Genomic DNA, 54426 nt, shown 5'->3' on the forward strand with positions numbered 1-54426 from the left:
TAGAAAAGCAGTCAAAGTATTTTTGCCTCCGTGGTTCACACACAAGGCGATAACGCCTGACCTTGAGAGACGTTTTGTAGAACAAAGCGTCGTATTTTGCGGGCGGCTGACGAACAGATGTGTTCACCCTCTAAGTGTACGCGGGATCTATGCAATTCACTCTACACTAAATAAAACGAACACATGGAAGGAAGCGCAAGATGCATGTGGCCCCATGCAGTACAACGGCGCTCGCAAGGCGACGGCCGGGCATGAAAGAAATCCAAGAAGCCCAATCTTTCAATCGCTCGGCATCGATAAAACGACAACCAAGCCGAGCACTGTGAGGTAAAAACTATCAAGGAAAAATATGCAGATTTTCTTTTGAGGGCGTTTGCCGCTATCGGAGCGTGCAAGGGCATGCTCGCCCTGAAGGCTTACCAGAATGCGTGGTGTAGTTAGAGGGTCGCAAAGAGGTTGACCGGCACAGCAAGCAATGAAAACGAAGGTAACATTGATGCGTGAAATTATGGAGACAAGGAATGGGATCTCACGTTCGTTCATGAGGCATGCCAATGCCCGTTTACAATGCAGTTCGGGAAAGCCGGTTCAGTTTCATCCAGATGAGACGACCGGACAGGAAGAAAAACGAGAGCGGAGAGGTGCGCGCGAAGATATTTGGTGCAGTTTACCCCTTCACGGCACGGAAGAACTCCTCGTAGGAGTAGCATGAGAAAAATGCAACGAATGCGGATGAAGATAATACGTTTCGCCCTTATTGGCACTCTTAGATTCTCCCTTTCGCGCACAGCAGTGAGCCCGGAATGTGCGCGCGCGCGGGATAGTGAGGCTGTTGCGGTAAGAACTGCTTTTCGAAAATCGGCGCGCAAGACGAGACAGAGGGCCCACCCAAATGCTCCGGGGTGGACCAAGAGGAGTGAGTCGGCGCGCGGCAGTATGCACATTCTTCGCCCTAAGCACTTACCACTAACAGACATGTGGAAGATTGCTTAGGCCTAAAAGTTGGAAGATATGACTTCTCTCCTGAGCCTGTCGCTGGCATTGGCCGGAAAATCTGATGTCTCGCGGAAACGCCGGAATCCACATGAACGTCAGTGCCCATGTACGAACGTACCGCTGCACGCGCTAAGTACTTCATCAAAGAGGGCAGGAGTGAAACAACGTCCGTGGCCTTGAAGGTGAAGTCAAAGGTGCACGCTTCTCTTCCCACCGACAAAGATAACATAGGTCCTCCGTTTCCAGTAACCGGCATCAGTCCACAGATACCCCATAGGCGTGGCGCTCGGCATGAAACCTGGCATCGAGAGCAGGTGCCACAAACCTACTTCGGTGGAAACACCCCGACCAGCATGTTGGTACCCGAGCAGCGTCAGTTTTGCCGTTTCATCGCTTGCCCGCCTGCATACACACTTGACGGCTAGTTGGTTGTAGTGCAACAGCTACTTGTTGGATGCTGCCTCTGCCGGTGTTGTAATGCACGCGGCACATTTCGTACGCCGCCTCGCGCGCGAACGTAACGCCGCATTGCGTATCAGGCATCGACCAGCAACTATCTAAACACCGGCTTACTGTAGCTGCACAGGCTTTATTTCCAGCTGATAAGCAGTTGTCCCTCCGTCTCCATGAGGCGCACGCTGCATACGATAGGACACTATTCTGAGCGGACTGCTACATGGCATTGCGCCACCGGGAAACAATTCGAAGATGCGAGCAGAGTGCTGAACGAAAGGATGATGCTTTCCGAATGGCTCTGCAGAATAGGAATTGTGCAGCACAGCGGTCTCGCTGCTCCAGTAAGCACGATCCTGACTTCTGACCAACACCGGCAAGCTATAGCCAGAAACGCGAGTGGATCATTTTTCCTCTCTTGTTTACTTTTGTGCGGTATTGATGCCCCAATACAATTGGGCACTGGAGGTCGCCCGGTATTCTCGTTGATGCTGAAACAACGTACAGACTGGAAATACGGGAACGGTGGGCAGCGAAACCATAAAACGTGTAGAGTGGAAACACGGGAAAAGTAAGCAGTGCACTTTCTGTTCTGAACTCCACAACTGCAGTGTCATCATATCCGTGCCCACTGCTAATTCGGACACGTAAGTCCTGTAAATTCGGCATACGGTGGTGGGGCGCAGAAGAAGCACGCGGTGGGACGGAAGACCGTGATCCTGAAAATTCCTCTGAGGCTTAGACCTAAGTGTACATTGCACTGATGCTGCCGCACCGTACTACGCGGGGTGATGACCAGGGGAGTGGTTCAGCTAACGTTACCGTCCGTTACCGTCCGTGCGAAACAGGCTGGTGACTCCAGAGTCAGTTATCTACAAAAAGCGGCAGCAGGTACCGTAAAACGTGCCAGCTACGTGTGGACTAGGTACGATGCCCAGCGCTTGCCGGGTGCTCTACTAACTTTCACAATCGTTTTGCCTTATCTGAGCTTTCGTGTACGCAGAATAGTATGAGGAAGTGCCTGAATGCTAACAGAAGCGTGGGAGAGACGCTTCAAACAAACTCCGTTGTAACTGCCCTGTGGGGGGGAGCACGCTCATCGGGCCCCCTTGCCACCGAAAAGTTGCGACTACTACTTTCGTGTGAGTTCTTTGAGCGATCTATCTCACCATTGACGAGGTAGCTTAGAACGACGGCTCTGTCGTGAGCGAAATGTACCGTCGAGGCACCTTTTATGTCCAGTACTTGGGAATTGACACGTGGTAAGTTGACGGTGCCTCGCCTACACGGCGATGAAACATTGCTAAACCACACACTCTGATGATCGCTCACTGTCTAACAGGCCAACTTTCGCTCTTTGTGCGCCAACAATCAGTGGTGCTTTTCCGACATCAAGAAGGGGTAGGGACATACCTGTGCCGTGCGCACACCAAGAGTCCGTACATCCTAGTGCTTTAAGCCTCGCTATTGTTTTTACTGAAATCCACTTGACGCCTCAAATCAGTTACCGTCCTCCTCATGATGAGTCATTTTCTGTTTTCGAACGGCCCGCTCGCTGTGAGACCTTAGATGAGAGGTAGATGACTCATTTTCTCTTGCGCTGCAAGGAGGACGGAATCTCACTTTTGCGCCCGGGCTTTGCCTGCGTGTTTAAGAACGACACGGCTGTCGTATATTACGGGAAAATGCTATCAGGGAGATGAATGCCGTCAGGAGCTGCGCAGGGGAGCAACCTAATGGCTGCTCATGTCGTCAGAGCTGGTGCTTGTACGTGAATTCTCTGCATCGTCATTTACTCCGCCGAGCGCTTCGCATACCGCCACCTGAGTACAATCGCTGACTTCTCCGTTGTCTCAGCGCAATCATCTTACTGCATAGCGCTTCGCGGAAACACGTCTTTATCGCTCTGCAACTCATAACTATATCCAATAGATTTCAACATGGCAGGCACAGTGAATGAAGTCGACGAAGTCATTCGAAACTGGAATGCAGACAACCCAACTGTAGTTGGGTACGTGGTTATCACCGCTGATGGTGAGCCCACGAACCAAGATGAGGCCGCTCCGCCTTTATCTCGGGTTGCTTTTTTCAACCAGCAAACATGCGAATAGAAGCTCACTGCCAGCCCGAAGCGTTGAAGCCCCATCTTGTGTTAAAACAAATGAATGGGCCGAATCCCGTATGTGCCCGCTCTGCTTCAAAGGGTTCAAGCTACTAATATCGAACACCCGTTTCGCACCCAGAGAATAGTCCGTCAATCGACTTCTGGGAGGACACACAAGAATTCCCAGACGGTGCACCCTGTGGCTGCCGTTTGAAATGACGCGCACAATATTTCCATTGTGCGCTCCAGCCTGCGTCACCGTATTTCTGTAGGCCTTATCCTAGACTGACCATTTTGATGTGCGGTTTTACGTAGATACAGATGCACGCACCGGCGACCGCGCATGACCCGGCATGTGCGAGACGTCCGTTTGGCGAAACACACACTGCGTATCCTTAGAATCAAGCTGATCCTTAGCATCAAGCTGAAGGCGCATCTGTTCTATAAAGACCCCTCGTTTTGGAGTGGTTCCCTTGAGTGCTGTTCTAAACAGGAATCCCCATAAAATACCACGAGAAGATGCCGTATGAGAAAGCCGTGCAGTACGCTGCACTAATGTCGTAAGTCTAACTACGGCAGCTGTGTGGTTACCTTGCCAAGGTTCCGGCGCTGCCACACCTAGTTTCCGTGTTGCCTACTTTGACTAAGGTAAAATCTCCCTCTGTGGGTGCTTGGCAGGTCCTTTTGCATGCGGTCGCGGCAATGCATCCGAGAACTGCTTCCAACCGATGTAAGCGAAGCGACATCTGCAACACTCTGTGGGAGCAATCACAGTACACGCTACTGCAACGCTGTACAGAGGTGCTAACGTCGCTGTTCTGGCATTTGAATGAGGCCCAGTCATGCTGACTAATGTAGGAATCGGCGACGTAGGATTACACCGGAACAGATGCACCCTTCGCTCAGTCCGGCGTCACGCACGCTGTCGTCTATTGCTTTTGAACCCTTCGTTGAAGTAGGCATGCTATAGCATGTTTTTCTGGCCACTATCCCCCTACAGAACGACTTGACTTCTGTTCGACTTCGGACAAAAGAGGGCACCGAGATTATCGCAACGCAGTTTGCGGGATACACGTTCATTGTCATCCAGAACTGCACTGGAAAACCTTACGATTACGGCGAAGAGAGCATGGATCAGAAAGAGCAAGAATGGGAGGAGCTCTGACACCGACCTGCTGTTCGGACAACGAGGACCTAAGGCGGCCGTGATTCGCTATGACCCGGAGGACGCAAGGCCACCCGTTGATGGAGAGAGACTATTGGCGGAAGCAATCGGCTTCCACTGAAACGCCAAAAATCTCATCTAATATATCTGTCGTGAGACCTGCGGATACGGACACACCCAATCGTTCTGTGCTACTCATTGCCGTCCGGATGGCGAACTGAGACGTGGTGTGTGGACGAATTCATAATGCGCCACACAGGGCAGTTTGCGCTCGTTCCGTCCAATGCCAGATTATGAGGGCGCCAGATATACCAGAACTCCCGGCGCGACAGCCGAACGCGTGCACTAGGTAACATCTACAGGCAGGTTCCGACAGTCGCTTGACATCTAAGTGGAGTCAATCCTCAGTGCTTGTTTCCTCTAGTTTCCTGCATGCCGACACTCCATAATGTGGGGTTGTCAGACTGCCTTATCTGCGGCGGGTAGGAAAACCTACACGCTCCTTCTTGCACCTGCCGTCTAGACTGCAGTGGCTGTCAGGCCAACACTTTGCAGGCATAATTCCGTGGAAAAAGGCTCGCAGCGCATGCCAAGTGAGGAAAAACAGGGGCCAACATCAGAGACGAAACCCGGTGTTCTGTGCTCAGCCGGGAAGCCCACGCTGCGAGAGGGTGCGTCGAAAAGGAAATGAGAAGGGGCTTTCTTCGTCCCGCTCCTCTAACCTCGGGCTCTGAGGAAATATGTCGCTGTGAGAAGCCCGCCCCGTCTCCCAAGAAAGGAAAAAGGGATATCACTGCGAAAGGCACAGTGCCTCTCTGCACACGATTGAGATTGCAGTGATTACAACCGCAAAATCTTCATCCGATAAAAACAAGTGAACGAGTTCCTTATAGTGGTTTCTACATTGTGGACAACGTAGAAGAAACACTAAAGAGGTATCATCCGCGCACGTCAGGGCCGGCGCCACATCCTCTTTGCTAAGAAAAAACTTCGTGACATAGAGGCTACAAGACGACGCGACGCTAATACAGGCCCCTAGCATACCATACCACATATAATAGCAGTTGTGGCTCCACGGTTACATGCCATCACTAAAGCCAACGAGAGAACCAAGCTTGTCAATACTACTTCTACTTGCATTGAGGGAGAGCCCGCCATCGCGGCCAAGATCGATTGCTCGAAGTACGAGCTATCGCAGCCCAATCGCAGGTCATATCGTGACGAACATCCATTAAATAAAATCAGACGGACTGTACAGCGCGATGTTGTTATCGCATAACTGCCGCAGAAACACTGCTGTTATCAGCAATGGTTAGCGTCCTGCAGCTCCCACCGAGAAGAAAATTCATTCGTGCCATTACAACACTTTTGTGACAAGTACAAATAGTCGCACACGACGGCTCATAGTAGCCTTAATGCGATTATGAGAGAGAGCGTGCCCCACACGATGTGCAGTGTTTTTCATTCGAACATATCCCTACTGTAAGAAACAGCATCAACCAGCGCACGTCTGCTGAGCACCTAACGATGATTTAACGAAAAGATACATTGCACGATTCTAGCTCTGCTGTCTGACCGGCGCACGTCCCTAGAAACCGAAGAACATGGCACACACATCCGTGCTCATCCCGAGGGCCTGCACTTTCTGCTGATGAGCGCGTCTATACCTGCTGGCGAGCAGCACACTAGGCTGAACTTCCCTCGGCAGCAGAACCGCGCGCCATCACTGAAAATCGCCTCTATTCTACCCTGCCGCGCAGCTTCAATTTGGTTCAACTGGCGAACATTTGAAACACTCCGATGACATGGTCCGCGAACATATTTATGCGCCGTTCTGCCGCGGAAACTAACTCTTTGCCTGCGACTCTTGTACCAAACACGTGACACCCATCTCTAGGCTCCTTCCATGATGGTGTGCGCCTTGCGAACCTGGGCTTGGATACGAACCAGAAGTTTCATATTGCGGTGGATGCCCTGGTAATGTAGGATTCGGCGCTGGCAAGCCTCCACAATGCGGACGAGAGGCTCCCACGCCGCCACCATGGCTCTCATTCTCTGTGTTAGCTCTCGAACCGCGTCGGCCTTCAAAAACACCATTGTTTTTCCAAGCTGAGAAATAGCAGGGGAAAAACACACACGAAAGCGACATTGATCTACGAAATGCAAGCGCTACGCCTCTTTTTCTGGAAGTGCCTCGCAGTAGCGGAAGCACGAATGAGACTGGCAGCACTCTGCAGACTGACCGGGTAACCCAACGAAGAAAAGAAAAACAGCACCGACTACCCAGAAAGGAGGCAAACAGCGAAAACTCAGAAAGCCACGTCACTCCTCAGTCAGACACAACCCTGCAGCGTTCAAGGCAACCACGCTTCTGTGGACAACAGTGCGGACATTGCTATACGCACAGCCTCCTGAGCCCCAGCTGAGCTGCTTGCGAAGGTGCCTGTGACGAAAGGTTTTCACCTTTTAAAGGGTGACGTGCCAATGCAGGGCCGTTTCGTTACTCGCAACCAGTGACAAGACTTCCTCACACTGACGATGGATCACTAAAATGCTTCGCGACTTGCAATTGGCTGGTTGCTCTTGGTCCTCGCGATCGAGTTCCCTTACCGTCCATCGGTCTTGACTCAGTCGCGCTCGAGCAAGGATCATCTTTGATTTCTCGCGCCTGCCATTGACATCGACAGGATCGCCAGAAGTACAATATGCAGTCGATTCATATTCTTCTATAAACTTACCAACACCGTTCTCGACCCTCGTAAAGAGCAAAAACATCAAACATGGTGATCACACAACACTGCAAACTACGCAATAGATAATACACAAGCAAACTGTGTTCTGGGATCCACAAGCAAGAACGAGAACTCAGCAGCTGAGAAATGAAATACCCTCTGCTAGAAGGTACACGGCACGAAGTTTATTCACCGTTGCTAGAAGGTGCGTACACTGGACTGCATGAAAGCCAGTTTCAGAACCGGCAGCGGCCTGTCAGATAGTCCAACAAAGCTGCAAAATGTAGAGATCTTAGTCATGTTGAGGAAGAAACACTGACACGTGCCCCCAATGTGCGCGACAGCTGCAAACACGCCTTGAGATATTCATATAGTTATCAAAAAGGCACACGCGCGATTATAGTACGAACAAGGAAACTCACGCGTCCCCTGGCTTCTTCGTAATGGTGATGTCCAACTGTTCAAACTGAGCCACAAACTCCGCAAAGGGCCTCCTGTAGGAGTAGGCGAGATTCCTCAGCTGGAGGGCTTCCAAGATCGAGAGAGAGAAAAGCTGCAACCACCACGCAATCCACCCGCCAACAGGACAATGCAGCTGCAAAGCAGAAGCTACAAACGACGACGAAGCGACAGCGGCAGACGCCTGTGTGAGAGTGCGAGAAGACATCTTCTCTGGGATGGGACACACATATGCGGAGGAAAGTGTGGAGCATACGCTGAGGAGCCTTGGGGAAACGAAGAGCGCAGAGTCGACCGGAAACACAACCGACTATTGAAAAATGAATGGTAACACGTCAAGGTATTTCCGCAATCCTCGAACATGACGCATGAATTCATGCGTACACCAGAGTATATTCTGACATGCGCTATAAGGATATGGAGACCGTAAGAAATGGGTGTTCTATCTACCAAATGGCGGCTCTACGCTGTGCATCAACTAATGTTGTCGCTATCTCCATTATTTTCGTCTGGATGCCCGTCATCCGACGCGTTCTGACCTGCGCAAGAACCTTCCCATTCAACCAGTCGTGCGGCTTCTTCGTTTCGTTTGGCTTGAGGCAGCGGATAAAGTGGGAGCCGGTGCTCGATATGATCTCCATCAACGAGTTCAGAGACCGCATGAACTGCGACGCGAGAAGTTGCCCTTTCGCGATCTTCCCCTTTTCCACGACGACGCCTGCAAACAGAGCGCTCATCACGCTATTCGGAGAAGCCTGAAAATCGCACAGCAGCAGACAGGACAAGCGAGCACGAGATGAGCGTCTGACAAAGGACAGAGAACAACGAAAAAGAGAAAAACCGGCTTCCCACGCACACACTTGGATTCTGCTAAAGGCGCGGTCCGCGGCGCACAGATCGTATCCGTAATATTCGAAAGAAAGATCGTCACGCATGGCTTGGTTCTACCCAGCCGTGAAAACGTGACTCAGTCCCGCGATTCGAGCCTAAACGGGAGCCGGTATGCCTATGCGCATACGTGTGCGGCGTAACTCCGCACGTTGCCTCTCACATGCGCTTGTACGACAAGCACATGCGCCGGCGACAACACCCCACGCTTGATCAACTCAACAAGCAAACACGATCGCAAAGCGTCTCTCCCCCCCACTCATGAGTGGAGGGTGCCTTTACACGTCCACGCATGCAATGCACAGAAACACGTGCATGCGAACTCGCGCTTGCAGAATTTGGAGAAGGCAGGATTCTGCCTCGAAAGATTTATTGACATCAGTGCGCGGCGGCACAGCCCCTGGAGCTGAAGCGCGAGGTGTTCACACCCCTCAGGACTGCGCCGGGGCCGCGCCTGAACCTGCGACGTTTCCTCTCTCTTTCTCACCTGCAGGAGGGCACACAGCTCGGGCTTGAGGAGGTCTTTGTTCTTCTGAATGAAGCCAGTGGCGTTGTACTGGATGTCGGCAACTGTGTGGCAAACAATGAAGCACATTCGAATATTCTTTCTGCCCGGCTTCCACTCGTCGAGACTTCCCATCGCTTTGTTCATCGACGTGACGATGGCCTGACCGACGCACAACGCAGAGACAGAAACGCCTCCTTATCCCGTGCCCGCGACTCATGCGAAGAGGCCGTCCTTCGGAGACTGCGGAAACAGTGAACAGCGTAGACTTGGAAATCTACTGCGGCGTAACCGCTACAGAATGCACAGGACTCTGGCAGGCCTAAGCAACCTAGAAAGGAAGAGTGCAGGCAACTGAGGGGAGGCGTCCCCAAAATGGCGTCTAACCTCCCACATTGGTTCGCAAGCGCACTCGCGCGCACGTCACCTGGAGATTCATCTGCGGGCTTTACACACCTCGTCTGTGCCTCCGGGAGCGAGACTTTTGTCTTCCAGAATGGAGAGAACGGAGTTTGTTTTCCCGCAAAGAACATTTATCACGCCCTCATTGTCGGTCCAAGTGATCTTCACGTTGCCAATGCCTTCGTCTCGGTAGAGCTTTGTCTCCTATGGATGTTCAGATGTGCTCACACGCATGAGACAAACAGCAAAGCATGCTGGTCTAGACACACACGTCAACTGAGGGAGAGACCTATTGCCATATGCTCGCTGCGCAGGTGCGTCTACTTTCATTTTACCTTCCCGGGAATGACTCGGTAATGACGCACGCTTCTCTTGCGAAGGAGTGGATATCTCGTATCTTCAGCTGATTCACTCCAAGCAGGAACTCGCAACTGACTCACCTGCCTGCTGCCGAGACTTTCCATCCTGCAGACGATCTGTATGTGCATGTATATAGCGCGGGACGAGCATGTTTCCCCCCGCATATAGAGACAAAAAATCGAAGGGAAGCGTATGAAAAACCTTCTCATGCAGCTGTGCAAGTAGAAATATATATGCATAGTCGCACCACTCGCGTGAGTAGGAATGCATGTCCATACCCGGGCAAAGACGATCTTAATGAAGTTCCTCTGGAGTTGTTCGTTGGTGATATTGATGAGGAGCTGCTCCAGGGAGTTGTGCTCGAACATCTCGAAACCGAAAATATCCAACATTCCTAAAAAAAAACACGGTCACGCAAACCGGGCGCAGTTGCCAGACGCCGCGTCATCGATGTAGCACGATTTTTGAAGCGGCAGGCTTTCAGACATCCCGTGAACAATCATACTGGTGAGGGACGTTTGCTCGCCTTGTCACCATTCTGAAGGATCTCCATGACATGCCACGCCGCCCATCCCACAAACGCTCCAGTTCACATTCACACCTGCGACGCAGACGCGACTGAAGGCCACCCGAAGAAGACGGAAAACACGCTCTTTGCATTCGTGGGGAAGACACGAGATACGCCACATCTCCCGCATGTTGCAAACATCCAGGTGAACGTAGTCGCAGTCTGACCCATGAAAATGGTGAATCCTTGGGGCGGTTCAATCGTCGAGTTTAGACGACAAACCAGCCAGTCGAAAAGCTTCTCGTACACCGCTTTCGCGAGTGAATCGCGGATGATGAGTGCGTCCGTCAGTCTGTTCGGAGACTCGATCTCCTGATCGCCTGGCACCGAAACTCACAGAAAGGCGACGGAGCATCTATTTTCAGGACGTCTTTTTTTCTGCGGAAGCGTCTTCTTACGCCGCTTGCAGTTCCATTTGTGGTTGCTGACACCAACGCTACGCACCGATACCTAAAAATGTTCATGCCATCTCTCCGCATAGAGAGATTCGCGCGAGCATCTTTCTCTACAGAGACCGATCCCAGCTACATCGGCAGCCACCCATACGCCTAGGATTGCATGTGCAGCGGCGTGATCGGTTGTCGCCGCGATTATTCACGTGTCTTGTGGTGAGCTTCTCGTTTACAGGAACATGGGTCGGCAGAGACCTCCGTTTTCGCTGTAACTGCCATTATGTTGTTCTGTTTTTCGTCTGCAAAGGCCTGCCACTAAAGATGTTCGGCGCGCCTGCTTTTCGCTGGCACGCCCCCCCGACCAGACAGCTCTGTGGAATTGCAGTTTACCGATGAGTTTGACGCGAAAGCGGAGTTCCTTCTGAAGCGCTCGGGAATCGACGCAGAGCAGCTTGCAGCACCGTTCGAGGGTCGCTTCGGCGCCTGCAGAGAATGCCGCAGCCTCCGCTTCGCCCGCGCTCTCCCGAGCCTCCAGGTTCACATTCCCCAGCAGCAGAACGCCTGATAAACACGAAACGTGAATGGTAAAACGCGCATCTCACGAGCGCGGATGCGCCGCATCGCCGGCGTGCAGAGGCATAGACACACAGCACATATACATCCGCTTGCCGAGAGACACCTGCATGAAACCTACAGATTTAGACGCGGATCGACACGCTTATGGAGCAACGGAGAGCGCCACGCACGCGGAGCCGGAGACAGGCGGATGGATGCACACCAGGGTTTATGTGCGACCAAGAGATCCCACGCACGGCTTTATCCTCACTGGAGCCCACGCCGGACTAAGCTGTGAGGGATCGGCGAAATGGCCACCTCAGAATGTCGAAAACAACTCGCAGCTGTGGAGAAACGCGCATACAGGGGCACGCGCCGAATGCTGCATTGTCGCCTACCTCTGCCAGCACATATATGCGCAGTACATGCATACATATGTATATGTATGTATATATGCGTGAGTCCAGCTGTTGCCAGGTGCGCACGCAAGACGGCGAATTGAGGAGAACAGCGCATTCATGGTCTTTCCCCCGCATGACGAACCTGAGAGTGCGGACCAGATGCTCTCGATTTCTTCCACAGTTAGCCCCATGGCATGGAAGCTCCGATTCACTTCCTTGAACGACGCTACGTCGTCTACCCCTGCACGAAAATTGGGAGTCAAGAGAAACATACATCGAGAAACCCCCCAGACGTTCCTTGTGGGCGAGACACACGTGAAAACTTAACGAACAATTCAGCGGCGGCAGCCCCTAGCGCCGGAGCTTCGTGCTCACAGCCTCAAGCCCCAGCGCCCCCGCTACAGCCCTCTTCACTCGGTCCGTCCACTACGAAGAAGCGAGGGACACACCGACCCAGCTTTTTTCCCTGTTTCAGAAGAGGCAATTTGCCGGGCTGCGCCGTGGAACTTTCGCCCTTTTTCTTTCCACTTGAAGACTGACGAGCGATGCAGTCCGCCGCACGTTGAATGGCGAGTGTAGCGCCAGCACTGCTGCCGCTCTCGTGGCGTGCCTGTCTGCGCACTCCGCAGCCGACGAAGCGTGCGTCTGCCAGACCCCCCCCTCCCCCCGCTTGAGGGCGCCGGAGACAGCAAGTGTCTTTCTCTCTTTCCGGTGCCTGTCAACTCACCGGGGCAGTCCCAGCAGCCTCCGCTTTTAGTCAAGTACGCGTAGTCCTCGAGCTTGAGCAGGCCGAGGTTGCTGCGTTGCGCCGGCGTCGCGCCCTTGATCAGCTGGTAGAAGATGTGGTAGGATCTCTCATCCTGTTCCTGGCTTGTCACTCGGACTTTCTCTAGCAAGAAGTTACGGATTGAGCCGAACTGAATCCCCCCGTACTCGCCCAGCTGGAACTGCATGAAGCGGCCAAAGCGACTCGAGTTGTTGTTGCGAACGGTTTTCGCGTTGCCAAACGCCTGCTCAGCGCAGATAAACCAACGGAGCGGATGTGGGAGCAAACCGCACGTCCGCTTCACCAAGCACACTGGGAAACGCAGCACCTGCTCCAACTTCCGTTCGACGGTATACGCTGCTGTTCTGCTTTGCTCAGAAGAGGTCCCTTCTGAGAGGCGGCTCCCGCAGAGGACTGGCCTCTCGATATCTCTCTCGCGAGAGAGCGGGTGAGAGAGCACGACGCTGTCCTGCGGGGCCGAACAAAAGGCTTCGACGCCAGTTCGTTGAGAAAGAGAATGCAGAGGCTGAAGCAACGCTGGCGGGTTTCGCGCTCACCTCCAGAACGGGGTTGGCGGCCATGACAGCATTCTGAATGCGATCATCACTGCCTGCCGCAGGGAACACGGCCGGAGCAGAAACGAAGCGATCGACGTTTCGCCAGGAACTGAAGATCTTGCAAACGCTGGGACACACTGAGCAAAGACTTAACGCGACTAAAGTACGACGCTGTCGCAGCGGCAGGGCCTGCCTGCTGAAGGTCAGCGCGGTGAGGAAGTCCCGAGTCACGCTGAAGGCGCAGAAAGTCAACCTACGGAGACCGGGAGGCTCTACGCTGCGTCTCGATTACCCCTGGAACCCGGCAAATTCAACAAAGCCTTTCGATTTCGCGCGCCCGCCACTCTCGCAGGCTACGTCAGCATGGACATGCGCCGCTCTTTTCTCTCTCCCCCGTCGCCGAATGTGCAATTCCCAGCACGTGTGGATCTCCATGGCTCGCTGCCAACTCTCTTCCGAGCGAGATGCTAAACAACGAAAGAATGACGCGGACTTGGATAGGGGACACGTGATGCCCCAGATAGCAAGAAACGCGCGACAGATCTTTCAGCCGCAAAGCGGCTCTCTCACCGATGGATCCAGCGGCAAAGAAAGACATGATCTGCTTCGTGGCCTCAGTCTTGCCTGCTCCCGACTCCCCGCTGACAATGATGGTTTGACTCTCCCGGAATCTGCCGACACAGACGCGCAAAAAAGTCGTAGAGCCCTGACACACCCTATCACCCGCGTCCCCGTTGCGCCGTATTCCGTGCGGCCTACCGGGAGCGGTCCATGCAAACGAGTTTGAAAAGGTGCTGCGTCGACAACACCTCCTCAACAAGCTTCGGCGGTGTAACGCCTGCCCCCTACATCAGCCACGCGTGCGCAAGGAGCTGGGTGCCCGCATGTGTACCTTGGGCGGCAAGGCTCTTCGAGGAGGCGGAAACATCGTTCTTGGTCCGTCAGCGACCGTTCAAGATTTGAATTTACACTGCCAGTAAGACCGCGTAAAAGTTAGGCTCCTATAGAGCTGCTGTTCAGGTTACTACGTACGGCCGACGACAAGATCCAGACTCAGTGGATCCCTGACCCGCCCCCACACCAGATCACACATTCCTCAGCCACCTATGTAGCACGAATGATGGAAATCGTAGCGCCATGCAAGCCTCGTTCTCGCCTTCGCGAGAGTCAGCCTTTAGGCCTACTGAGAGAGTCGCTCGAGAGCCCTGCGGGCTACTTGGAAGACGTGCGGTGCGAGCTTCTCGACATCCGCCGCAGTGTGGTACTGGTCCAGCCACTCCTTCGTTGTGTTTTTCAAATCCTTGAACGGGTTGATCGCCACGAGAAGAGGATCCGCAGTCGTCTGCATCGCGAACAACTCAAGAAAGACAGAGAGCGGTCAGCGAGGCCTGGGACAGAGGAGATCATACGAAGAAAGCACGACCCTGTGGACGACCACACTTCACACGGGTTACCTGACAAATCACGCGTCAGTTAAAAGTTTTAGAGTGACACATACGCAACGCCGCATCGATTCGCCACGTGACGTTCTCCACGTTCTCGATGCCCGGCAGTCCCGTACTGCCTAGGCACGCCCGCTGGAGGGGAAATACCGACTTTGAGAGAATGACGTTGTCAGCAATGCGGACACCAGCCAATCTGTCGCATCCCGCTGTCCAACCCTCCAGCAACGTTCGCGAAACGATGAAGAACATACACAAGAACTCCGCGTCATTCGAATATAAATACCTTTAAATTCATGCATCAGACGCTACGCATATGCAGGACACAGACCGATACATAGACTGTCCAGCGCACAAAACAGTGTGGATGCATATATGTGTATCGATACATATATGCGGTTGGCAGAGAATCACGAAACTCTCAAAGATCATATATGCGGTAAATATGAAGATTTCCCTGCGAAGTTTGAGCTCGACCTATCTCGAAACCAGATGAAACCAGCTCGACAGATATACCACGCCTGCATTGAATCATGCGTGCATCGGTCCGGCTTCCCTCCGGTCTCCTCACATAAATATAGTCGTGCATGTAGCGATCTTTCAGAAACGCCAGGACGGCGGCGCAGTTTTTGTGAGGCAGCATTCCGAGGTCGGGGAACTTGCTGACTTCGAGGCCTGCATTGGCGTTGAATGCCTCCTCGATGTCGATAGTAAAGGGCTGCAGCAGCCGCATTCAGAGCCACAAAAGAGAAGCTCCCTTTCAATCCTCTATATGACCCAGAGTACTGCACGCTCGGGTGTCATGACACGTGCTGCAGGCGTGGCTACGACACACAACATAGTCCACGCTAACGAAAACGAGCGCGACCAAGAATACCGAAATCTGCTCAGGCCGGCGAAGCAAGAGGAATCTCATTCTACCAATCGAAGACAGCCGAATAGTTCCACGTGCACTTTTTGTATTGCCCGTGACAGCCAGGGATGGCTGGCGTGACGCTGCGCTGGGGCATTGAGCGAGAGAGCCCTTGCTTCGGAAAGAATACAACTGACGTTTCCCCCGCAGTAGTAACGCACTTGCGCGTGGTGGGATGGAGTGGTGACGGCGCTCCATCACGCCGCTATATGACAGCTGTCCGCAACGGTTTGTAGATTCCGACGAGAGACACGAATAGGGTAAACATATGAAGGTCAAGAGGATGCGGGGAGACTTTCGCCGGCTGATGATGGGGCGCCTTTCGGCCGTTATAGCGTCGGAGAACCGATCGAGGAATTCACTCAGTTGGAGGAAGGCAATACAAGATTTGAGAACGCCAGAATGGTAAAAAGGCTTAACTCGAAAAACATCCAGAGCAGCAAACGAGGGATCGATCTCATCCCTTACCTCATCGTCCTGTCCTGAAGCCGGCGGATCAATTTGCTTCACGTGTAACGTGGAGTCATTTGATTCGGGGAGGACGACGCAGAGTGCAAAAGATAGTTCAGGGTCCGCTCGAACCGCAGGGGCGTTCGCAGTCCATACTTTAAAGCCCTGAATTCAAAGAGACGAGCCCGACGGATGACGCGTGACTCCACGCGGTGCTGCCGCAACGCGTGAATACGCAGGGCATGCAGCTAGACAGGTTCCAAAGACGCTTTTTCCATCTACGATACCTGTTTTAGGCATATAGGCTGCCCGAAACAAGCCGATGAGGCATTTGTATACACCGTGAACGCGCAACAGGTTGTAACGTTTTTTGAGTCACAAGGATAGAGAATCGCAGTTTCGCATTGGCAGGGACACCCTACTGTGTGAAAGCAAAGTATCCGCATCTCATGTATGTCCGGGACTGCACAGGAAAACTCGCTGGTGCGGGTGCATTGCTTTCATCCTTGATTGCGACCCACCTCTATCGCCTCAGCTGCCGATTTGATGTCGGTGCGGCCGCGACGAAGTTTCTCGCCAACTGCAGCCGCCGACTGGTCGGCCGCGCGTTTGAAAACTCTCATTTCTTCTGCTGGTGTGGAACTGGGACATTTCTGTCCTCGACACACCAAGACCAATTCCCTCTTCCGGATAAGAAGCAAACGGCGGCCCTTTTCATCTGCTGGCCATTGAAGCTGCCCAGGGCGAGGAGGGAAGGGGGGGGGCCTTAGTGACGACGGTGACAAAGAATTCCGCTCAGGCCAGCGAAAGCAGCCAACTGCCAGCTTCTCAAAAGGGAATGCTTCAATGACCTAACTAAGAAGAAATCCTGCTGAGACTTGATGTTCCCAAGCTGATCCTACTCATCAGTCAGAATTCCGCCGGAGAATTTTGGCCTGACATAGCTTGACTTTGGGAGAGCAGAGTCACAAGCAGCGAAGGAGGCCGAATTGGCTTGCGTGCGCCGGAGCGCTTCTGCGCAACTCACAGCATACAGATAAAGAAGGTCATTTGCTGAACGGGAAGCTGGGCGCCGCCAAAAAGGTGGCCGGCTGCAGCCCCCGAAACAGCAGGAGGCCCAACAACTCGAATCGATGCAGACTACCACAGCAACCCCTTCTGATACGAAAGAGCGGCCGCTGCAGTGGCCTTCGCTGAAGCACGCGCAAAATAGGGAAAGCACAGAGTTGTTGACAGCTTTTTGAACGCGTTGACGCACAAAGGGAAGCACCAGACACCACCGTCGCAACGGTTGGCTAGCAAGACACAGGCAAGACACTGACTGAGCTTCTGTTCACGAGGAAACTTGCGCCATGCACAAATAGTAAAGGAAAGTGCTACTCAACACAACGTCGATCTCGCGTCAGCATAACATGCTGTGTTTCCTCAGCGCAAAAAGTACCTCATGCGTTCGTGGTATCGAGACGCAACAGTAAGCAAATTGCCACTCGACTCTCCCGCCATCCGATTGCAGTTCATACATGATGCACAGGGCAAAACAGTACCGAAATTCACTTGCATAAACTAGGAGATCCGAAGCAAAAGAGCGGTTCCTTCGGAGATTCTCCTGTTACTTTTATGCGCAACCTGTTGGCAGCAAGATGACTGCCACGCGAGAGCATGCAAGAACTGCCCAAAGATCTGAGCTCCACATACTAAGGCCCTTGACGCACCACGCGGCAAACTTCGACGTTGGGTTTCCCGAGAATTGAGCTCCGGAATCACAGTCCCCCCAAACAAATTCTTTAATTGGATGCCAAGCAACGCCACAGGGATAATGTAACTTTTTTTTTTGGCGGTGAGACGGGTAGGTACCAAAGGAATTCACGCAAATTGGCTCTGCACTCGCTCCAAAGCTGTATCTGAAGTGATTTAGTGCTGTAGGGGCTTCGACGATGAAGCAACGTTTTGATAGATTGTGTAGCTACGCGCTCTTCAGTACTGTTAACAGGTAAGTTGGGTTACTAGGTCATAGAAACACTCCGTAAGATCCTCAGGTTTTCGGAGGATGGCTTTCGAGGGGACAGTTTCCCTATATGGGGCGAACACAACGCGCTGCGAATAACAAAGATGACGATTAGTCGTCCTCATAAATACCCTCGAGCACAGTTTTCGTGCCCCCACAAAGAAAACATGCTCGACTCAAGTTTTATGAGCGCGAACGCTTCATTTACTGCCCGTAGTACCTCCGATCCGCGTACACCAAGGCACTGGACATATAGAACTTAGAACCCTCCAATAATACTGGCAGTGAGAGGCGTGAAAAAGTTGGCAGCAATGACAGCGGGGGTGTTGCACGGGTCGTAGTCGCCGTAAATTCCCGTACGGAACACACAAGTGAAGGCACCCATACCCGGTGCGACATTGCGGTTCGTTGTCACACGGACGCTGCCAACGTTGCCGCGAGAAACAGCCAAGACACGCACAGTCTTCATTGCGCGTCCTCCTGCTACAACAGCGCTTGGTCCCGCAGCTCCTCCTACAGCCCCGGCTTGCTGACCAATCGCAGGAGCTTGAGACTGATGGAGGTGTCCTGCCAAGAGGCCTTCGCCCTGCGAGGGAATGCCTACCCGGTCGCCCGTTTGAAGAAGGTGGGCATCAGTAGGGCCGCCCGGGACGGTCGAAGTCGATATATTTGACACCACACCTGCGGGGCCGGACTGGGCAGGGGCAACAGCGGCAGCGTCGCGAATTGACACTTCTTCCAAGATAACAGGATACAGAACGCTCTCCGCGTCCCATGTTGCTATCTCGTTGTCCTCGCCGTCTTCCAACTTAACCTCCTCGAGGCTCAACGTAAGCTTGTATCCACCGGACAGGTGAACGACCGACTTGGGGGATTTGTTCTCTTCTGTCGGGGGAGGGTCGCGGACGACCGCCCGGACGTTGGCCAGGAATGTCTTGCCGTCAGGCAGCAAGAGCGAAACAGAGTGGAACTGGATGACGGAGTCCGGGTTGAAGTAGTAGAGCAAACCAAGCGACGCGCTGCTCATCCTTGTTGTGGTGACTTCGAGACCGCGGCAGGCGTCGGCCTTTTCATCATCGACAGCAGTACTCCTCAATCCGCTTTCAGGTGTAACGGTGGTCTGACCGGAAAACCCCCCGGCGCGGAGGGCCTCACGCTCCTGTTCTGCCCGTGTACGAATCATCTCTTTCAGGGCTACAGATGCTTCAGCTTCCTTCCAGGAAGAGGCATCTTTCGCCTCTTTCTCAACGGCATCTTTCCAGCGGCGTTCAGCATCGAGAAGCAGGTCGTCTTGGTTCTCCGACTGTAGCACATTTATCTCACCGCTGCGGTGTCGGTGCTTCTCGAGTTCTTGACGAGTTTTTTCTTGCTGCTTGAGAGACTCCTCTCTAGAGATTTCGGCCGCCTTCTCGGCGCTGAGGAGTGCGGCTCCAGCTGGCTCTGGCGCCTTCTTCCTTTCCTCGACAACCTTGATTTCAGTCACGCGCACCGCCTCTGGCTGGTCTTCAACATGTACACGTTCGGTCCGATGTTCGGACGCATGCTCGGGCTCGACGGGAAGTTCGGGCTCGACGGAGAGTTCGGGTTCAGGCTCGGGAGAGGGCTGGGGCTCAGACACAGCTTCTTCACGCTCCACAAAATCTTCAGCCTCCTCGACTTCAGCTTTATCTTGACTGCCGCGGAGGGTTCCTCCAGGGATCAATTTGGGAGCACCTGCAGGACGGGCGGAAATCACAGCAGGCTGCGCGATGACCGCTGGCCTTGTCCGCGAGCCGAATCCTCCAGGAATGGTCAGACCGGGCGTTTCAACTTCGTGAATGTCGCTGGGGCTGAGAGCAGGCCGTTGGCGTTCGCCTTCAGGCTGAGGCCGCGGCTGGGGAGGAGCAAGAGGACGGGCCCCCGGCAGAGGCTGAGCTTGGGCTACAGGGCGGGTATCTGTGAGCGTTAGCGGAGCGCTGGGCACCTGTTGAGAGCCTGACACTCCCAACGATATGGATACTACGACTGTAGCGGCGCCCAAAAGAGCGAAGCTGCTTCTGACTAGCCGACCCATCGTGCCATACAAAAGACCCTCCCTTCTGACTAGACTTGCCACAAAAACGCGCCTTCAGCTAGATTCAATATTCAAGGAGAAGCGTCCAGTTTGAGAGAATCACAAAACTGAGGTAACGGTTTCGCTGCAAGCTACGAGCAGACTGACCGTCAAGAGCACGCTTGCTCGGCTGGCCGATGGCGAACGGCGCCCGCCCAGCGGATGCTAGTGCGACTTCCTAGTTTCTAAACACATCTGACAGCTAGCTGTACAGCGCTTAGTACCGTCGAATTTCTCTCTACCACATCCCGCTACGCGGCAGGTGAGCTGGTTAAGGCACAAAACCATTCGGCGCGCTCACCAACACCGGGTGGGCTCTCATGATGTAGGGACTCCGATGAGGATCTTTCGTGATAATGGCCAAGCTGCCTCGCGCGCCAGGGCATCAGTGAGGGCAGTATTCACCTGGTAGGAGGCTTTGACCCGTAATGCAGTGATTGCGAGAAAACATCGGGGAATGACACAGCGTGTGTATCCTCCTACTACAGCACTTGACCAGCGATCAGCTCTGACGCTCGTCTTATGAACCGTAACCAGTTTCTGTGCTGTCGCACATGATCTGCCTCTACAAATTGCTTTGCTTGAAAACCACAGGGTTTCAATCTACATCAGAGCGTCACAGAGTTCGTCCGGCAGGCCGTTGGTGTACTTTCTTCTATAATATATATATATACATATATCGGGGGATTTGTTTTTGGTGTGAGACACACACGCTCCTTTGAAAGCCCAATTCCCCGGTGTTAGGGGTAGGCTTCTTCCGTCAGATCAGGCCGTTTTGGCAAAGAGAAATTCGCTGCTGTGGTGCAGAACCAATGATGTTTATCGACGTAATTTACTCTGTGAGTCCATGCGTGTTTCGTTTCTGTTTTTCGGTGCTGGCTCGCACCTTCGTTTCGGTGTTCAAATCCCGTTCTATCGTTGCAGTGCTCAGCTGTGTTGGCGCAAGTCTGTATCTCGTTCATACCAGAAGAACTCGCCATTTTTGTGCTGGCTCTCTTTATGCAGCGTGACTGCAGGCGAGAGAGGCCGCAGCCAATCCAGGCCCCGGGCGCTTGCGCTTGGTGATTTCGAGTGCCCGATATTGCGTCAGAGCATTTTTGAGTTGCGTGGATACAGCTGTTCCGCTCTCGTCGAGGTACTTGCGGATCATTATGAGGGCGCCCGGGCCGGATATATGCAGCGGTCGTGGCGATCATGACGCCGGTTCTGTCGATCTGGCCCTTTGCACTGATGCTTCCTCTGAAACTCGCAAGACCGCAGATTCTCCTTCCGATTCCGCCCTCCGGTTCAGAACTCTCGTGGAGGTTGTAGACGATGAAGGGTTGCTTCTCTGGAGCCTCCGCCAAGAGGGTCTCTGCTTGACGGGAATCGAGCCCGTAGCAACTCCACCTTCTATTGAGTCAGATCTGTCTCTTTCGTCGTCTTTTCTATCATATGGACCTCTTGGCCGTCCTTCGACTGATAACAGACTTGATGTGTCTCGCAGGATGCCGACGGAAGAGATTGCCATCGCGCGTCCTAGCCTAGCGTGTATGTCAGCAACCAGCGGCATTCTCCCTACGGCTGGGCTGGGGTCTGCCTCCACTGGCGAACATTCGGATGCCCCAACACAGGAAGAACGTGACAGTGTTGAGGACCCGGAATGGCTTACGTCTCCGCAGATGTCTGGGATCGGAGCCTCAGAGTTGTGTGATGCACCCAGAACGTGGCAATCTCCCGAGAGAGAAAGGAAGATAGTAACTTCTACTGGTGGACTTTCGGAAGAGCCTGGAGACTCGCATAGAGACAAAGAAGCTTACGCACATGGTCCCGGCGGTAGCATTGAACATGAAGACGATTCCTCTGCCGATGAATTCGTCGTCGTCATGTCCAGTACCGGAGACAGGAGCGATGATGAGTTTGAGGAGCTGTTTCTTGACCAGGAAGAAGACAGCGACGCGTTAGAAGTTGTCCCAAGAGATAATGATGGTGTGCTTCTCGGTACAGAATCTCCAGACCAAGGAGCGTTCAGTGAAGAAGAGGAGGGAGTCGATCCAGACTACCTCGATGAAGGAATTCCTGTTTCAGACTCCCGGGTGCCGCAGCGCCCCTTGCTTATCGCCGAGTCAGAACCGCAGCCGGCTGCCGGGGGACTGAGAACAACTAACGTCCAGCAATCTCATTCCTCCGCACAAGTTACTGCTCGTTCTGACGCAGGAATGCCTCTGCAAAGTGGTTGCTCATCTTTGCCTGCAGCTGGCAACGTGTCTGCATTTCTCGTACCCTGTGCGGACGCTCCGCTGACCCATGTAACTTCCCAAAGCACGGAGCCAACGTCTATAGCCGCCAAAGGGCAGCTGACGGAAGACGAAAACAGCGCGGAGAAGAATTTGGGGTCTGCACCGGTGCCATGCTCTTCTTCACCCTCCAGTCTTCCTGATTTTTCTTTCCCCCCACCGTCTGGAGTGTCGCGCGCTGTCCTTGAAGACGGAGATATGACAGAGACTGAGAGTGACGAGCGCGAAGGAAGCACTCGGCTGTGCGTGAAAGTATGTGATCCTTCATTCTTATCCGCTGAAGGACAGGGACAGATACATAACCAAGGCATGTATGAATTCGACAGCGTTCCTGCTGTCGAATCAGAGACCTGCACGTGTTCCGGTATTGCACGCTCTCCCTTTGAGACCGTGACCATAGAGGAAAGGACGCCTCTTCTCGCGAACGAGCGATGTATGCCGAGGGCGCTGCGTGAGTATATGCCGGATACTCCCTGTTTTTCGGTGTCGCGCTCTACTGGCGACAGAGAGTGCTGTGGTGCTGTGGAGGCAGACGGTCTCTCCACCGTACGGGATGCCTTCGAATCTGCACCAGAATATTTTGCAGTGCCGACCGCCACTCCCGAAGATGAATCAGGCGGCGCAGCGTTGCACTCCGACAATGGCAACCCGGTCCAGCAAGGAACTGAACGTGAAAACTCTCCGCCACCGCCGAGCGTGCGAAAGAGAAAAACACAAACGGACAACAACTGTGGGTGGTCAGATTGCACACTGCGTTCTCCACGGACAAATCAGGACGATTTCTGCGAAAAAGCGAGAGCACACGAGGAAGAAGCAGGCAACGGCCGAACTAGGTTCTGTGCGCGACAATGTGCAATGGAGGTGGGGGGAACGGGGACACTGGAAAGTGAGGGAGAGGTCGCAGGGTCCTCCGGCAGAATCTTAAAGAGGAGTTCGCACCAGGGTTCTGAAGCAGAAATACGCGAACAAGATAGGGACCGCTTGGAGGATGCAGACGGTGTCGAGCAGATACACGCAGGAGCGCGCGAAACACGACCCGCTGGGGAGGCAAAAGGACAGGACGCGGTAAACACGGACGAATGTGTGACTCTGGCTGCAGCAGAGTTCAGGGTACCTGACGGAGCCGGGAATAGTGCGCAACACAAAAATGAAGCAAAACTGGGAGCGAGAAGGCAGAAGACGAGAAAGGCGGGACAAGGTAAGAATCAGCAGCTCGGTCACAAGCAAGGCGAACAGCTCGAACGGAACGATGGAAGCCGCGTGGCGCAGACACTAGGAGAGACTGACGCAGACACTCCGGCCTACGCTTTTGAGATGATCTGTAAGCCACACCATGCCGCTTACACCATGGAGACGCAACAAGTGTTGCCCGCCCCTAGCTATCAAGGCCACCAGCAGGAGGAAGCGAATGAAGTTTTAGTGCCCGAAGACGCAGAGGGCGAGCCGTACGGTTCAACCGGCGAGGAGGGGCAAGCAGGATCTTATGGGAGGGCAAAAGATGCCAGGGTCATGAACAAGACACCACACAGCGACAAGGACAAATCAGATAGGAGCGGGGGGACGCGGAACAGCAACGTGGTACCGCTTTCGGGACGGAAGCCAGCCACGGGCGGCCCCGGCGAGCCCCGAGAAAGAAGAGGCAACGAGGAACGAAGACCCCACTCTCATCGGTTTTTTCCACCAGTAATGCGCCTCCGCAAACACCAAAGACAGTGGACATTTCAGGAGCCTCGAAAAAGTGCCAGGAAGAAACTGGTATAGCTGTTAGTGCGGCTTCGTTTCCGCACCTATCTGCCGCTAACAGTGAATGTTGTCTTGAGAAACCGAGCCAGAGTAGCATGGAACAGAACGACGGCAAGGATATCCAGCTCTCTTTTGAGGGTGGGGACGACCGCTGCTCACAACAACTGAAGCGCATGACCACACCGCCGCCAACGACGCCATCGAAAGGGAAGCTCTACGTGCTCACAGAGGAATCGGCAACGCAAGCGTGCGCTGGTGATGGAATCGAGAGGCAGGCCCCGAGCGGGGAACCAGACGAAACTGTGGTGAGCGACGGTGTCCTCGACGCCGCAGACGACGCGGACAATGCCGAGAAAGACCGTGAGAAAACAGAAGAGCAGCACGGAGAAGACGGGCGTCAGAATCTGGACAACAAAGGTTGGGGCGCACAGGTGAATGCACACGAGAAAAGCAACATCATTGCAAAGCACGAATACAAGGAAGAAAATAACAATCACAGAAGTACGCCAACCGGGCAAGGAAGCAAAGCACCAGCGGACAAAGGACCATTGAGAACAGAAGACGAATGCGTTGTCCAGGAGATCGGCGGCACGGAGATTCGCCCTGCTTTCTCGTCCTCGGCCGTCTCGCCTACGAATTCTGACTCAGTACCTCTCCTCAAAGGGGGTTTGATAGACTGCGGATGGAAACAGCGAGATGACAGAGAAGCAGAAGAAAATGAAGGGCGCTCCAGGAAGGAAGGCCAAGACTTTCCTCTCCGAGAGAAAAAGCAGGCCTTGCCGTCTCCTTGGCAGGAGATGCCCGAGCCACAATTCCTGAAAAGCGGAAGGAGGAAGAATCGGCGGCAATGGAGGATGCTGGTTGCATCTACGCAAAACGACTTGGGAGGCAACGACAGCAGACAAGAAAATGACGACCACCTAAACGAGAAAAGAGAGACATATGAGAAAGCCGATGCAGCGACTGTCCAGACGCAGCATGGGGAGAACGATAATGCGAGCTTCTGCGCGGATGGGAGAGACCCGCGGGCCTCTACAGATGTAGAGAAAGAGATGCATTCTCTGTCTGTTCTGCCTTCCGCGGCCACCCGAGACTCTCGCAGTGCCCCGTGTGCCGCTGAACGTCGAGACAGGAGCGTCCGCAGTCAATGTGCGCGCGTGGCTCCAGAGGGAAGATTTGCCACAGCAGTTCACAGCGGAGGCTCCTGGGGCGAGGAGACAGCACGGAGCGAGCAGGCAACGTTCGCCAGCTGCCCGCAACAGAACGCGAAGAACGACGCTTTTGGATATTGGAAGGGGAACTCGCGTAGCGCCGACAGAGACCAAGAATGTCAGAAAGCAACCACCTACATTGCTGACATCAGGAAAGACGAAGGGACGGACGACAGACTACGGAGTGACGCCACACGTGGAACAACAGGAACAGTCGAGCGAGGAAAGGAGCGGCGCTGCGACGCTTCAGCCATCACCAAGCATGCCGATGGTCTTACGTTTGACCGCGTAGGCTCCGAGAAGGAAGAAAGCGGGGATGGAACAATTCTCTCTTTCCACGTGAACACTAATGAAACGATAAATGGGGGGATGTCTACGGAGCCGGGAGATAGTCAGAAGGAAAACGCGAAAAGCACAGGGTGCTGGGCGCGTTGGACAGAGAAAGACGACGACGAGTGGTGGCAACAAGATGATAATATGGAAGAGATAGTAGATGGTGAGAAGGCAACGGAGGCGCATGCGTTTCTCGAGAGGCTCTTTCCCGACGGTAACACTAACGAGGAGATGGATGCCCAAGCCACCAACAAAGAACGCAGCCCCCTATTCTTTGATCGAGCTTCTGTCCCGCCGTTCTCGATAGAGCACACGAGCGGGGAAGCCGAACAACGAGGCGGAAAGGAAGCGGCTCACCATCGGGGACCAGTGCGTCAGGAAAGTACCCCTGTTTCTCACGACAGAGAGCCGTATGCTGGTGAAACGAATCGTCCGCTCTTACGTGAAACAGACCTGGACGTCGAGAAACTCTGCAGGAGCCGACAGATCTTGGCTGATGAATGTCGTGCTGAGCAACAGGGGACGCCATCAAATGGTGAAGGAGCAGGAGACGCTGTGTCTTTGATTTCGCATGATCTCGCACAAGCGTCAGTTGCTCCGCCCGCATGTTCCCGTTTGCGTGACTTCAATGGCAAACGTCCCGATCGGCATGAGAAAGCCCGGATTGCAGCGGATAAAACACTGTGCGATTTTAAACGAACCGCGCCTTCGGGTCGGAATGTGAGCAGCTGGAGGCATTCCGCTGAAACTTCCACTTCTTCCACGAAGAAGGGGGGCTGCTGGAGGAGTTCAGTTTCACAAGGCCTGACTCCACAGATGACTGCGTCACTCCCGCTTGACAAAGGTGACAAGCAACTCCATCGTGCCAGCGCCAAAAAGGACTGGAGAGACGAGGAGATGAGCATGTGGAGATGGGGGAGGGAAGAAAACATGTTTGAACAGAAGCGGCAGGACGACACGCGAGCGCGCGGCGCTGCTGCGGTGCTCATGGCAGATCCTGACGAAGAGAAAAAGGACGAAATACGACATGATTCAGCCCGAGATGCTTCTCCTCCTTGCCGTCCGCCGCCGAATGGCGAGACCTTGCCTGCTGCCGACCTGCAGGAGGCTGTCAGCGAACAAGGAGGTAACGCCATTGAAGACGGAGCAACGACGGCACCACCTGGCAGTGAGAGAAGCATGGAGGACCCACTAGATAACGAGCGGTTGACCGATGATAGAGCGAATGCCGCCAACGTCTGGGAGCGAGAGGAAAGCTTATGTCTGGCAAGCGTCGCGAGCGAGCGGGCAGAAAAAAGTGAGTCCGGCGCAGACGCCCCAATTCATACGGAAGAAGGCGCACAGAACACTGCTCAGGAAGAACGCGGGGATGACGTCCCAACTACGCAGGTTTTTCCGCCGGCCGACAGAAAGAGAAGTGAAGAAATATCGCGGGAGAGTCAGAAAGAGTCTGTGGCAGGCCAAGTGTTGTGTGTGGATGCCGGTACCCCGGCGACCAAGATCGAAGCCGCTTCATATGAGCGAGATAGGCAGGACGAAGAGGGGCGACACGAGGTTAACTCAGGCCTCGTCGCTCCGGAGAAAAGAGAGATTCAGCCTCCAGAAAGCCAACGCCACCCACAGGACACTCACCACGAATGCCCAAGCTTAGCCCCCGTCCGAAAGCGCAAGGCGCACCTGAAGAGGAAGAAAACTGCGTCAGGCAACCCTGCAAACGCCTCGTCCCGCGGGTGCTTGGTTGAAGTGGAGAGACCGGAGATCCGCGACGGCACACCAGGCAGTGCCACAAATAACGAACGGGCGGACAACGGAAGCCCCCTCGGAGTGACGGAAGGCCCGGCAGGGCACGAACCCGCAGAGGAGCCACAAGATCGGCAAGTTGCTGAAGAAAACGGGGACCAGACTCCTAAGGCAAACTCGCATGAACATGAGACCAGCCCTTCAAAGGACGCCGGAAACGATGGAAGGCCGGTTGCGACTGCCCGGACGGCTTCCGTAGGCGGCGCAAGGGGGGACGAAGGGGAAGTGAGCCGGACCCCCTGCACGAGAGAAAACCCGGAAGATGAACTGACGGAAGAGCAAAAGGAGGAATACGAAACCTTGCGCAGGGGGTGTGGACAGGAGGAAGATGAACCGAAGCGGAAAGGAACGTCCAACATCGAGGAGGCACGTCAGGGAAAAGGCCTGGCCGCAATGGCGGACGCGTCACAACAGCGGCTTGACAACGAGCCCAAAAAAGAAACGCGGCGACGAGCCGAGCGCAGACGCCAGCAGCAGGAGAGGCGACGACAGCGGGTGCAATTCCAGCTGCAAGGGGAGCGAACGCCAGGGCAGAATGACGACGAGGAATCGATGAAGGCAGCGGAGGAGGAAAAACAAACACAGCTGCAGGAACGCATGCACCTTGCGGAAGCAGAGCCGCAGCCGACGATGGACGAATCAGAGGAAGGCAAGGTGCCGCAGGAACACGAGGGACTCCGGGATGATCAGAGCTCGTCCGATATGCCAAAGGCCGCAAGAGACCGAGCCGGATCACAGAATGCAGCGTGTGCTTCCTCAGTCCCTATGCCTTCCCTCTCACCGTCTTCCTCTTCATCGTCTCAGTCGCCTCACTCCCAGCCGCCAACCGCCCGCAAGTCCTCATCCTTCTCTGGCGGACGACAGGCAAAGAAGCACAGTCGTGCGACCAAACGGGCTTCTCCACGGGAAAGCCCTCAGCCTTCCTCTTCTTTGTGCGCGCCCTTTGTTTCTTGGCTGCTAGTTGAGGCCCTGCAGCGCGTGCGAGGCAGGCGACATCAGGCCGCAGGAGAGCGACAGATCGAGAACGAGAGGACAGGCGAAATTGACAGGAGATTGAGGCATCCATCAAAATGGTCTGTATGGGCCGTCCTGCTCTTGCTGTGGACGTGGTGGAGCCCAGGTTCGACGACGCAATAGTATTGCTAGCATTCTGCGTCGGACCTCGTCTACGGTTTTATGTGTCGGTATCGCTGAAGCTCTATCTCGCGTTTCACCTCTTTCGCCAGTCCTCGGCAAAGTCCTCTTTCCCCGTCGTCGTTCCTCTGTGCTGTTTTTGCAATTCTTTCGCCCAGTGAAGGCCCTTGCTACCCTGTATTCGCACCTCTCTCGGTTTAGAGGCACAGACTGCGCTCACCAAGTAGCCTCGCTGGCTTTCTCGTCGGTTGTGTCAGGAGCGGGAGAATACCCCACTCTCGCTTCAGTGGCGTGAAGGGAAAATATATGTTCTGCCTAGCCCTCTATACAAGAGAAGTGTAACTTCATGCTGCGTGCGTTGTCTCTGTCGGGACGCGCGAGTCCCAAGCGAGCGCGGTACTCTTCCGCTTCTGAGTCGAGGTTTGTTTCCCTGAATCATACCTCTATATCCAACTGCCCTGAAATCGCATATGGCGCACTCTCCGCGTTCAACGTATGTCTGCGGCCGCGGCCAGATACCCCAGAAACATTCTGACACTGTGACACTGCTAGAGAGCTGCAGAGGCCTCAAGACGCAGTCGTCACGTTGACAGGCGACGGCGCTGCCAGCTTCAAAAGGCGCCAGTGCTCCCGGTTGGCTCCCGGCTGTCTGCATACGAATGTAAAAAGTTGTCATGCATCGCAGTTCACAGAACCCGTCGAATTCTACGTAGTGACAGTTGCCAAGGCTTCACACTGTAGTACAACTGTGAGCTAACGCTTTCTGCTTAGCTGCGGCAGATTTGCACACGCCAGTTTTAGTGTGGCTTAGTAGAACCATATGCAGTGTATTTCTATCTTTTTACGCCCACTGTAGCTCCACTGCATATACTAACGTATTCAACTTGGGAAAGAAACGGGAACGCAACTTTCTGGGTATCCTCAGCTTCTGTCGCAAAAGTTCTGGCTAATGCTGCTAGTATTAAAAACAGCGTCTCAGCGAAATGCGTTGATTTCCCGAATTCCAAGTTCTCTAGTGCTAAGGACCCTCGTTTCTATGCAGAAGAGGGACGCACACTGCTGCCGGCGAACCAGTGATTCTGAGCGGTACATTGTTTGGTTCGGTTCCTTGAGAAGACAGAGAGGGCAACAGAGGCCGAGGAGAAAGACAGACAAATGGGGGCAGGAAGGCCGAGGAAGGCGAGAGCGACGCCTCGCCTGTTGCGCACAGCTACGCAAAGAACCCGAAGACAGAAATGAACAAACAGAGGCCGCGCAGTACCCCCCTCCCCCAAGTTTTAGCAAATGACAAGAGCGACTGAGAAGAAACTCGCGGGAAGCAACGCATGCAGCAGGTGGGACTTGCAGGAGACACCAAAGAGGGCGAGGGCGGCAGGCGACCACAGGAGAAGTCAGAGACGGGAGGTTTACCGAGCGAAGAAAACCGATGGCGAGATGTAAAAAAGGAGGGCACAGGAAACCAACGTGCAGACGCGAGGCAGCCGTTGTTATTCCCTCGTCCCACATGCGCAGAAAACTCTCAAGAGGCCAGGAGGGCGTCCAGGAGGCTGTGGAGGCGATCCATCTGCTGAATTTGGTGGAGCTCAAATGCTATTTTCTGCACAAGGAAAAAACCCAAATGAATTCCTGACCAGCGAGTACTCGCAAAGCAATGCCACGAACGGCGCGATACATGATACACCTTCACTGGCGATGGCGTGTAACGCGAGTCGATCGCGTGCTTAACCCGGCGTTCTCGCGCCCCGAAAACCCTGATTCTACCGACTGTCTCTTGAGCTCATTTCCGGGTTTTTTTCGCAGCGCCTTACCTGGCAAATTCGCTTGAGGAGCTCCATGACTTCTTTGTCGTAGCCGCTGAGCAGCATCCAATCCTCGCACTCCTGCAGCAGGGCTAGCGTCATCTCAGAGACGATCCGAGTGTAGGACGAATTCTTGAAGGTGATGTTTTTCGAAATAAACTGGAGAAGTGGAATGAGCGACGCACTGTCTCGGCCGCGCATCGCGACTTCCAGGCCGCCGCGCTGCAGCAGCTCCGCGACCAGCGCGACGACGTGCTGAGATCTGCAAACGCCCCATCGCAGACAGAATGGAAGAAAGGCCCCACTCAACCACAGCTCGAGCCACACAGAGACCCCCGCGACACAGCTGCGCGACACAAAATGCTGTTTCAACATTCTTTTACTGATAAAGGGATTTTTGAGGCGGCAAGCTGCACAAGACCCAGCTCCCGGAACAAGCGCATTTCCGGAAAAACTGAAAAGAAGTAATCAGAGAAAAAAGGGACCCGAACAGGACACGCGAAACTCGAATGCCAAGAAAGCCAACAGCAGACAAAAGAAAGAGACCTACGACATCGTGAGGGAGACGTCGAGGGCAGCCTGGTACTGGAAGCTTCGCAGGAGACGATCGAGGCGATTGAGTCTTTTCGCTTGTAGAGTATCCACCTGCACAATACAAGAAAAAAAAGAAAACAACCCGAAAGCTGTCCTGTGTCGCGAAAGAAGGCCGACACACCACGGGAAAAATCCGCGCGACGTGAGCCGCATAAGTTGCAACTGCAGAACGTGCCCCCCTTCTAACGTAGGATTCTTCATTCTCTTGCGTCTCCCTCCACCTCTGTCTCCCCATCGTGGTTCGCGCGACCACACACCCCTCGCCTACACGCGGCCGGATACGCTGTCAGGCATCCTCTCTCTAGGAAAAAGCCTTTCCGCGGCCTCCAGGTTCATCGAGCAGTATCCCCCCCCTCTCCCCCCCGCCCTACACACTCACTCGTCTATCTTCAGTTCACTAAACACCCGCATTCCATCTTTCCAAGCGCGAGAACAAAGTCTTCATCCACATTGCCCCCGTCCTCTCCTCCTCATCCCTACCCCCCCCCTCGCCCAGCACGCGGGCGCGGTGCCTTACCACAAAGTCGTCGCCCAGGGGCAGGGCGCTGCGGCCGCGCGTGAAGTAGTGCGCTTGGTTGGCGCGCATTCTGAGGAGGAGCTTCCTCTTTTTGCGCGTATCTCTCGCGGGGACTAGCAGCGACGCAGCGAGCGGGTCGGCAAGCCCCGAAGCCCGCAGGCCCAGCAGGTCGGAGGAGTCGTCCCCCCGACCGCGCTGCCGCACAGCCCACGAGCCGTCTGAGAACCCGACGAAGAAAGTCGCCGAGAGCGCGACGTTTCCTTCCTTCCCGGCCGCCGGCTGCGGCGTGCGCGCCAGCGCAAAGTCGAGCGAAAGAACTTCGGAGTCAAACGCAAACGTATGCCGCACCTGCAGAGTCTGAAAAAAAAACAGACGCCCAGCGCGCTAGGAGTGCGAGCTGGTGCTGAGGCAGCCAGCGGCCGCGGCCGCGACCCCCCGGACGAGGCCGGAACGAGCGCAGCCTTCGGCGTCGTCTGTGCCCGCCCAGTCAACACCTAAGGAAGCTTCTACACACAGAGACGTCGCGGCGTCTAGACGAAGGCGCATGCAACACGAAACACCCCGCCCCTGGATGATGCGCCGCGTCTCGCGCGGGAAGCCAAGAGCGAATGCCGCTTAGACGCGAACAGAGAGGGCGGAGACGTCTGCGAATGATGAATTTGAGAGAGCGAACCCTGGAGCGGGCGTCTCAGTCTTACGGTCAACGACGTGAGCTTGACGGTAGCATCGAGAGAGCCGGTGACGACGACCAAGCCATCCTGCAGCTCGGCCTCTTCGCGAGCGAGTTCGACGTCTTCTTCGTCTTCTTCCTCCTCATCCGCTGCTTCCGCCTCCTCTTCTTCCGCGTCTTCGCGGTCCCCCTGTTCTTCCGCCTCCACGCGCTCGCGCTTTCTCCGCAGCTTTCTGCTTTGCTTCGCCTGGATGGCAGACAACGCCGCCAGACGGCCAGGGATAATCTGCGCGGCCGTCACGGTCTTCACATGGCTCGACAGGGAGCAGAGCGGCCGCGAGGTCTGACGAACGTCCCACACCTTGACCTGACGGAGCCACAAAAAGCGGAGAGACGAAGCCGCGAATAAAAAAAGTAAAAAAGGACCAAACAGAAAGCTGCGGACAGCCGCCGCGCCGAGGCCGGCAGCCCGTACTACGCGCCGCGCTCCACTGAGACGCACGCGACGTGGGTGGCCTTCGAGGCTCCAACAGAATCTCGAAAAACGCACACTGGGAACGCCCGGCAGAGCTCGAGAGAAACCCAGAAATCGGCCGCACATGCTCGGCATGCGATTGTGTTTCCTGCAGCAATCCATTTCTTTAAACTGTCTTAGCGTGTATCAGGAGCCCTCCCTGGAAGGAACTTCCCACGGAGAACGCAGAAGACGCGGCGGCCTGAAGCCTCGCACGACCGCGCGTTCGGTCACTGCGGGGGGTAAGCCGCCACACAGACGTGACTCTAACGGAGAGGAGAGTGACACCAGCTCCGCATGACAAAGTCGAAAAAATAAAACCTGAGAATGGAAAACGACTTACTACGGGGCCGGCGCAAGACAGCAACAACTGAGAGCCCGGGACGCAGTCGGCGATGCGCGCGAACTCAACGGGTCTGTCATGCTGGAAGACGACAGTGTTAGACTGCAGGAAGGAGGGAGGAAAACAGACGAAAAGCAGGAAAAAACGTATAAAACAAAGAGAATTAGTTGCATGCATGCGATTTCAGCAAGCTGCGTGTGTCCGCACTTTGAGATCCATGTCTCTTCTCTCCCCCTCTCTATATAATGTGAAGTCACTGCGCTAACGTTGGTCGCCCTCTCGAAGGAGAGACTCCTTGGCAAGAGACGGAGCGCGCAGGACATTCAGCACAGCCCGCGCAAAAGACACCCCCACCCCCCCTCGGTGATTTCCCCTCGCGTCTGAGAGTTTAAGAAAACTCGGATTGGGGTCGCTCCTTCTTACCTCGTCGGGCGCCCGCAAGTCCCACAGGCGCGCTGTGCAGTCGTAGCTGCCCGTGAGGCAGGCGTGCGGCGCCCAGAGGTTGGAGGGCGACGCGAACGCGGCGGAGGCGTCAGAGTTTTCGTCTGAACTCGACGGCGCAGAGAACCGCGGGACGTCCACCGAGCGCACAGAGTCCGAGTGACCCCGAAGCGTGTCCGTACACTCGCCGACGCTCAGATCCCAGCGCCTGATTGTCTGAAACGAAGAGGAAATTCGGACACTCGCGACGCAAGTTTCTTTCCTGGCTCAACTCTCTCAGCTCAATTTGCCTGCTAAAGGCAGCCCTGGCCTTCCTGTCGCATCGTGCTCGCTTCTATATACCTTCCCACTGAACGCGGTTAACCCCGTCCCCTCCCCCCCCGTCCCCCCTCCTCTGTCGCACGGGGACGTGACGCAGCCTGGCTGCAGACAACGCGAGGCCTTCTCGATGGAGAAAACGACCAAGAGAGGGGCACCTACTGTATCATCGCCCGCAGAGACGACGTGGGTCTTGTCCGGGGAGAACCGGCAGCTCCTGACCGAGCTGTATGTACAGCAGAAACGAAGAAACGCAATTCACTTCCTTGAGCGCGACCTCTCTCCACACTCACCGCGCGACGCCAGCCTCGCGACAGGCTCTCTAGAGCCCACTCCTGGGCCGTCCAAGTCGCGATTGCGCGTGTCTATTTTCTCGCCTCCACAGGAATGCTTCTCTCCTTGCTAGTCGCACACGTGGCCCCGGCCCTCTATCTAAAGCGAGTTCTTGCCTCCATTCCTGCTCCGCTCTTCGTCATCTATTCTCTGCGAAGCGCGCGTCCTATGCGTTCGCGACGAATCTCCGCTTCCAGGAGACCCTTTCAGATGGAGACTTGCGTGAATTTTCACATACGAATCGACTACGAGCTGCAGCGCGGTGTGTGCGCAGAGACCTCCAGCACCTATCATGCGCGGGGGCAAGGTGCTCACAAATGTGCACGCAGCAGTGAATCAAATACAGACACAAAGACTGGTGACTGGTTGCTGAAAAGCACAATCGAACTCGATTCAGTCTCTTCTCCCACTCACCCGGTATGGCCTTTGAACTTGCGAAGCAGGTCTCGCGTGTCGGTCTGCACGACTTGCACCAGGCCGCTGTCGTCAGAGACAGCGAACAGTTTTCCATCTGCGAGGAAAAGGCATGGAAAGACGCAAAACGAATGTACACGCAATGCCGCAGCGGTCAAGAGAAAACCCGGAGAGGGCAGGAAGAACATTGAGGCACGACTCAAACGCACCACCTGACTGCGCAACGGAGAGGAAGGAAAATAAAACAAAGATAGTGGCAGGGAAAAGCTTGGAGGACCCGCTAACGTCAGGCGTAGGAAAACGAGCTAGGCAGAAAGGGAAGTGAAAAAAGAGGGGGGGATAGTGGACTCCTCCCTGTCTAGATTTCGTGAGGATTCTTCGGGTACCAGATCGGCAGGAGACAGATCGAGCGTAGTCCTTGATTGCGCTGTAGCGAGCGACGACTTCGCCCCTTTCCAAGTCGAGGAAATGAACTCTTGTGCCTGCAGCCATCAGGCACATGCGCGCGGTGCCCGCTCGCGCCTCGACATCTTCGAGTGTATATACGCCTGATTCCTGACCAGAAGCGAGTGCCATCGCAGCTCTGACGGTTGCGGCTGCCTCGGCGGCGCGCTTGCCTTCGCCCTTTCGTTTCGGAAAGCCGCCCTTTTTCCTTGATTCGCCATTCGCGAGGGTTGATACTTTTGGGAGCGTCGTGAGGAATGCACAGGACACGACTCCGCTGTTTTCCTTGCCAGTCGACAGCGTGCGGAAAAGGCGCTGCGTGCGCGACCCGCGCGCGCCAAAGGGGGTCGAGAAACGAGAAGGGTGAAGAACCGAAAAGTTGCTGGCTTCAGAAAGAGGCAGACGGCGGTAGGCGGTGACAGAGGCAGGGCCAGAAGAGGCGGGAAGAGACGCGCTCGAGGGCGGGGAGAAAAGGGACAGAGAGGTCTCCGTCATTTTGGCAAACAAAAACGTGAGCACAGACGGCTGAAAACATTTCTCCCAGGGGCCCCTCGGATTCCTCCGCAGAGCCGCGGCAGGAAAGAGAGGCACGCACACAGACGAGGGAGGATAGCAGGGCCTCACCAGAGAAGTTTGCAGCTCATAAGAGGCGGAAAAAACCGGCCGCGAGCTGACGGATGCTTCCTCCCTCCTCTCTCTTTTCGCTGTGAGACTTCGGCTCCGACGTATGACGTTCGTCAGGAAATGCCGGCTGTGTCGCCACCTGCTGCTGTCCAAACATGTGTCTACGTACTCTACAAAAATTTCGTAAACTGAAAGGTAGTCGAAGCCGACGCGGCGCGAAGCAGGCTGAATAGTCAGACAGACTGCGGACGGGACGGCTTCCGCTTGTGGGGCCCTTGAACGGCAGCTGCTGCTGCTTCCTATGAGCGACCAGCGGCGCACAGTCGCTCCTCCCTAAAGCCTGTTTGAGTCGCAAACAGTCATGAAAAAAGCTTTGAGGAGGGAGACGAAAGGTTGGCGCCGGAAAAAACTCGAAATCCGTTGCATGTTGGAAACATGCAGAGGCCCGCGTAACGAAAAATGTGGGCATGCTGGGGAATTAGCATGCGCCCGCATGCACGCCAATATACGTGGAGACTTGCTCAGAGTGATACGCTATGCAAAAGAGCGTGTCCGGGGGACCTCGCCTGTTCTAAACAACTTCGAATTTTTTGCGTTTTTGTCTGCCGATAACAAGTACGAGTTTCCAGGGGAAGTTCATGCTGTGTGGACCCATTGTCGTCGTTAGAGGGCGCACCAAGCTTTCCCAAAAGTCCCCGCCGTGTTACCACCGCCGGCTACGCGCGACAGGACCCGGTGTTATCGCGCAGGCAGGAAGACTGAAGCTTCGCTACGAGTATGTTGGTTCCACTGGAGCGTCTCTCCATTACGCTAAAGCGTTGTATCGTCGTGCCATATCTTCGAGTGCGGAATGTCTCGCGAGCAGCCGGTAACAATTAGCGAAGAAAGACCGTTACGGGCACCGTGCATAGAGTTTGGAAACCTCCAGATCCGTACAGTTACTACCGGAAGTCAGTGCCTGTCCGCACTCGAGACACAGTCTTCGCAGAATACCATGACGCTTGGTGACGGAACAACGCGGAGCTGGCATGTGGCGGCGCGGGCGCCTTGAGAGACATATTACAGCGTTTCCAGTCACCCGGACACGTTCCTGATGAATGCACGATTTCGGTCGACGGGTAGCGATCCCTCAATAATACTATGCGCAGACTGCATCTAGTAAGCGTGTTATTGCTGGGAGTAGCACCGTAACCAAGCTCAAGTTATCAATGAATCCCATTGTCTTCTGCTCCAACTACGCGGGTTCCAGTGGTCACCTGCTTGCCGCGAACACTTTGCGAGAAAAAGCCGGGCGCCAGGGACGGTCTCACATTTCACGTCCACCAGACTGCGTCTCGCGAGGCGCGATTTGCGTAAGAGGAAACAGTCGACTATCGCGAGAGGGTTGCGACGCAGCCCGATATCCTCGCGCAGTCGTGCTACAGCTTTTGTCTACTACTGTTGAATCCTTCGGTAGGTGTCTACGATGTAGGCATCTTTTCCTCTTTGCTTCCGGGAGCGACGAAAATCCCAAAATTGCGGGGTTCCACATGCGGCTCGCTCCACTACCTACAGAAAGACGAACGAGAGCACGATAATTGCGAAACCGCAGAAACGGAGGAAACATGACGCAGTGATGCACTGATACAAACAAAAGGGGCGTGCCGCTGCCCTCGTGGGAGTTCGTGCTCTTCGCCAACTTAGCGTACCGCCTGATGCGGTCACGCGAAATGCTTGGCTGGTGCAGCCGTGCCTATTCTTCGTGCACCAGTGTAGCAAAACGACCTAGCGCAGAGGGGGCCACGGGTGTAACTAGCTCGCATGACAGGAACACGGTGCATTTCTGCGCGAACGATGGACCAGGAGGGGGACCTGGAAGGACTGTGTACCTTGGAGAACGCTCAGGTTTCCGCAGAACTGTATTTGCAGCAATTTAAGCGCCTCGGGCAGACGCCGGCAGACACGTTTCACGGGCCTTCACTCTATCCCACGAGGCTGCAAGGCGTGCGTCCTGTCCAGAATGCGGCGCGTGCCACGGGCCGAATGCATCCGCTAACTGGCGCATTTTCTGTATCGCGTTCTCCACTGGAACCAAACGTAGTGGCCGTACAGGCAGAGACAGTTCTTTTCAGCACCGCAAGCATCCAGCAACTTTTTTCGTGGATGCGGCAGCACAGTGCACCACCCTGTGCCGCCGCCTGGATACCGTACACCGGCATGCGTCTCATTGAACGCTAGCGCGACACGGCCTCGCTTGTCTCGCTCCCTCACATAACCAGCTAGAAGACAGACTTTTCCCTGTCTGCGCAGTCTCACACTGAATGTATCCTTTAAGCACCCCAGAAGCGCCGTGTAAAATGCAGGTGAGAATGCTCGCGCTCGTAGAGTGGCACGCGCCGACATGAGGGCAATTCCTTGGTGGACAGCCGCCCTTTACGCGGCCTTCCAGCCAAACGGCCTCCTTGTGCATGCCGATAGCGGCAAAATTGAGAATACTGTGGAACCTGTTGCATCTTTGGATTTCTCTCATTCGTATGTCAAACGCTCCTCCGCAGCAATGCCGCAACCAGGAGAGACCACTGTTTCTTTTGCCGACAAGGACGTATCCCGAGAAGGTAGGAGTAGTGGCCCTGGGGAAACAGATGATCCTGAACAAGAAACACAGCCATTCTCAACGAAAACGGACCGCGATCACCCCCCATCTCGTCCCCCTGAACCCCATGCATTCAGCCCTCTTGGGGCAGTCTTTCATGAGCCGAGGGTTCACCTTGAACGGATTTACGAAAAACTTGGAGGGCAAGTGAAGGCACGGGACCCGGTACAGGAGCTTATGCAGCGCCTAGCTAAAGACGTTTTCCCACTCTTCAGGAGGCTAAAGTTTTGGGGTAATCCACCTACTGTATTTTCTGAGCAGTCCGGCGGTGAAGCAGCTCCGGGGCGGGAAGCAGTTGCCCTTGTTGTTCAGGAGATGGACGGAAGGACCATGCCGATGTATGAAGACTGGCGCCGCCAGCTAGTCTATCAAACGATCATGCGAATCCTCCAGCAGCGTTCCCCCTTACTGATGAATTCCATATCTGGGAACAGAGAGGTTGTGTTCACCATCGAGGGCTATGTCCCGGTAGCTGGCTGGGGAGTCTGCGTGCGTGTTGCTCACCCAGAGACGAATCAGAAATTCGTGCTGATAGACTTTGTCTCCTTCGGCGATAGTACGTGGGGACACGGGCTGGAGGAAAAGCTGCGTGAAACCGCAAGGCCGCTGCGAACATTGGGTCTGACAGATCCGCGTCAGGCCTACCTACTTGATCGCCTTATGCTGCCCTTGGACTTGCTGGAAATTCCGAAGGCCAGCCGTTACTTTTTCAGTAACGAGTTTGTCATTCCCAACCTTTTCGTTCTGATGCCGCGGCCAGCCTCGACGCTCGAGCAGCTCCTCTCATTTCTGAGCGCGATGAGGGACTTGCAAACGGCGTTCGCCGCCCGGCTCAGTCTGACGATTCAGGTAATACAGGTGGTTGCAGGATTACATAATCGCGGAATTATTTACGGAGATCTGCATCCGAATTCATTTCTCGTGAGCTCGAACGGCGCTGTTTTTCTTGGACTTTTTTGCCGCGTGCGAGCAGCAAGAAAGAACAGCCGATGCATGAAACATGTGCCGACGGGAGCAACGGGATGCGACCAGGAAAAGGCCGGCGTGCGGGATAATAAAACTGATGCGTGGGCACTCGGTGCAGTATTATACTATATCTGGTGCGACATTTTCCCTTCTGGTCTCCTTGGGGGGGAGCAACTGTCTTCTGACGCGCTGCGCAAGAATTTTCTACTCGAATTTACAGGGTGTGCAAGCAGCATGCCCGATGCTGCGAAAGTACTGATCGGGCAGATGCTCGACAGCCGTAGTAGTACACGACTCACAGCGACAGAAATTCTGCGTGAAGCTTCTTTCGGGCATCTACAGGGTCTTCTGTCTGCTTTATCAACTTCCGTTGCGACCTCCAGAACAGAACGGAGGTCACAGAGAGATCGAACGAATATGCGGGCTCTGCGGAGACGGAGGCGCAGGCTGCATCCGTACAACGGCCATCTTTTCGATTCGTGAGGGGTTTTGGTGCCGGCCGAACCTGAAATACTCTAGGTGCCTTCATTGCAGTCTATTTCATTGTAAACAACTAAACCCTTGCGGACACGCGTCAGTGATACAGAGGGGCCGGTGACCGGAAGCACTGAATTGAGGCACTACATACGAGACAGGAGTGGCGATGAAGCCACACAATTTCAAGTGGATGGAGGACCAGAGGAGAGTGAAGGTTCTCACTTCCTTACTAGTGACATACACACATTCGCAAGCCAATATCGTTCTCCGCAGTACCCGGAGAACGCAGGGAAGGGTACTAACACTACCAGGCAGATGAGGCACTACAACTAAATGTGCTGAGCTTTCAAGCCACACTGAGGGCGTTGCGATACCGAGGTCGACTCAATAACTTACGACTGAGCGTGCCTTCAAAAAGCTTGACACACTGTGCCACATGGAAATACAGCGGCGACATGTAGCCTCATCTCCGTCGTCAGCGTGTAGGCGCGTGTACTTTGTGACGGGGCTGCCTTTCGCCGGCCCCATACTCTGTGGCGTGTTTTCTCTGTGTGCCAGCGTCATTAGCAAAGACTGACAGACAATCGAATGCCGCCGGCGGCATTTGCTTGGAGCCTGATGCGAAGCACTTGGAAATATCGGCAAGACCTGCAGCTGTGCAGTGCAGCAGTGTTTCCTACGGGAGCCGGCCGCCGTTCAGGCGGCTGCTGTCGTTATCCTGTGACCGGACAACACAGACGTGAAGCAGAGCGCAAGCTTGATATGATGATTAATGCTTCTCCCCGCCCCTTCCCGCCTCGCAGGACGACTAAAAAAGGCAGACGATTTTACTCCCTGAGTCTATTAAAGACGATTGTCTCTGTATTTGCGGGATTGACTGCGTTCTCTTCAATGTCCTTTGCATCGTAAGGTTGCCGGAATTCTTTTCACGCGCAAAGCGGCCGTGTGTCAACTGCGACTGCGTGTGCGTGGAATGCCTCCTCGTTGGCCTTTGCTTTTTCTCTTTCTTCGCTGATGCGTAGGCCGTTGACGAACTTCGGTACAATGCGCAGTGGAAACGCGAGCTGTCTGCCTAGCGGACACTACGTTTGCCGCTACTTTGTCACCAACATATTAGACACCATTGAGGGGGGCTCTTTCAGGGCGGCCGCTGCTCTCCGGGGTCACTTTTTAAACACAGTTTCTCGTGGAAGCGGCTGAACTCGTACCTCTCGAATCTTGCCCGTTCACCGTTACTTACCATTAAGGTCGTTCTGCCTGCAGCCGTTAAATATCTGGCGCTTGTTGGTTGCCAAGTCGTTCGTCGAGTGTTGCTCAGCAGATCTCTGGGCGCTCCCTCTGGTGCGGTTTGTGGCCAAGCAGGCATCGCCGTGGTTCGCAGTTTTCTCTGCATCCCTTACGCGAAGGTCGCCCCACCCGTCGATACACTTTTCCTCAGTAGAATATTGCGGCGCACCTAACTGCTGTACTGTGGAACTTTCCGCTTCTTGCCGGTTTTTCCCGCCTCGATTGCCAGCCCCGAGCCTGCTCCCTCCTCCCCCCGTTTCGAATCCCGCTCGAGCCAGGGCAAATCCTGAATTTTGAGTGGAATCACCAAGCTTCGATTTTACAGCGGGGAGATTCCAGCGGTGTAAGTGTGGCCTCCACAGTCAAAATCCGACAGAGACGGCACCGCGACTTTGCTACTAACGCCAGCCGCCTGTTACCACCGCCAAAAACCCACGCACGCCTTGTGCGGCCGCTTCGCGCTCTTTGGTCACAGAAACCTCCAATTTATTCTAGTTTGGTGTATCCGCTTCCCTGCTATGTCGGGGTGTCGTGCAAAGTCAACTGGGAATCGTCAGCGGCAAACAATCTTGTGAGGCAACCCTTGGTTTGCCTGATCCGCCCACCATCGCGTCTCCCATCGATTCAAGGCGGAAAAGCTTCTCCAGACCTCACCTGCGCGCCAGGGACAAACGCGTGTTGAGTGCAGGCGTTGCGACTACGGCGGAGTTTTTCGACTCGCTGTGGCGCGAGCGTTCGCCGTCCTTTTCCGTTGTACGCCTCTCCGCTACTCGTTGGTTGTGGCGTGCCCAGGCAGCAGGGGGCAACCAAAGGATGTCAGCGTGACGTTTTATTTATGCATTGGCAGCTTCGTTAGTGCGACGCTGCGCCTTGGCTTCGATGCACGCTGTGCGCTGTGTGTATATGTCCGGCACCCGCAATACTGCACCACATCGCTTGTGCGTCGCGATGACCAGCGAGTCTTCTTGAACCGCGATTCTCTTATGTAGGACAAGAAGGAAGGTCTCCTGCAGCAAAGGAAGACGTGTGTGCCACAGGGTGTGAATTCCAGCGCTTGATGCAAGAATGCTTTGGAAGACGCATCGACGGTGCGTGCCTGTGAAACGCTCAACTACCTTTGAACCCGGGTTAGCCGTTTCAAAACTCGAACTCCTTCTACTGCCTAACAGCCGCTGGAGTGTCTTGCCTTTTGATTGCATCTTTGAGTATCCACGCGTACTCCATCCGGTGTCGAATACACTGGTCCCCCCCTTTCCTCTGCAGCCCGCGGAGGCATCGTCCTTTCTTTTCTGCCTCGCTTTTGCAAAACTGTTCCAAGCTGCGGTCCGCCGAGTCTGATCCTTTTCTAAACACCGCAGCTTCTGTAATTTCTGTGGTCCGCTTGCCAGTGATTTGAGGCATTTTCGCGCCTCGCATGCGGCTCAGATCCCCACAGCGTAGGCGCCTCCACACGATGGCGAATGTGCGTTACGCCCACGTGTTGGCGTCGCCGTGTGTGTCGCTGCTGGCGACGGGCTGTGGCGTGCTGGGGGTCTACGAAGGCTGGCAGCTGCGTGAGCGGAGGAAATTGCTGAACGGCGTTCTGCGCGACAGCTCGACGATTGCAGCCTACGCAGGCGAGACTGCGCGGAACTACGCGGGCGTCAGATACCTGCTCCCCTCCCCCAAGGGCGAAGGCCCGTCGGAGACCCAGTTTTCGCTGCTTTCTCCCGGCCTTCTCGCGTCGCTGCGAGCTGCGGTGACCGCTGGCGGCCTCAACCCAGAGGAGGCTGGCGAAGCCCAGCTGACGGCCGCCGTCGCCGCGACTGAGGAGCTCATCCGCCGCCTCAGCAGCGAGCCGACTGACTGCGTCTCACGGCTGTACCGGCGGGGCGCCGGCGCCTGCGCGAAACTGCAGAGGTCGCTCGGCGGCGCAGGCGAGAGTGAGCCGCGCGGGAAGGCCGCGGCTGGCAGCGAGGCCGCAGCCGGCGAGGAGGCCTCAGGCTCGGGAAGCCTGGATCAAATATGCCTGGGGCGTATCACGAGCGTGCAAATCGTGCGCCGGCCGGTAAAGGTCTCGCTCGCGGAGGGCGTCCAGCTCCCGGGGCGGTTCCTGCAGGTCAGCTACCAGTACTTCGTGCCGCAGGGGAGGGCGCAGGGCGACGAGCCGCAGCTCCTCAAGGAGAAGCTCTGGCACATCCTGCAGTTGCAGACTGCACTGGAGAGCTTCAGGATGCAGCGCGGCGCCGCAGACGGGCCGGCCTTCGGGCGGCACGCCCGCCCAGAGGCCCTCGACGCAGACACGCAGAGAGCGATTGAGGAGGCGTGGACTGGCGGCTTTCTGCACCGCGTGACTGGTTTGCAGGGCGCGGAGAAACGTGCGGCAACCGATGGAGGGGTAGGAGCCTCCGCGATGTCGTGGCTGGCGTCTTTGGTCTCCTGGTTCTCCGGGGCGGACCGCTCAGCGGGTGCCTCGTCGCAAGACGTGGAAGCCGCTTCCCTCGCCGAGCTCGCAGGCGCGCCCGCGCCGCTCTCCTCTGTCTGCGAAGGCCGCGTGGAGTTTCGCCTGCCGCGAAACCCCACAGAGTGCACTCGCGCCTCGTGCGGCGGCTGCGTCCCTGAGCCGGGCGCCCCGACGCCAGCGGCGTCCGCGACAGACGCGAAGGCGCGAAAGCGGTGGAAGAAGATCATCTACAAATGCCGATGCTGCCACGCCGAGGTGTCGAGGAAGGAGTACGAGGAACTGGCCTCTCGCGACTCCGTTCTGGCAGCCTCCATGGCCGCGAGCACCTCCGTGGCGCACATGCTGGGCGGCGCGCCTCGGGCTGATCCCGGCTTGTGCCCAGAGTGTGGACATCCGCTGGGGGCAGCCGGCAAGGCAGCCGCCGCGGAGCGAGCGGACGGTGAGGCTGCAGACGAGGAGACGCCGCCGGAGACACCTGCGCTCCTGCCTTCACTGCAGGCCTGGCGCGGACTCGCGCCGGACCAGCTCATCACGGTGGCCTACGATCGCCGCAACCCAGAAAACCACAGGGCGTGGGTGGCGGCGATCTCTAGCGAGTTCGGCGACGAGAGCGCCGACGTCGATGCTCATGGGTTCCCTGGGCAGCTGCTTGTCTTCGACAACCAAAAGTGTGGATTTGACTTCCCGAATCTCGTTATGGGCGCGGGCGCCGGCCTCACGCTGCTTGGCGCCATGAAGCTGTACATCTACCTCGTCCTGCGCAAACGCATGAGGCTGGTGTGAGGTACAACTCGCTTCAGAAGTGCCGGAGCTCGCGGCACAGCAGAGGCAGGGCAGCCTACGCTCAGATATCGCGGTTGGCGTAGCCTGCGAAAAGTCACTCCGCAGCTCGAGCGCAGAGGGGTTCTTGAGAGGCGCTCTGATGGCGGGGCCGCTCGCCCAGGGAGAGGCGGGGTTTGATATTCTAAAAGAGGATTTACAGAGACTACGGAGGAGAAGCGAAGTCAATCATCCAGCCTGTCGCCTGTATATCTACGCGGCGTGTGCGTACACATGCGCTTACATCCTTTCGCAACGCAGCCTGTGTGTTGGCACATCTCTCTATATTGACGTTCTTCTGCATCTCTCTCTTGCCACGTCTCTATTGGTGTGCCTTGTATGGATGTGCAGATCTACGCGCCTGCCTCTGTCTACTGCGTGCGTCTAATTTCCAGTGCTGCCCGTCTGTCTTCTACGTAGATACATGCATAGAGGTACAGACGCGAGGGCGGTCTCCTGCTTCTCTTGCGCGGATAGGCGCGAATGCATGGATGTAGGCGGACGCGAGAGAGGGCGTTTGATAGCTGCGCGACCTTGATTCTAGGCACCACTTTCTCCTTTCGCGGCATGATTCACTTTCTTCCCTGTCGGTTTTTTAAAGCGCGCACCCTGTGTGAGTGCGTGTTTTTCGTTTTGTGCGGAAGTTTCCGGATCTTGGACTAAGAGAGGACGAATTCCTATTGTTAGCGTCGCGCACTGAGAGAGCTGCACAGCTTCACGTCGGGCGGTTAAAGAACGATCACCTGTGACAGCGTCTACAGAGACTTCGCCACGCGAACACACTCCGGCGGCATTGCCATACCTACATCGCTTCCACAGTCATGCATAGGGGTAGCCGTTGGGATCGTGGCAGGCGCTCGTAGTTGCAGCCTCGACGCGCACTTCTCGGGGCTTCATGATTGCCCCTAATCCCAGCGCGTGCGATCTCAGCCCTGCTCAAGGCTCTCTTCGCCTGTGCTCATCCTTCTGACACTATTCTTTTCGCATTCCGCGAGTTTTCGTCCCTTTTCACAGTAGGTACCTCGACACAGACGCGAGCGTGCACGACAAAAACGTGGGCTCATTTAGCAAAACTTCGCGCATCCCCAGGCATTATATGGGCCTGGCGAGTGGGAAAACGATTGAGAGAAGTGATAAGACTCGCGGAAGGTGACGAGACTTGCCGCAGACGCGCGCCTTGGCGCTTGCCATGCGAATGAAGTGGCAACAGACGGGTTCATGACGTGTTTGCCGCTAGGCACAAGGCAGGTCATACACCACACAATGGGGAGAGTGCAGGGAAATGGAGAAGGCGGAACCGGGGGTTCATGGGAACAGCAGGGACGTCCTTGGTAGCGATTCGGCGACGGTGAACACGAGGGAGATTGCAGAAGAGACAGATGAATCGGCATGCAGCTTGTGGGCAGACTCCGCTGCGGTTTCCCTTCGGGCGCACGAGGCGGTCCCCTCCCCACCCCAGCCCCTGATTCGAACAGCCAGACAGGACGCGAAGTTTAGCTTGCTCTATATAATTAAAAAACTGAACTAAAAGCGAATGACTCTAAATTTTGTATCAGCATGCCAGTGGAATATCAACAACGATGCATAACAACAGAGAAGGTAAAACGGGACTGCGTTCAAACATTACACTGGATACCTTTCAGTGTTAACTTACTAAACCCCATAGGAGCGGCTAAACGCCAACCGAACACGCGAATTTTAGCCTTTCCATGATATCTATCTGGAAGAAGAGGCTCGACAGCACTACCGTCATACGCAGTCCCTGCAGTAGCGGCTAAACGAAGCGGAACTCGAGGTTGCGGAATCCACTAGAAGGGCATTCAGTGTAAGATGTCATCTCATTTGGAGCGCGCCGTTCTCCGGCTTGAAGAACGATCACAACTCGACAGGTTTCTGGTATTGAGAGGTTCGCATGCAAGGCAAAAGCGGAACCCTCCTGCCTGGCTGACACTGTGACTGAAGAGATCTTTGTAGCAACTTAAGCGAATGAGGAACTCGATGAAAGCGAAGAGAGCCAACACTTTATTCGCCGTTGTGCCCGTGCTTTGCACAACTACGCAACCATAAAATACCACCCCAGCACGCGTGTCTGAATGGCGAAATGCATTGTCACGCCGAAAACAGGAGACTGCGACGGGGGCGCTCGGCAACCTGAAGCGGGCGGTTCGCGATCGCACCAAATCAAACAAAACGCGTGCCTGGCGACAACCATCAAGCATCCCACTGTAAGAAAAATACATGCGCATCTGTCTAAAGACAATAAAGACATATATACACACAATGCATACATATACATGTCGACGCGTGCCCGATAGTGTGAGTCACGTATGCGTGGAAATACAGATATATGGGAACTCCGCGGCCACGGCGTTGATAGAATTCACTCATTAGCCAAATGCACCGTCATTCATGTAAAAGATGCCCCTTCTTCTGCTGGGGCTCAAAACAAAGGATCTCCGTTTCCAGCCTAGACAAGGAAGGAAAGAAACCACACTCCATCTGCATGCACGCAGTTCAATGCATAGACATACCGACGCCACGGATAGACGCGCACATCCGCTTACGAATTTACGTGTATGTATAATCAGTACGGAAACGTCTCTAAATACACTTTGAGATGTGGATTTCTACATTGGTGCACATAGTTGTATACGCTGGACTGATTTCGACCTCTTTGGCGGTCCTCAGAGTCCTGCGCTTCTCCCTGTCAGCTTCTCATCCTCGCTTCCTTCAGCTGCCCTGGACGCAGCCCCGCCAGACGCCAAACACCTATTTTTTTGTTTTGGCGACGTCCACAATGCGGCCGTCGACTTGGGGGGCGAGGACGTAGCCGAGCTCGGAGGTCACGCAGCACCCAAAGTCTTTCAGCATGTCTTCCTGCTGCATGGACGTGAAGGTAGCGAGCTTGCGGAAGGTGATGCGCGAGTGCGGCCGCTTCAGGCCGTTCGCAAGCTCCGCCATCGTCAGCGCGGAGCGCACCATCGTGGGCAGCGGCGGAAGCAGTTCGTCTTCAACGAGCACCTTGCAGGTTGCGAGCATGTCGTACCCGTCGCGTCCTGAAGACCCCGCGATGCAACACCGAACCCCGATAGCAGAGGAGGTCTATGTTAAAAGAGAGAGACTCCTAACGTATTCGCATGGATTCTTCCCGATATGTATGTGTACATGCTTGTACGCGTGTATCTATGTATGTGCCGATGTGTGTAAAAGCACGTGTGTAAGTACGTGTGTATGTAAGCACATATGTAAGTATGTATGTATATGCACATGCATGCATTTACATATATATATATGTACGTGTATGTGTGAGTGAGTTTTGCATGTGAAGAGTGTGTGTCTCACCGGCGGCCACGTAAGTCTTTGTGGCGACGCTGTAGATTCGGGTTTCGTCTAGCGGCAGGTAGTCGTCCTGGCGCCTGGTGCCGGGGAGGAGCGGCGTGGCGGTCCCGCTGCGGAGGTCGCCGCAAGCGTCCGCCGCGACGGTCACGGAGTCGCGGAGCAGGCGTCGGCCGACGGCGCGCGAAGAGTCGAAGGCGAAGCGCAGGCCGGCGACCTGCAGGAAGCGCCCTTCGGTCTTGGGCAGCTGCGACACGCTGTTCTCCAGCACGTCCAGCAGCATCGCGCCAGGCACCGCGATGACGCACAGCGTGTCAGCCATCGGCAGCATCTCCGCCAAGTCCCCGAAGCGAAACGGCCCAGGATGAAACACGCAGTCCGACCGAATCGTGCCTGCGCGCAAAAAAAACCGGCAAAGAAGCCACCTGAACCGAGAAGAGGGACAGACAGACGCGACCTCCACGCGCAGAGCGAGGCTGCGGAGACGCGCCGAGCCCCGAAGAACAGGCGAGGAGGCAAACGGACAGGTGCCGCCGGCTGAGAGCGCAGCGCAGCGCGTGAAGCGACGGGGCTAAAGACGGGGGAGAAAACGACAGGTAGAGGACACAGCTTCTGCGCGCAGCAGGAGAGGCAGTGAAAGGCCTGAAAACCATAAAACACAGACGATAGCTAACAAAGCGAACTAAACACGAAAGGAGAGAGAAACAGGGGAACACACCATCGAGCACATCGGGCGGAGGGAGCAGAGCAGAAGAGTGATGCGCGATGTAGGGGGAGAGAGGAAAATGTGGCACCACTCTGGAGGCGACACCACGGCATAAAATGAACGAAAAACGAAGAAAAAAAAAAGGGAATTTTGACAGGCTCAAGAGGAACAAAAAGGATTTCCGAGTCCACACCATGGCGGCGTGGCCCAATGGATAGGGCGTCTGACTTCGGATCAGAAGGTTGTGGGTTCGAGTCCCATCGTCGTCAGAATATTTCGGGAGACGCTTCGCAGCGTTTTCTGCGGAATTTTGCGGCTATGGCGGTACATACTGCCGTCATGCCGCCAAATCATGCAAAATCACACACGTAAGCAACAGCATATACGGGATTTGTCGTGCCGCGCGATCGGTACAGGCGTTTGCCTAGAACGACGCCGCAGCTGGAATTATCACGCGAGCCATCTAGGCAGCCTCCATCGCCGCCGCGACGCTCTGCCCCACTCCTGATACAGCCACCCACTTCTGTAGGCCTCTGTTTTCTGCGGCTGCAGGCGGCTGCAGGCGGCTGCATCTTGATACTCATACGCATCACCGCCACATGCATTACGGCACAAAGTGTGACCAACCTACGAGCCGAAACAACCCCCTTCCCGCTGTTTCGTTGGAGACAGTGACCACTCGCCAGCCCCAGATCGCATCGGCGTATCGCATTCGCTCCCGTTACCGCAGTACAGTGGCTGCGAAGCTTCCGCGGCGGCAATGACGCAAGCCAAGACATCTCCCTCGCCCAGCTCTGCTGCCGCACATTTTGTCAGCCCTGCGGCTCTCTTGAGGCTCGCACGCGAGACGCGAGACGCAGGGAGACGCCGAGACGCCACACAGAGACGGAAGAAGAGGGGAAAAGAAGAGAAGAGAGAAGGGAGACGAGAGCTCGGAGAGGATGTCGCAGCGAGAGGCAATGAAGACAGTTTCCAATCGAGGCAGAGGGAGCGAGGAGGCAGGGTGGATGCCGGCCGACGAGGCGCGAGACGGCCACGTCGAACGGCGAGAGTCGCTATCCGCGTTACCTGAGTTGAGGATGGCAATGTCTGCCTTGCATTCTCTGCGCATGATGTCGCACAGCCAGTTGCCGACGTTGCTCTCTGAGGTTCGGATAACGGCGAAGCGCGTCTCGAGGTCGCAGCGCGCGTCGACGAGGACCTTCCGCATCTGCTTCTTCAGATTCTGTTCATACTTTTTCACCAGCAGCTCGACGTGTTTATTCTTCTCGAATCGCGCAGGATCCACCGACACGCGCGACCACCGCACCAGCGAGCCGCCGAGGAAGAAAGGCATCACCTCTTCGCCTCCCTGTAAAGCCGTCGGCAGCAGGGGGCCTACCGGGAAAAGGAGGCACGCGAGTTCAGAAAACAGGCTTGCAAAAACTCCAGCGCAGAGAGGCGCAGCGCGCATATGCCTTGGCCAACAATACGCACATCTACAGCTATGCATGTACATATATTGTATATATTTGGAGAATACGCGTATGGGACTTGGCGCTTGCATGCGCGCTGAAAAAGTGAAGTCGGAGGTGTCTCCTTAGGCAAAATTCTCACAGCGGAGACACGCGACGGCGACGCCGACTAGGATGGACGAGCCAGAGAAAAGTCGAGACGCGGAAAATCGATCGCCGGTGCCTTAGGAACCACGAAAGCGCGAGGATCCGCCCGCCGCTTGCCATCTGCCAGCACTCAGAGGAAAGGTTGGAAATTCCTTCCGAGCGGGGGGGTGGGAGCGGGGGGTCGAAGGCCCGTGTCCGAAGCGGCATCGGGCCGTGTGGCAAAGAGGCCACCCCTCGCGTTTTTTGTTCGAGTTTCTTTTCTCCATTTCTCACCGTTGAAGCTGTCGGGCGAAGCGTTGGCCTCGCGCCGGCTCGCCTCTTCGCTGACGAAGGTAGGCGACATGGAGCGAGGCGACCGCGGCGTGCTGGGCGGACTCTCTGGGGAGAAGGGCGCCGAGAGCGAAGAGAGCGGGGAGCCGCGGCCTGCAGTCGCGCAGCTACTCGCACCGGTGGGCGAGCAGGCGCCGCTCGGCGGCGAGCGTACCTGACTGGCAGACAGCGCAGCCATCGAAGAAGAAGACGAAGAAGAGGAGGACGAAGCGGAGGCGGAAGTCGCTGCGCACTCGGCGACGCATGGGGAGGTTGAGTCTGCGTCGTCGGCGCCGTGGGACTTAGCCATTTCATTGTCAGAGGCCGCCTTCCTGATTTTGATGCACATGCCGGCGGCCGCGCAGGGCTCGTCGTCCTTCTTCTCCGTCTTCTCCCGCAGGAGCCCGACGCCCTCGCACACCAGCGGCGGAGACGCGCCCGCCGCTGCTGCGGCCGGCTCCGCCGCTTTGTGCGCCTTGGGCGAGGCTGCGGTCGCTCTCTGGTGGGGCTTCTCCGCCTCGCAGACGCCGCACGCGGGGGGACGGGCTCGGGTGCCTTGCCCCGTTCGTCGCGCGAGGCCTTCTTCTCGCCTTCGCGCCGGCGCTCCTGACAGCGGTGCGCAAGGGCCTTCGCCGCGCCTGAACAGGGCGAGCGAGCCGACGACGTGGAGCCGTCGTCGCTCTGCGACTCCCGTCCAGGATAAATCGTCAAAACAGTGAATTCGCGAAAATCCGTCCCCGACTTCACCACCGGGATGTTGCCTAAACAGACACATACCGAACTAAAAATGTATATAGTGTGCACATATACATATATATATATATATATGGATATGCTTACATGTATACATATATGTATTCATATATATAAATATATGTACACATATATATATATATATGCATGAATGTATTCATATGCATATGGAAATGGGTATGTATGTTTATAGTTGCGGGTCTGGGGACTGGTCCAAGGGCACACGCGGAGTGTGAATCGACGTGGAGGCGCGCCGAGCTCAAAGATACACATAAGCCTACGCTGGCGCCTACGCGTACTGGGAGGATTACGCACGCCCGCTGCGCCCGTCTTCTTCTCTGGGGTCGAAAGGCTCTGCTCGCTGCTGCGTCAGCAATTTCCTCCGCGCCTTCCAGTCTGGCGTGGCTCAAAATCGTCTGTTTACCGATGCGCTGAAGCCCGTAGTAGTCATGGTCATGGCCGCCGAGAATGAGGTCGATGTCAATCGCTTCTTTCGCGAGGCGCTCATCGTTCGGCGCGCGCATGTGCGTCAACGCAATGATCAACTCGCACTCCTTCTGCCGAAGAATGCGACAGAGGCAGTTTGCGGCCTCCACGAAGTCCACGTACACCACGTCGTCCTTCCCCACGCACGCGAGCGTATCGAGCCACTCTGAAAACAGAGAAAGAACGAGAAAAAGTGCTGCGCGTCTTGAGTTCTACTCGCTTCACCTCCAGGCCTTCTCTGTCGCTCGCGCGTGCGTCCAACGCGTTCTGTGGCCTGACGTCTTTCGCCTTTTTTCTCGCTCTCTGCAGTTCCGAGTTACGCATTCTTCGCGACAGAGGCGCGAGGACCGCCACACACTCTGTTCGGTCTGGCTGGCAGCGTGCACGTTTTCCGTCGCTCATCTCGCCGCGACGTTTCTGCGAAGACGCCTGTGCTTCGTCCAGCCTGAAACCCCCTTCGCTCCCGCCTTCTTCCTCCTCTGTCGCCTGCCTCCAATCCGCTCCGCGCTTTTTCTCTCGCCCTTCTTCTCTGTCGCGCTGTTTCTCCCACGCTTCTTCTCACCTCGCTCCACGAGCCCGATGATGCCGACACGAAGGCCTTGCCACTCGAAGAGACGGTATTTCATCCCGTTCGCAAGCGGCAGGCCGTGGACTTCGATGAAGTCCTCAGCGAAATCTCCACTCGGGCCGTCGCCGTCGAGGCCGTCCCTTGTCTGGCTCGCCTCCTCGCCCTCGGCCGAGGGGCTGGCGGCGGGATTCCCGAAGTCGCGCATCGTCCGCAGCGAGGTCAGCGAGGCACTGGTGCGCTCCTGACCCGTCTTCTCAAAGACATTCGAAATCAGCCAAGGGAAGTTGCATGAGCCGACCGCGTACTCCAGCTCGTCGATTCCAAAGTCAAAGTCGTGGTTGCCGAAACACGCCGTGTGAATCTTGAGCAAATTCAAAAACGGAATCATGTGCCGCCCCCGGGTGTATGTAGACATCACCGAGGGGTTGAACACGTCGCCTGCATCAAAACGAAAAGAAAAAACGTGGCCCCGCGTCTTTTCGCCGAGCTGCGCAGAGCGAGGCCGCACACAGAATCCTGCAGCGCGCAGAGGCAGCTAAAAGAGACGCTCCGCAGAGGAGCCTGCAGACTCCGGTCACCGCGGCAGCACGGTCACACAGGGCGAGCAAAGGCGACAGCGACGCAGTGCCATCGGGAAAGAGGGAGATTAGAACCCACAGACACTTGAAGGGAACTTGCCGCACGCAGGATATCGACGCCCGTCTATAGGTGTAGTCGTTGATATAGATTGATAGAGAAACAGGTAGACAGGCAGAAAGACAGGTAGACAGATGGACGGAAGCACACAGAGACAAAGAACTAGATAGATAGACAGATAGATAGATATGGTTACACAGGAGTCCGCAAGCTAAAACAGAAAAAACGTAAGCAGCAAGGGCCGCTGCCGGCGAGCGACACGAGAAGAGAGTTGAACACGCGCGCGCCGCCTGGAGCAAAAGGCGGCGCAAGTGAATGAGCGTCAAGTGTCGAATAGGCCCGATGAGAGTATCGCCTTCAGTTCCCGACAGAGTCGCTGTCTCTTGAGACCGAGCGACGCCCGCTGTGACGCCAGACAGGACGCGCACATGCAGGCCTAAGCAGAGGCCGCACCACGCGCACACATACGCGAACCATCTCGAACAAAATCCCGCGCCGCGCGCACACAGAACGAAAAGGGCAACTTCCTACCTGAGAAGAGAATGAGAGGATGGAGGTGCTGGTACTGCTGCAACGCAGTCACGAAGCGGGAGACGCCGCCTGAGCCGTCTGTGCGGCACTCGATGTTGTACACGTCATTGAAGTGAATAATCGTGATAGGGTCCGTTCGGTCCAGCGGCAAATCGAAGTCATACCTGAACGGCGCCGCAGGAACACGCGACCGAGGCACTCGCTGACACTCTCCCGCGCCGCGACGGCGGCCGCAGCTGAGGAAACAAACGAAGGCGAAACGAGCGTTTCCTCAGCCGCCCAGAGACTAACAATTTGCGCTTCTTTTCGCGCAAGAGAGGGTCCGCTCGGGGGGCTGCCGGGTTTACCGTTTAGGGTGTTTGCCTCACGGAGGCGGCGCAGCCGCTCGCCGCGCTGGCGACCTGCGCCCGGGCAAGCGCCCCGAAGCAGACTCGAAGCGACTAGACCTCACACACACTCTCTCTCTCTTTCGCAAGCGGCGAGTTGTCTCCTGCCGGGGACTTCGCCGCAGACCGTGCGAGAGCGAAGCGCACAGCGGACGTCTGCGGTGCGCCGAAGACGGGTCGCGGGTAGCGCAGCATGGGCTAGGTTTTTCGCGGCTGCGCTCTTCAGACTCGGGTGCTGTGTGGCAGGACTAGTTTCCGAATTTTTCTTTGTCTGTGCGGTTCCCTACCACGTCTCCCCCGTGTAGCCCTTTGAGGCCTGTCGAGCGATGGCGGAGACGAGGAGCGCGACTTCTTGCTCGAGTTCGTCGGGCGTCTCTCGCTTGCCCTTCGCCTTGCTGTCGCGATCAACAGACGACGCGAGAGGAACTTTCTTTCCGACGAGCATCGCGTTCAGCAGCGCCGACGCGCCGGCCGCGGCAGCCACGTCGGGGGACGCAGGCACCTGTGGAGCCATGGCGAACCAGCGGCAAAGGCCCGAAGAGAGACCCCCGAAGAAAAAAGGGAGAGAAGCGAGAGCAAAGAGAGAAAGAGAGAAGAAGAAGACAGGGAAGAGTGAAGAAGAGAGAAGTGAGGAAAGGCGAGGGAAGGAGAGAATAAGAGATGGCAGACGGGGAAGCGGAGAACAAGAGAGAAACAGAGGGGGGAAAAAAGAGTAAGAAGGAAAGGCAGCGGCGAGCGGCACGGAAGGAGAGACCGCCCCGAAGCAGACAGAGGCGA

General features: G+C 55.6%; 8 protein-coding genes and 1 non-coding gene across 9 annotated transcripts; 5 read left to right on the forward strand and 4 right to left on the reverse strand.

Annotated features, from left to right (window-relative positions):
- Positions 1 to 3389: 3389 nt before the first annotated feature.
- Positions 3390 to 4718, forward strand: BESB_082380 (putative dynein light chain 2B, cytoplasmic; the record flags this gene model as incomplete). The annotated part of the gene is made up of 4 exons (XM_029366588.1): positions 3390 to 3483; positions 4047 to 4113; positions 4232 to 4283; positions 4554 to 4718. The coding sequence occupies 4 exons, from the start codon at positions 3390 to 3392 to the stop codon at positions 4716 to 4718; spliced, it is 378 nt and encodes a 125-aa protein (XP_029217048.1).
- Positions 4719 to 6611: 1893 nt separating this feature from the next.
- On the reverse strand, positions 6612 to 16731 carry BESB_082390 (myosin E; the record flags this gene model as incomplete). The annotated part of the gene is made up of 17 exons (XM_029366589.1): positions 6612 to 6827; positions 7329 to 7386; positions 7873 to 8003; positions 8449 to 8664; positions 9285 to 9464; positions 9759 to 9908; positions 10343 to 10458; positions 10800 to 10952; positions 11415 to 11585; positions 12123 to 12221; positions 12708 to 12990; positions 13304 to 13356; positions 13874 to 13974; positions 14488 to 14645; positions 15317 to 15463; positions 16127 to 16273; positions 16630 to 16731. The coding sequence occupies 17 exons, from the start codon at positions 16729 to 16731 to the stop codon at positions 6612 to 6614; spliced, it is 2481 nt and encodes an 826-aa protein (XP_029217049.1).
- A 1641-nt stretch (positions 16732 to 18372) lies between these two features.
- On the reverse strand, positions 18373 to 20166 carry BESB_082400 (uncharacterized protein; the record flags this gene model as incomplete). Its single annotated transcript, XM_029366590.1, has 1 exon — positions 18373 to 20166. The coding sequence occupies one exon, from the start codon at positions 20164 to 20166 to the stop codon at positions 18373 to 18375; it is 1794 nt and encodes a 597-aa protein (XP_029217050.1).
- A 1190-nt stretch (positions 20167 to 21356) lies between these two features.
- Positions 21357 to 28705, forward strand: BESB_082410 (uncharacterized protein; the record flags this gene model as incomplete). Its single annotated transcript, XM_029366591.1, has 2 exons — positions 21357 to 23926; positions 24286 to 28705. 2 exons carry the CDS (start codon positions 21357 to 21359, stop codon positions 28703 to 28705), a joined length of 6990 nt encoding a protein of 2329 aa, XP_029217051.1.
- Positions 28706 to 30221: 1516 nt separating this feature from the next.
- Positions 30222 to 35584, reverse strand: BESB_082420 (WD domain, G-beta repeat-containing protein; the record flags this gene model as incomplete). Its single annotated transcript, XM_029366592.1, has 10 exons — positions 30222 to 30299; positions 30511 to 30763; positions 31052 to 31146; positions 31613 to 31969; positions 32311 to 32649; positions 33140 to 33241; positions 33563 to 33796; positions 34061 to 34124; positions 34646 to 34742; positions 35032 to 35584. The coding sequence occupies 10 exons, from the start codon at positions 35582 to 35584 to the stop codon at positions 30222 to 30224; spliced, it is 2172 nt and encodes a 723-aa protein (XP_029217052.1).
- A 2509-nt stretch (positions 35585 to 38093) lies between these two features.
- BESB_082430 (rhoptry kinase family protein ROP23 (incomplete catalytic triad)) lies at positions 38094 to 39794 on the forward strand (the record flags this gene model as incomplete). The annotated part of the gene is made up of 1 exon (XM_029366593.1): positions 38094 to 39794. The coding sequence occupies one exon, from the start codon at positions 38094 to 38096 to the stop codon at positions 39792 to 39794; it is 1701 nt and encodes a 566-aa protein (XP_029217053.1).
- Positions 39795 to 42528: 2734 nt separating this feature from the next.
- Positions 42529 to 44301, forward strand: BESB_082440 (uncharacterized protein; the record flags this gene model as incomplete). Its single annotated transcript, XM_029366594.1, has 1 exon — positions 42529 to 44301. The coding sequence occupies one exon, from the start codon at positions 42529 to 42531 to the stop codon at positions 44299 to 44301; it is 1773 nt and encodes a 590-aa protein (XP_029217054.1).
- A 2805-nt stretch (positions 44302 to 47106) lies between these two features.
- BESB_082450 (5'-nucleotidase, C-terminal domain-containing protein) lies at positions 47107 to 54163 on the reverse strand (the record flags this gene model as incomplete). Its single annotated transcript, XM_029366595.1, has 9 exons — positions 47107 to 47393; positions 47680 to 48066; positions 49448 to 49756; positions 50254 to 50775; positions 50901 to 51050; positions 51467 to 51694; positions 52091 to 52534; positions 53264 to 53427; positions 53937 to 54163. The coding sequence occupies 9 exons, from the start codon at positions 54161 to 54163 to the stop codon at positions 47107 to 47109; spliced, it is 2718 nt and encodes a 905-aa protein (XP_029217055.1).
- On the forward strand, positions 48576 to 48648 carry BESB_085740. The gene has a single exon. It is a non-coding gene; the product is annotated as a tRNA-Arg (tRNA).
- Positions 54164 to 54426: the final 263 nt, after the last annotated feature.

This window comes from Besnoitia besnoiti, chromosome VIII, assembly GCF_002563875.1.
Source record: "Besnoitia besnoiti strain Bb-Ger1 chromosome VIII, whole genome shotgun sequence".
NCBI lineage: Eukaryota > Apicomplexa > Conoidasida > Eucoccidiorida > Sarcocystidae > Besnoitia > Besnoitia besnoiti.